A 60,190-nucleotide genomic window follows, 5' to 3' on the forward strand; every position below is an offset into this window, starting at 1 on the left:
GCATGAATTAGCCAGTCAGTTTTTGGCTAAGTCAGAGAGCAACCAAGAACTCTGATTTCTGGTACTTCCATGTTTATCAGACATGAGACTTACTAAATTAAAAATGAGCCTTGGGCTGGGAAAAGAGCAAAAGAGCATTCCTCTTCATAGGAAAGTCCTTAAGTCTCTAAGATTCAAATAAAAACTTGTTATTATTAAAACATATTTCAATTTGATCACTTTCCAAGTACCTAAAAGTTGGTATCTTTAAATTATAAAATCCTAAACCTTAAAATTCTTCTGTCTGGAAACATTAATTCTTTTCAGGAACCATACCACTACCCACAACCTGTTTCTTTGGGGTTCCTAAACATAAAGCCACACAATCTGAAGTTTTCCAGAGAGTTAGATTACAAACTGGGCTTTAATAGGTATATATGTATTTACTCTTCCTGCTTTCTTAGTCTTGCAGTAATTATTGGCATCATTACCAGGTATACAAGCATTAGTACTTACAGTTAACAGTATATTATAAGGTATTTTGATAAATACTACATTAATTTAAAAAACTTCATTGTTTAAGACTAATGAATCATAGACCTGTACCCCTGAAACAAATAATGCATTATATATTAATTTTTAAAAAAATAGTAACTTCCACTACAAGCTGCTCTTCTAAAAAAATGTAATGGTTACCTCAATCTCATTTGATGGTAACTCCATCCTTCAGTTGCTCAGGCCTTGCCCCTTTCTCTCAGGGTCCATTGGCAGATTCTTTCAGCTTCTACGTTCAAAACACATCCAGAAAACAACCAATTCTCACCACCTCTCTTGCTTCTTCCCTGATCCAAACCATCATCTTTCTTGCTTGAATTACTGCAAAACTTGATGCAAGAAGGTAACACAGAAATGCCTTCACAGTTCTAAAGGGAAGTGAGTTGGAACCTAGAATCGCAAGTCCAATCAAAATGAAGTATAGGTTAAAAACAAAGGCCTTGTCTGATATGCAAGGACTCAAAACTTTCTCTCAAGCACCTTTCTTGTGTGGGGGGGTGGGGAGGGTATAAGGGGTGACAAGAGGTGTGTGTGTGTTGGAGGGAACTACTTATGTACTTCAGCAAACAAACAAACAAAATCCCTAAATTTTAGAAAAGTGAGATACAAAACAGAATATAGGAGTGCTAGGAAAACATATATCCCAGGATGACAGCTGAAAACTACATTGTCCACATTTGATAAAGTTGATTAAAAAGCTTAGGATGATATCAGGGTTTTACTGAAGAAGATATTTTTCTCCTCTCAAAGAAAAATAAAGGCAAGAATGTACTTCACCTCATCCCAGGATGAGCACTAAAAGCACTTTAAACAAATCTGGTAATTCAAGAGCATGATAAAAAGAAAAAGAAAAATCAGCAAAAGCCATGACCCAGTTATGAAGCAAATAACACACAGCATGATTTGGAGAAGTTGATGGCTATAAGATAAAATAATCCATTTGACCTTTAGCTTGGAATATTCTGCTTAAATCAGCATAGACTTCAGCACACAAGATTGGATATGTAAGAGAAAAAACCAAAAAGAAAAAAAAGAGAGAGAGAGAAAACCATCTGGCTAACCTGTAAATGCTTTTGCATAACCCATAATGGCTATTGATTTGTAGTTTTTAGAATCAACGTATTAAGGAAAAGCCTAAGTCAAATACAGTTCCCCCAAATAACATAATCTATTAATGTTAATTATATCAACTAATCGTGTAACTTAGAGAAATCAAGAGGTCAGGGGCAGTAATGGGCTGAAGGAAAGTATAGCATTGGTCATTTCCACAATGGTAGTGAGCCAAGAGATACTGTTTAAACAGATGGATCGAGAAGCAAAGATTATTAAAGTTATAAAGGAAACTGAAAGAAGAACTAAAAATATCAAATGGGGAGGAGGAATGGAGATGGCTTGTCATTCATACTGGAAAATCTACAGATACTACTCAAATGACAAATCAAGAAACAGCAGCAGAGGGCACCTGGGTGGCTCAGTGGTTTAAGCCGCTGCCTTCGGCTCAGGTCATGATCTCAGGGTTCTGGGATCGAGTCCCACATCAGGCTCTCTGCTCAGCAGGGAGCCTGCTTCCTCCTCACTCTCTCTGCCTGCCTCTGCCTACTTGTGATCTCTCTCTGTCATATAAATAAATAAAATCTTAAAAAAAAAAGAAAAAAGAAAAAAGAAACAGCAGCGGAAAACCTAGACCCAGTGATGAAGGCAGTACCTACTTGAGGAAGTATAGGCAGCTGTACCGCTGAGGAGCAGTGCTGGTGTGAATGGCAGGGAGGCTCACTTTTAATCTCTATCTGTCGGAATTGCTTGAAACTTTATTTAGGTACATGCACTAAAATTAAAATTGTTGGGGGTGCCTGGGTGGCTCAGTGGGCCAAAGCCTCTGCCTTCGGCTCAAGGGACGATCCCAGGGTCCGGATATTGAGCCCCGCTTCGGGCTCTCTGCTGGGTGGGGAGCCTGCTTCCTGCTCTCTCTCTTTGCCTGCCTCTCTGCCTACTTGGGATTTCCGTCTGTCAAATAAATAAATAAAATCTTTTAAAATAAATAAATAAATAAATTTCTATTTAAAAATAAAATTAAATTAAAATTGTTTTTGATCCTAAAAGATGTCAGGATTGGTAGACTAGAAGGAATGACAGCTGATAGTCTAATAGTGCAGAAAAAGCAGGTATAAAAACTCAAAAAGTTTTGAAGTTAAAGGTCATTAAAGTAAAGGCATACTGAGGGTTGCTGGAGGGGATGGGGTGGCTGGGTGATGAACATTCATTGGGGAGGGTATGTGCTATGGTGAGTGCTGTGAATTGTGTAAGACTGATGAATCACAGTCCTCTACCCCTGAAACAAATTATATATATGTTAATTTTTTGAAAGAGTTGAAATAAAAGAAAATGAAGTAAAGGCATAGGCTTACTGAGCACTACTAAATACAGCACAGTCAATAAAAGAGATTTATAGTCAGGACTCATGATTTAGACAACATAAATGTTTAGTATTTTCTATTTAAGATGGCAGAGATTAAACTATTCCCATCCAAAATTATATAACAAGATACATCTGGCCTTTAAAGCATTTCAGATTTTGGAAAATTCAATTCTGGACCCAAAAATAGAGTTACATGTATTTAATGGGTAACATTCGATTGTCCAATACTCTAACACATTTGTTTAAAAAGAATGACACCAAAATAAGTAATCCTTAAAATCATTATGATAATTAATAGCATGACACCAACGTTATAATACTTTAATAAAACTTTTACATTTTTGGAACAACTTATTCAATTCATTTAATATACATGATATAGCAAACAAAAACATTTAAAGCACATTTCTTTTGACTGTTTATTCAATATATAATACCTGTCACATGTTTTTTTGGTATTCTTCTGAACTATTATACAAAGCTTTAAAAATGAAATTTTCATATAAAAATAGCTATTTATCTGGCTTTTTAACAGTTGAGTTTTCAAATTAAATAACAAGGTGTTCTGTTTATCAATGTATATTACATAGAAATAGTTAAATACTTTAATATTTAGAAAAACATCAAGAAGTCAGTTTTCTAAAGGCTACTACGTCTTTAGTTGGTGATCCAGATTTTATTTATAATTTTAAAATTACATGTTCTGTGGGTATAAAAGTTTAAAAAAATACATTCCAATGTAATTAAAAAGGCTTCTAAATTTACATTTTCAAACACTGCTGTGATTGCTATAGTGACTATCTTGTAATATAGTTAGCCAAAATAAGTTAATTTTTCAAAATCAGTAACATGGATGCTGGCAAGATTTCTTTTGAAACAAATAAGGGTAATTATAAAGTCAATGTTATCGATATACTACTACAAATAAATATGCTTAAAGTATAATTACTTTGTTTTAAAAAGCAGGACATAAAAATGCATAGAATAGATGAAGATTTTTAATGCAAATCACTAGTGCAGAAAACTGGGTTCTTAATTCCTTAAGATAGCAGAGGATTTCAGTTTAAAAGATGACTTCTCACTAGGGATATTGTGACTTTCTGCAAATCAAAAAAAGAAAGTCTCTTATTTCTATTTAGCTGCTTCTAGTGTTTTGGTTCAAGTGTTTCTACGGAACTCCTTTAACTTAAATGTTCTCTCCCTGAAAAAGATATTTTAAGCTAATAATTTTGGCCTCATGACATACATACTTTAAAGATATATATGATTCTGCAGCCAATGCCTCCCCCATTCTAATATCTATCCACATATGCACTTATAAATAGACACATTTCCAGGATTATAAAAATATTTAATTTTCATAAGCTTAAATAATTACTGAATGTTAATACAGAATACATTAATATTTGTATAATTTTACTTTTATTTATAAAAAGGTTTTTTATAGCAGCATTTGCATTGCAAATGAAATATGACAGATGATGCTGCAGTGTACATGGACCCACACTGCAAACCCAATGGAGCAGCTGCCACGTTCCTCTAAAAGAAACATCTGTTTCAGCTACAAAGGAGCAGTTCCTATAACTTACAAAAGCCATGAGGGGCTAATAACTTATCTGAACCTTATAAGTGCATTTAAAAGTTATCTCCATAGAATTGGCCATATTTGTTAAAAATAGTCACAAGGCCAAGTTATCTCTGCCCCCAGAAAAATTTTCTAATGAGATAAGTAAAAATTATATTAATGAATAGAGTTTTTAATTGAATCACATGAACTAACTAAAAATTAATGGCATTTTCAAGAGTAAAAAAATAAAACCATCACAGTGAGAGGTATAAGATAGTGAGAAAGACAGATCAGAAATTTAAAACATTACAAAAAAGCAAATTAAAACTCTCAATCTCAAACACTCATATTAAGCTTGTTTTTGTTGAGTTCACGCTCCAGATTTCCAATCAAAGTATCAATACTTTCTTGTAGGTCTTTAAGATTGACTTTTCGATCCACGGTAGACTCAATTGTCTGCATGGTCAAGTATGTCTGAAATGTGTACTCTTTGGACATGGGTACTGGCTGTTCAATCATTATATCTTGTCCATACATTTTGCTACAGTTTTCTCCATCTTCTCTATCTTCCGAAGGGACATTATCATAATCTACATCATTTAAATTTTCTTTTGCATTTAAAAAGTAGTTTTCTCCACAGCTGCTCCAGTCTCCTGCATAACGATTGCTAACTGGACTGTCTAATCTGGTTTGCCTTGGTCTAAGTATTCTTGATGACTCAGTACCACTCAAATTTAACAGGCAAGGTAGTTCTTTCCTCCTCCTCAAATAATTTAGAGAAGACATCTGCTCTTGAAACAAATTGTCTGTCGATTCTTTAACAGTTAAACGTTGCACTAGAAACAAACAACAAATTTGCTTAGTCACAGCCATCCAACTGGCCTTTAAAAAACAGAGCAAAGATAAGCCGTTTAATAATCAACTACAAACATGCATTAAAAAAAAACATGCACACTATTAAAAAATAGCATTCCATAATTACTTTTTTCTATCACCAGAAATAATCAAGATTAGGGACAGAAGCTAGGAGAATGTTCAATGGTGCTAATTCATGCCGTATCATAACATCCCCAAACAAATTTCTGATGTTGATTAACTTTCGGTGCAAGTTAATTATTATCTAGGTATAATTCAAATAGTAGCTAAGCTGGTAGCTTCTTCTAAATTAAAAGCTACAGTAAAAAGCAGGCAAGGCATGTTGGTGTACAAAAAAAAAACAAACAAACCAGAAGTTCCTTCTGCAAACATCTAAATGAGGCAAAGACATCTAAAGTGCTCACTCTAACCTTTGTGCTTTTTTGCAATTCTATTAGCAGCAGTGTCAAAATTTACTAAGCAGCCCAAATTTCACTTTGATAAAATGCACAAATACTAGACTTGACCACTAGTTACCTGAGTTTGATTACACAGCATTAACTACTAATAGTCTTCATTTATTGCCTGAAAACAGTACAGATATTTATTTTCCCATTCTGGTTAGGTATTTAACAATCTCAAATAACATTCCTCATATTAAAATTCATTTCTTCTAAGAGTATACATTGTCCTGGCCATACAGATTACTACAGATAAACACATCATGAAAAACCCAGGCTTTACTGTTTACCCTTTTTGTGAATATTGGACAAAACATTTGTCTAAGGTTCTTCTGTATATAAAAGGACTTAAATGTTGAGGCATAGCTTTTAAAAACTGCCCATAATGCCTTTCTCTTTTTGCTTATTTTCCATTAATAAATGCCTCTCCATTTATACTTTCTTTCACTAAGATACATATTATCAGTGTGAATATATTATCAGTAGTAACACACCCACTTTTCATACTCCAACATATAAAGAATGCTTGTTTCCTACTGTAGAAAATAAGATAATAAAAAAGTAATATAAACATGTATATAGGGCTAGTTTTCCAGACTTACAGGGACCTTAATAACAGTTTTCAGATATCTTTTTACTTAGATTTTATTAAAATACTTGATAATTATCTATAGGTATGTTTTTAACATGTCCATTTGTCTATATTTCTATGATGGCCAGTATATATAATTATGAATAGCTAACAAAACTCTTAATCAAAAATTTTCTGAAAATAAAGGTCTGATATTTACTTTAAATTGATCTTTAATAATTAACAGTATTAATAAATAATGCCCCATGCCATTAATTGATGCAGTTATAGAAGGAATATCTGAATTTTTTCTACTGTTTATTCAAATTTCTTTTTCTCCTCTAGCTGCTAGTCTTCTTCCCTTCTCCCTCATTTTCTGTGCTATTCCTGTTCTTAGTGCTTAAGTGTCAAGACTATTGTTTTCATTACTTTGCTAACCTTGAAGTTACCTGGTTTGTGAGCCAACCAAGGTAAAAAAAAAAATTTTCTAAGTAAGCTCTATGCCTTGGCAACATGGGACTTGAACTCATAACCCTCAAGATCAAGAGTCTCGTGTTTTACCAACTGAGCCAGCCAGGAGCCCCAAAGTAAAACATTTTTGATTGTTTGTTGAGCTTATCTTGTTGTGCCCCCATCTCTAACATTTACCTGCAAAACCCAGATTTATTTTGTTGCCAGTTACTTAAAGTTGTTTAAATAAGCCCTTATTCAAACATGAATTTTTGTATATTTTCTTGGAAAACATTTAGAAAACCAATTATAATATTTTATATCATTTAGACAAAAAATTCAGTTTCTGAAAAATTGACTTCACTAACTTTTTAAACTATAATGGTGGAATGATTTCCTATTAAAAATGCAGAGAAAATGCCTAATTTTAACCCCAAAGGGAAGTTCTGGTTTCTTAGCATTATGACTGCCCATCTGCAACAGAATAAAATTTAAAATGCAATCTATAAAGTTGCTGAAAATGTTTCAAAATGTAATGATAAGTACTAAGAAACTTAATTTTCTTATCTTGTTCTACTGACAGATTTGTATTTTTAATCATTTTATTAGTCTTTTATCTATAGCATAACTGCCTTATTTAACAGAATATATTAAGTGCCTAGATAATGCCAAACACCACTGTCTTAGAACTTGGGTTCTAAGGGTAAGCAAAATATAATCCCTGACCTCATAAAGCTTACTCTAGTGAGAAAAATGAAAGAAAAAGGAATAGGAAAAAAAGTTATAGCTTTTCCCCAAAAAACCTGCCCCAAATTTACTCATCATAGAAAATGTGATACAACAAACAGCTCTAAGAGTTATACTCTCTCTAAAGCTATTTCCCCATCTATAAAGAGAAAGTAAATTTTAATATTCTTCTTAAAACAGCAAAACCATTTTTAAAAAGCAACAATTCTGTAAAAATCCAATACATAAAAAAGATGAAAAGAAGACTATTTGGATCAAAAGGGAAGTGTGTTTACATTTTGTTCCCTCACCTGCTGCCAATCTGGCTCCAAAGCTGCTTCCAAAGAACCTTAGGGCTTGGCAGAAGACAATCTGAAATGCCACTGGCGGGATGATTTTTACCTTCTAGTGCCAATATGCTAGAATTCTAACTGATCACTTTGCAGATAAGATTTTTCCAATGGAAAGCTTAAAGCAAATTTTATTATTGCCCCAAATTAAAAAACAAAAAATAACACAAAAAGTTAAAATAACGAAGCCACGTGGGTGGGGGGAGGGTGGAACCAACGTTTTTTACCTCCAGAGGAGGAGGGGAAATTCCAAAATACAAAAATAAGTAAGATATGCATCTAGCAAGGCGGGTCAAACCCTTCTACTTGGTGTGTAGAGATGGGCATTCACCAAGTTCATACACTATGGCCCTTTCTCTGTATCACTACCAACTTACTCAGGCTCAGTAACGGTACTACTTCTACCTGATGTCTGCCTTTCCTTCAATCCAAAAGCAAATGATTTTGAGGGCCACATTAACCGGTATTTATTTATTATTTATTTATTATTATTTATTATGAGATTATTAAAATCTCATCTTTCTGCCCTTTATTTGAGGTACTATAACTAAAGAAAAATACAGGTTATAGAAAAGGGGGCAGGTTTTTTTTTTTTTAATTGAAGTACAGCTGACATACATTTATATCACTTTCAGGTGTAAACACAGGGAGTCAAAATTCTACAGATGACACAACGCTCCCCATAACAGGCGTAGTCACCATCTGTCACCAGCGTTATTACAATGACATTGACTATGTTCCCTGTGCCGCCCTTTTCATCTCCTGGACTTGATGTGATTTGGTAATTGGAATTCAGTGTTTCTTAGCCTTCTCCACCCATTTCACTCCTCCCTCCACCCACTGCCTCTCTGGGAACCAGCAGTTTGTTCTCTGTACTTACGAGCGTATTTCAGGTTTGGGTTTTTTTTGTTGTTGTTGTATGGTTGTTGACTTGTTTTGTTTTATAGATTCCATATGTAAGTAAGATTATATGGTATTTGTCTTTGTCTGACTTCTTTCACTTAACATGATACCCTCTTGGTCCATCCATGTAGTTCTGAATGGCAAGATCTCCTTTTTTTAAATAGCTGAGTAATAATCCATAGTGTATATGTGGGTGTGGTGTGTGTACCACATCTTCTTTACCCTTTTGTCTACTAATGGGCACTTAGGCTGCTTCCATATCTAGGCTACCGTAAAGCTGCGATGAACACAGGAGTGCACACATCTTTTCAAATCCATGTGTTCATTTTCTTTGGGTAAATACCCCACAGTAGAATTACTGCATTGTATGCTACTTCTAATTCTTTAAGGATCCTCCATACTGTTTTCCATAGTGGCTGCACCATTTACATTCCCAACAACACTGCACGAGGGTTCTCTTCTTCCCACATCCTCACCGACACTTGTTACTTCTTGTCTTTTTGACATTATTCATTCTGACAGGTATGAAGTGATATATCACTATGGTTTTGATTTGTATCTCCCTGATGATCAGTGATGTTGAGCATCTTTGCAAGTGTCTGTTGGGCATCTGGATGTCTTCTCAGGAAAAATGTCTATTCAGATCCTCCGGGGCAGTTATTTTTAAATAACACTAAACTCTGATACAGAATTAATGATAAAGAAATCAGGTACTTATAGTAAACTCCAGGTAAGCAAGTTTTCATTTGTCAGTGATGAAGATGGCTCCTTTCCCAATTCCTGATGCTTATTAAAATTAAAGCAGTTGTAGGAAAAGCTATAGGAAACACATATTTAAAACTTTAACCTGGGAGCTCCCTTCTGTTGGGTACCAAATGCAGAAATCAGACGAATTACCCAGAACCTCCTGATTCAGGATTTTTAAATAGTAATGATATATACTAATTTGGTTAAAATTAGAAGAGTTTTTTAAGTCTGTGTTTGAAAGAAAGCAAAAATTTTAACTTTATAAATTTACAAGTTGACCTTTTTATTCACTTTTATAATTAATTTGATTTTTTTTTAAAAGACTAAATCAAGCATTTCTTTGTAGTTTGGTCTATCCTCATATGTACCATTAAAAGAGTAACAAAGCTAACTTTATATAAAACACTTTGCACAATGCCTAGATGCTTTGTCTATAGAATCTTTTTTTTTTTTTTTAAAGATTTTATTTATTTATTTGACAGAGAGAAATCACAAGTAGACGGAGAGGCAGGCAGAGAGAGAGAGAGGGAAGCAGGCTCCCTGCCGAGCAGAGAGCCCGATGCGGGACTCGATCCCAGGACCCTGAGATCATGACCTGAGCCGAAGGCAGCGGCTTAACCACTGAGCCACCCAGGCGCCCTTGTCTATAGAATCTTCATAACAACCCCAAAGTAGGAACTATTTATAGAGAAGCCTACTGAGGCTTAGGGGAATTAAATATGTGCCTGGGCCACAATCTGGTTCCGAATCCAAGACTGGCTCCAGGGCTCAAGCACTCTTACCACTGTGTGTTACTCAAGTTCCTAGGTACTTTCATGTTTGGTATTATGCAGGGTGGGGAAGCGGGGGGTCACTACAGGATAAGAAAATTTTGGAACTTAAATACAGCATCCTGTATAGAACATCTCATTAAATACATATCCCTTTTAGCTCTGAAACTACATAACAGAGGTATTAGGAAAATAACTGTCAGCTTTTTGTCATTGACTGGAACAAGGGATGGATAAGAAAGGTGGAAAGATCAAAGATGACTGTCAACTTAAGCCTGGAAAATTTGAAGAACAACCATGGATACAGTAAAGTTGTCAGAAAGAAGAACTGAATGAAGGAGAAAAATGATTTCTCCTTCATATCAGCTGAACTAAAAATGAGAAGGGTAAAGAAATTAATATTTACAGAGTACCTATTATGTGACAAGAGCTGTGCTGAGCACCTTACAAACATTAACTTTTTATTTGATTCCCCTATAAATTCTATAAACATATTATTAAATCCATATGGAAAAATATGATATTGAGGAGCTAAGATGTTAAAGAACTTGTCTAAGATCAGAATGCTAACAAGCAACACAACCAGGATACAAATCCAGATCTGACCAAAATGTGTACATTGATCTATATGTCTATCAGTGAAAGCAAAAATCTAAATGGAGAAATTTAAAGATATCAATTCTTAACTATCTGAAAAAGCAAAATCTAGAAAAGATTTTCTTGAATCATATGGGCATATTTAAAGATTAGTTAATTCAAATACCTATCATGGAAAGAGAAAAATACTTCCATAGAATCATTTACCTGGCCACAGCTGAAGTAAGTAATGAAGAACTTCAATATGTTTTTTAAAATCCAAAGCACTTGCAAGTTCTTCTGAGTCAGTAAAGACTCTGTTGTTATGGGTAGAAGTCTCTTGTCTTTGACTTAATAGTACAGGTCCAAAGCACACGGCCAAATTCTGGCAAGTCATCTTGTTCACTTCATGATAAGAAGCCACTAATTTCAAATGATCCAGTAACATCTTTAAGGTTGCCTAAATTAAATTAAATTACATTTCACTTAATAGAGTTATACACAGGGGCAAATTTAAGGACACAAATTACAGCAGAAAATACAGGTAGGCATCTTTTTAAAAGGTTGTTTCAAAGATTTGCTTCTAAGTTGGATATTTGGAACTCTGAAACATATTTTCTTATGAAAACATTACATAGGACCCTTAGGTTCCAATGACATAACCTGATCCATTAAATGGCTAAAATACATACTCTTTATAAAAGTCTCATGAATGCATTCCAAATTTCAACTGGAGTGCCTGTGAAAATATACATCAACAGTTTCCTCTCTTTCCTCCTCTAAAATGACAACAGCTTGGGCTGTGATGGAAGAGGAATTAGGTAAGAATGTTCATCTTAAGCACAAATAAATCCTGTAGTTGTGAGTAGGGGACTACCATCCTTGAATCTGGGAAGCCAAACATTTTAAACACGACTCGGTTTATCATGATTCAGATTAGGAAAAAGGCTAATGCGCTTAACCAATAAATACTTTAAGTAGGCAAACCATGAATAGCCTAGCTAGAAATAACAGAAAATTTAGTTGAAAAAGAATACTTTTTAATACTTGAGGAAACTAGTAAGGGGAGTTTGCTCAAGAAGTGGAAGATTATTTAGGTTTAAGCAATTATGGAAAGAAATGATGTTTCTGAAGTGCTGGAATAAGATCAATCATTTAACAAATAAAATGAGTATATAACTTCTTCATAATTATATTAAAGAAATGAATGACAAATAAAACTGTAGTTATAAAAATTAGAAAGAAAATGAAAAAATCAAAATGACATATTTCTAGAGCCAAAAGTGACAGCTGGATTCAGTGATCAGAAGGTCATCAGTAACCTTGGCAAAAACAAATCCAGAGAGATAGGGTCGGAAGACAGAATGTGTTGAGTAGTCAAGTGTGGTGAGGAAGTAAGGACAGCCGAAATAAACATTCTTTCAATGTTAGGCTGTGAAAGAAAGGAATGACAAGAGAATGAAAGCCAGAGGAGACTATAATTGATATTTTGAAATAAAAACAAATGTATGAATCATAAAAACACTGTAAATAATAAGTACCTATTCCTCTTCTCCATTCACTATACATTTCCTAACACAAATGGGACTCTACATTCATTGACATATTAAGGCTAGTTTCAGCATATTGTGCTGTGAGCAATACACACACACACACACAAATATAACCACCTCTGGTTAAACATCTTAGGTTTAATCTCAATAGCAAACCAAGAAATACAACCTAAAATTAATAAAATACTTTTTGTCTACTAAGACGAGCCAAAAAATATAATTGTTGTGTCCCTCTTGAAAAGTAATATGAAAATTATTAAGAGCCTATACGTGTTCACATCATTTAAATCAATAACGTCACTGAGATTCTATTCTAAATACATAACTCTAACTGAAAAGAAATTTCTGCATACAAATACATACAAATAGGTTCAAAACCTAAATATTATACAAAAGAGAATAGTGACAACTTACGTCAAGTTCACTCAATGAAATGTTATGCAGCCTTTTTCGAAAGGACAGTAATTGCATGAGTTTTGAGGCCTGACAGGCCTAAATTCAGATGACAGACTACAACACTCATAAAAGCAATATAACTTGGACAAGTGTTTGAATACCTAGATAACTCATTTCTTCACTTATAAGCAAAATGACACAATTTTATCTTATATAAAAGAAGGACTATCTCTATCCCTTCACCACACCCTTCTGCTGCTGTCCACGTCTTTGTAGCTATTCCACTCTCCCCACCCAAAGAAGCAGTAATTGCTGGGGTGCCTGGGTGGCTCAGTGGGTTAAAGCCTCTGCCTTTGACTCAGGTCATGATCCCATGGTCCTGGGATCGAGCCCCACATCGGGCTCTCTGCTCCACGGGGAGACTTCTTCCTCCTCTCTCTCTGCCTGCCTCTCTGCCTACTTGTGATCTCTGTCTGTCAAATAAATAAATAAAATCTTTAAAAAAAAAAAAAAAAGAAGCAGTAATTGCTAATCTAATTGAGTGAGCACAAGATGTTCAGAAGACTACAATAAACTGGTGAATGAAGTTTTGGGGCTTAACATTTCTGTATGCTCAGGTGCCTGGGTGGGGTTAAGCATCTGCCTTCGGCTCAGGTCATGATCCCAGGGTCCTGAGATCAAGCCCCAAACTGGGCTCCCTGCTCAGCGGGAAGTCTGTTTCTGCTCTCTCTCCCTTTGCCCACCACCCCCCACCCCCGCCACTTGTGCTCTTTCCCTCTCTCTTTCTCTCAAATAAATTTAAAAAAATGTTTTTAAGAGTTTATTTTTTTATTTGACAGAGACAGACACATTGAGAGAGGGAACACAAGCAGGGGGAGTGAGTGGGAGAGGGAGAAGCAGTCTTCCTGCTGAGCAGGGTCCCTGATGCGGGACTGGATCCCAGAACACTGGGATCACGACCTGAGCCCAAGGCAGACACTTAATGACTGAGCCACCCAGGTACCCCTCAAATAAATAAAATATTTTTCTAAAAATTTCTACATATTCACTCTTGCCCTTTCTACCCTCACATGATAAAAAATACAGGTAAAGTCAGCCTCATCCGGACAAGCCCAGCCATATCACTCTTAGTTTCCCTTTTGTTCTAAGGAACAACAGCTAAAGTTAGGCTAAGACTGGTTCTGCAGACCCAGCTATCCTAATATCTGCTCTGCAGGCATGCCTGAAGATACGGATCTCAAGATTCAGATTGTGAGGAGGCGGCAAATGGGAAGAGACAAGAAAGAAAGAAACGGTGATGATGAGGGTTGCTTAAGTCTTGAGGCTAAGCCATGTACACTACAACAGTTACCACATTGTTGAAATACTAAAAGGAAATAAACTAATATGTTAATTAGGGTTGCCTTTGGATAATGATAATTGCCATTTTCCATTCTTTTCTATATCTTCCCAATTTTTCTTTAATAAACATATACTATTTTAATAAGGTAATCATAGTTTTTAAAAATGTATAGGAAGTACCTGTACCTAAACTAAAATTATATATAGAAAAGATAAAATTGTTACCTAGATTTATTCCATTTAAGAAGCAAGTTTTTGACTTAATGTTGCTTAAGGAGCCTTTAGTAAAAGGCTGAGCTTAAACTCATAGTGCCATAAATATAAAATAACTGAAAAATTATTTGCAGCTCTGGAGCTAAGTATCTATTCATCAGCTGGCTTTTAGGGAAAAAGGCATACCGCATATGTTTACCTTCTCAACATCAGGAAGACAATCAAGCAGGTCAACAGTGTACTTAGAGTCACTTGGGTCATTCTCACATCCGCTTGATGACATTTTCAAAGGATTTTTTGCCATTGTGTCTAATACAGCCTCATAAAGCTGCTTTGTTATCAGAGGAGAAGGAAGTTCTCTTAGATAGTCCTTAAGAACACCTTTAGAAAACAAAGAGAGATAGCAATTGGTCTTCAGAACAAAATTTTTAAAAACCGTGAATTTTTTTAAAAGTAGTTATAGCTAACCTTTAATATTCTGAAAATAATAAACACAGCAACAAAAACCTATTAAACAAAACACTAGCATTCTGTCATCTTATAAACTGCCTCAGTAATTGACTTGTTTTGAAAGCATGCTAAAAATGCACACACATCATTTCCAATGATCAAACATATTAGGTTTGTTATTCATAAAGTAAGCAATTCGTGGTTCATATACTCTATTGATTCTGGCCCTCTATAAATACACGTGAAACAAAAGTTGAGAAAACAAGGCATACTAATATTAATTGGAAATTATTCCAACTACATGAATTTTGAGTTTCTAGACTTTTGAGAGTTAAGGAACACAATGGTCCATGTATAGCATAATGACTATAATTAATGTATTTAATTATGTATTTGAAAGTTGCTAAGACAGTAGACCTTGTTTTGTTTGTTTACTGATATAGTAAGAGTATTCTTCCTTACATTGCTTTGTAGATTTGGGGTGTTGTATCCAAAGAGACGACTGGATCAAAAGATCCATTGGAATAAACTGGAATCCCATCCTCCAGCTATGCTGTAAGATTTTAAAAAGTGGCATTTTATAGCCACATCACAGTATTCCAAAGTGTGAATATTCCAGAACTTTATCTAGTCAGTCACTGCAGATGGAATACTTGGGTTGTTTCTAATCTTTCATTATTCCCAAACATGCTACAATGAATAGTCTTGCGCATCGTTACTTGTATTATGCACATATGTCTATAGGATAATCTCCCAAAACAGGATCACTAAATCCAACATGTATTTGTGAATTTGAGGGGAAAACAGGGGTAAGGATGTCTCCTATGTTTGAGCTTGAGCATCTAGTTGAAGAGCAGTGCTATACTTTAAATGGCAGGGGAAGGGAATGGGAAGGAGTTTCATTTTTGAGTATATTCAGCGTAAAGTCTCTAGGGAACATTCAACGTTTCTGGAAAAAAACATCTAAGGCTCACAAAGAGATGGCTGGAGACCCTGAGAATGATCAACTTAAAGAGGATAACAGAGCTTGGGAATAGATGAGATGACCAGGGAGGCACAGATGATGTGAGAAGGCCCTGAAGAACAACGGCTTTAAGGGATCATCAGGAAGAGGATTTTCCAAAGGCGTCTAAAGAAGGTAGTGAGAAGAGGAAGGGAGGGGCTCAGGGGGGATTGGCAAGTATGCTGCCAAGGAAGTCAAGAAAAGAATGTTTCAAGAAAGGGTCTATGATATCAACTGATGGCCAACAACAGGCAGGTTGGATAAGAACCATGTTAAGTACTATGGAGAACAGTGTTAAGCAAACCTGGTTGCACACTGAAATAACCTGAAGAACTTAAAAAATATATATATATTCCAGAATCCCATGCCAGCCGTACTAAATCATAATCTCCAGTGGTCTAAGCTATGTCCTTGTATTTTTAACAAATTCCTGTTGTGATTCTAAGGTGGCAGTTTTTGTAACTAGGTATAAGAAACATGAGATAATTCAAGACAAGGATCAAAAAATGTCCACCAGACAAAGAAGTCAGCAACTTTGGTAAGACAGCTTCAGTGGAATAAAGGACACAGAAGTCAGGTTGCATTTGGTTCAGAAGTAAATGGATGTTAAAGAAATAGAGACAGAGAAAGCAAGAGAGGCAATCTGCTCAAATATGGCTTTGAGAGAAGGTGATAGCCATAGATGGGTGAGAAGGAAGGAGAGAAGCAGGATAAAGTAGGGATTTTTTTTTAGATGAAAGAGACATGACCATTTAAATGCTAATATAAAGAAGATATTAAAATGGTTTTTAAGGTCCAAGAGAGAGGAGTAAGTTGAGCAAAATCTTCAAAGAGGAAAGAAGAAGAGATTCCTAAGAACACATGAAGGAATTAAAATTAGTCCAAAATGTGAGGAAGATCATTTCTATACTGTTACAGAAAAGACAGTGGAGAAGTACAAAGGATGTATGCCAAAGAAGGCATGCTGGCAGGTGGGGTCACAGCAAGTACAGAAGGTTCCTCTCTGATGGCTTCTATTTCCTCCAGGAGGTAAGGAGGCAAGGTCATCTGCTAAGAGTGACACGGGTGAAGTGAGATTTGAGGAGTGAGAAAATATTAAACAGACACTCCAGACAATGAGAGAAGAGGAATGGGAGAGACAAGAACACATATTTACTAGCACACACCACTGAAAGCCCAGTTGATTTTGAAGTCCATGGATTTATACTGGTATCAAGATATACCCCTGTGTGATTTTTTTTTTCTAGTAGAAAGCAGCAACTCAGATACAGGCTAGAAAAATAGACCAGCTATTCCAGCCAACATGGAGCAATGTGGACCAGATTTAACTTCTTGCCTGAAACAAGTAGAAACACCCAATAAAATAACTAGAAAGCAAAACAAAACTATGTTCAACACATTGGACATCAGGCAAAGAAGGATATGATCCCTAAGGGATGGGAAACTAATGAAGTATGCCCATAACTACTTCAGCTTACTGCCTGGAAAGCCCTTCCAGGTCGCAGTGAGGAGGTGCAAATGCAGGTAGTTAGTAGGTCTAGCTAAGTGGAGGAGAGGAAGCTAGAAGTCTAAGGAGATCAAAGCAGTAGAGCTTGAAGAACAGAGTATTAGAGAGTAGAGAGCTGTCCAGAAAAAAACTCTGAAGTATTTCCAAATCCTCCTGAGTTTCCATCTGAGTATTGATCAGCAAGTGCTGGTGAGGAAACTAACCAAAGCCAGAGAAAGAACTGCCCAAAATGATTAGAGGGAAAAATTTCAGAAGCTTACACTGGCAGGCAACAGCTCCTGACCTGAGCAACCACAGTGAAAAACTTCATAACTTGTGAGATTTGGCCACAGTACTGTACTAGGTTGAACTGTCTCCCACAAAAAATATATATTTAAGTCTTCATCCCCAGTACCTCAGAATGTGGACTTGTTTGGATCTTTACAGAGATAATCAAATCAAAATGAGGTCATTAGTGTGTGTCCTAATATAATATGACTGGTGTTGTTTTAAAAGGGGAATTTGGACACAGGGATAGCTATGCATAGATGGAAGACGATGTGAAGATGCCTGAGAGAACACCTTGTGAAGGCAGAGGACTGGAGTGAGGCCTTGATAAACTTAAGGAATGCCAAAGATTGCCAGCAAATCACCAAAAGCTATGATGAAGCAGGGAAGAATTCCTCTACAGGTTTCAGAGGGAGCAAGACAGAAGTATTTTTTTTTTTTTAAAGATTTTTATTTATTTATTTATTTGACAGAGAGAAATCACAAGTAGATGGAGAGGCAGGCAGAGAGAGAGAGAGAGGGAAGCAGGCTCTCCACTGAGCAGAGAGCCCGATGTGGGACTCGATCCCAGGACTCTGAGATCATGACCTGAGCCGAAGGCAGCGGCTTAACCCACTGAGCCACCCAGGCGCCCAAGACAGAAGTATTAAAAGGATTAAAACAAACAAACAAACAAACAAAAAATAGAACACCTAGCACCCAAGAAAATAAAATCTACAATATCTGGCATCTAACAAAAAATTACAATGTATATAGAAGCAGGCAAATATGATCTATAATGAGGAGAAAAATCAATTGTGAACCAACTCAGGAATGACATAGATGATAGGACATTGAAACAGTTATTATATGGTATTTCATATATTCAAGAAGCTAGAAGACAGACTGAACATGCTAAGTAGAGATACAGAAGGTATGAAGAAAAGATCATACTTGTAATACTGAAAATTAAAAACTCAGAGATTAAAAATACAATAGATGAAATTAATATTAACAGAGAGGATTAATGACTTGAAGAAACAGCAAAAGAAATAATCTAAAATTAAATAAAGATTTAAAAAAAAGATTAGAAAAAATGAACAGAATATAGGTGAGCTGTGAAACAAACACAAGTGACCTAATGCATGTGTAATTGAAACCTTTAAAGGAAAGAGGGAGTAGAAGATGGGTGAGTCAAAACCACAATCATAGTTGAAGATTTCAACATGCCTCTCTTAACAAGAAGAAAGAAAACACATAAAAACATTGAGGATTGGAACAACATTATTAATCAACTTGACTGCATTGATAATTATAGTATATTACATTCCAAAACACCAGAACACACATTCTTAAGGGTTCAAATGAAAATATTCACCACAGAAGAGTGTGTCCTTAACATTAAAGTCAGTTTAAACAAATACAAAAAGATGGGGCGCCTGGGTGGCTCAGCTGGTTAACCGTCTGCCTTCAGCTTAGGTCATGATCCCAGGGTCCTGGGATCAATCCCCACATCAGGTTCCCTGCTCAGCAGGGAGTCTGCTTATCCCTCTCGGTCTGCCCCTCCCTGAATTCATGCTCTCTCTTTCTCCCCTTCGCCCTCAAATAAAATCTTAAAAAAAAAAAAAAAAAGATTCAGGTCACATGAAGTATGTGCTATGATTATAATGGAATTAAATGAGAAATTAATAATTTTAAATATCTGGAAAATTTCATAAATATTTTGACACAAACTTAGATACTTCTAAATAACCCATGATTCAAAGAAGAAAAAGGAAAACCAGAAAGTGTTTGAACTAAGTAAAAATGAAAACATAACACTTGAAAAATTTGTGGGAGGTTAAAGCAGAGTTTAGAGGGAAATCTATAGCACTAAGTGTCTACATTAGAAAAGGAGGAAGGTCCCAAATCAATGGGTTCAATTTCTATCTTAAGAAAATGGTGGGGGGTGGGGGAGGAGTACTCAAAGTGAGTAGAAGAAAGGATCCCAGTCGAAAGACCAGTGTTACCCCAATATCAAAACCAGACAAAGACATCACAAGAAAACTACAGACCAAAAACTTTCAGGAACACAGACACAAAATTCCTCAACAAAATGCTAGTACACTAAATCCAGCAATATATTAAAAAAAGAAGAAGAAGAACAAAAAGAAACATCATGACTAAGTGGGATTAATCTCAGGTATGCAAGGGTTGGCTTAACATCTGAAAACCAATTAATGTAATATACTACATTAATAAAATAAAGGACATAAACCACATGATCATTTCAATAGACTCATAAAAGTCATTGAACAAAATCCAACACACTTTCATGATAAAAACACTGAACAAACTCAGAATAGAGGGGAACTTCCTCAACTTGCTAAAAGGGACCTATGAAAAATTCAGTTAACATAATAACTAAAATCGTCAAAAACTGAAAGCTTTTCTCCTAAAATCAAGAACAAAAATGGGGTGCCTGGGTGGCTCAATGGGTTAATCCTCTGCCTTTGGCTCAGGTTATGATCTCAGAGTTCTAGAATCAAGCCCCACATCAGGCTCTCTGCTCTGCGGGGAGCCTGCTTCCCCCTCTCTCTCTGCCTGACTCTCTGCCTACTTGTGATCTTTCTCTGTCAAATAAATAAATAAAATCTTAAAAAAAAAAAGAACAAGATAAGGATATTCACTCTTGTCACTGCTGTACAACATATACTGGACATTCTAGCTAGGGCAACTAGGCAAGAAAAAGAAATAAGAAGGACCCATCTTGGAAAGAGAAAAGTAAAAGTATCTCTATTTGCAGATGACATAATTTTATATATAGAAAATCCTAAGGAATCCACTAAAAAACTAAGAGAACTAATAAATGAGTTTACAAAGTACAAGATAATATGCAAAAATCAACTATTTTTTACAATTCAATGGAAAGAGAATCGACTTTTAATAGATTCTGGATGGGTCATTTCATTTGCATATAAAAATCACTTAGGACAAAGGCAGAACTTCAGTTGGAAATATAACCATTGGTGAGATATCAAAGTGTTCACTGAGTAAATGGGAATGCCCAAGAGTTCTGTAGATTATGGTAAATAGGAAAGATGCAGGTGGTGGTGCCAGGAGCCTTAAGAGAGCTTTATTCCTCAGGAAAGCATAAGTTTCTACTCAACAGTGAAAAGACAACAATCTGGAAACCGTTGGTAAACTACTGACCAAACTTCTTCCTTGACATACATAAAGAAATATGATATATATAAAAAGAGCTTGGCATATCACAACAAAGAATACATGTCAGATGTACAGTGATGATAATAACAAAAAATTTTATATACCATAGACATGAGTCTTGTTTGTTCCCATTTTTTAAGTTATATCACGGGATTTTTTTTTTTTTTTTTTACTACCATCATTAGTTTCACAGTCTAAAGCTATCTACAATGAATAGCAACACTTGGTGTAAAGAGGAAAATTGAGTTACAATTAGTGAAAATGCAGTTTCTTGTAGTTGCCAAATAAAGACACTACTAACCCTCTAGGGCATGATTAAAAAAAAAAAAAATTCCATACGTTTTCCTTAACAAAGCAAGACTTGTTAGTTCTAACAAAATTCAAGATGCCCTGGTAGTTTGAGACTCGCCCTATAAAGCAATTAAATTAAATTAAAACCTAAAAGATCTCCAGAAAAGATAACTTTATAGCTTAGTAAAACACATATTTCAAATATCATTATCCTTTATATAATACACTAAACAACCATTAATATAAGTGGAATTTTAAATTAATCCCAGCTCAAGATTACTTCCTTCACACATAATTTGATGGTAAATAAGGGAGAATTATTACTAATGAATACTAAGCACTTAGAGAATGCTCAATGTATATTATGTTCAATGAAGTAAAAGTTATAGCTCTTTTTCTATATGTAGACAAAGAGTTCACTGGAAAAATAATGAACAGATTTCACAAAATGATACATATTAGAGATATTATACTACATTGTGACAGATACTATGTAACTACTCATCAATCTAGACATTAGCTGTATGACCTTATCTCAAAAACTTAGTAACAGACTGGAGTATCTTAAGCTATAATGCCTTTTTAACATATTTCAAACACTCTGGAGACATAAAAACTTTCAGATAATAAGTTTGTGGTAACAATCTTTATTGCCACAGGGAAACTTGGGAAATTTTTACATGGAGAAATTTATTTAGTGCAAACCAGTAAATTTTTTATTATGTACTTGAAGAAAATGCAGGCAATTACAGGTAAATAAAGAACTAGTTCTGGCTATATCTCTTAAGCTGCTCTGTAATAGTTAGATACTATGAAACCATATGCTTCTCACCTTCATTCAGGCACAAAGACCAACTATACAGGAAAATTCTACTAATCTCCATGATAGAATGATAGGTATCATCATACTTAAAAAAAAAAAAAAAAGCATTCTAATAACTAAAACTACTTCTACCTCTCAAAGACTAATTTGTAGTATCTTTTTTTTCATTGATTCTCACGTAGCAAAATCACTCTGTTCTTCTTTTTTTTTTTTTAAGATTTTATTTATTTATTTGACAGACAGATCGTAAGTAGGCAGAGAGGCAGGCAGAGAGAGAGAGGGGGAAGCAGGCTACCTGCTGAGCAGAGAGCCCGATGTGGGGCTTGATCCCAGGACCCTGAGATCATGATCCGAGCTGAAGGCAGAGGCTTTAACCCACTGAGCCACCCAGGCACCCCAAAATCACTCTAACTAGAACTCTGTCCCCAGATCTTCCAATAATTAACTCTGTATCATACAGATCTTAGCTCAAAAGGCACTTCTTAGATTAACTTTCTTCTCTGTTCCCCTAGCCACTGGAGTTACCAAAGCTGAACCTCCAGTCAGGATCATTCCCAATGTCCTGCTTATCACTAGTAAGTTACTAGATCTCACTATTCATTGGATTGATTACTGATTCTCTCTTCCCCCACTAGAAAGCATGCATAAGGACTGAGATACTGTTCATCCTGTTCACTTGTCCCTGGTGCCTAGAAGAATGCCTGGTGTATAGTAAATGTTCAATAAATATTTAGTAAATAAACCAATTAATTTCTAGATAGGGAAAGATAAGTGATTAAATGGACTCTGGTTAATCTCATGCATAGACTTCCCTTCTCTTTGGGGCTTTTTTTTTTTTTTTAAGATTTTATTTATTTGACACAGAGAGAGAGACAGTGAGAAAAGGAACACAAGCAGGGGGAGTGAGAGAGGGAGAGCAGGCTTCCAGCTGAGCAGGAAGCCCAATGTGGGGCTCGATCCCACTAGGATCATGACCTGAGCCAAAGGCAGAGGCTTAACAACTGAGCCATCCAGGTGCCTCTCATTTGGGTTTCTTACTTTGATTTCCATAGCCACTATCACACCAGTACCCCCAGGAATGTACAGTGTTAAGTTTAAAACTCTGGTTCTGATTTGGAGAAAAATACCAAAACAAATAGTCTTTCAGTATTTATTTACTCTTTAGCACTGCAAAACAAATAAACAATTTTTTTAAGTTTTGTTTTTTATTAAATATACAGGAATAATAATTTTAAAAGTCACTATAGAACTACACATATTCACCTCAAAGAGTTCGTAGATCACTGTCTCCACACCTTTCTTTTAGCCCTCCCAGCTGCCTTTACGTGTTTAATGTGTAAGCACTATTATAAAACCTAGTACAGGGAAACTCAACCAAGTTGGAAGGAAGAGAGAGAGGTAGGGAGGGAGGGAGGGAAGGGAAAGACAGAGAGAAAAGTGAAAATGACCATGTTCTAACTCTGCTGTTTCCAAATGACCCTCATCGTCAGGTCTGGGTTCCAGTCTGAGACAGCATTCCAGGTATCTCTCACCACTTACCTGCCTGATGCTTTTCTCTTTAAAGCAAGTACTGCAAATCATGTAGCTCGCCGTCTCCCAGGTTTTTGCTAATAGATTGCTCTCCTCCAACTCCCGCTGGCTAAGTCCAGTTCACCCTTTAAGTTAGCTGAGGAGTCACCTTTCCCACCGAGTTTTCCCTAATTTCCCCACAATTTATTAAGTGCTCCTCTTCATATATTATAATCAGCTATCTCTGACTCTGTCTTCCCCCTTAGACTGGTATTCTTGAGGACAGGGATTATCTCTTACACATTGTTGTATTTCAAATGCCTTAGCAAAGTGTCTGGTGTATAGTAACATACAACATATGATGGTTAGATGAATGGATACCATTTTTCTACAAGCAATGGCAGGACTATGAAGATTAGTATCTAATTAAACTCATTCTCCAAGTGAGACACTGTCCCCTGAGAAAGTGCCCTTATCCTCTATCAGCACCTACTATAACAAAAAATTAACTCACCAGAACAAGAATACTGAAAATACAAGTACAGGACCACGAGAATCTTTCTCAGGTGAAACTTCTATAGATAATAAAGAAACATTAGAGTAGATGGATTTGAACATAGACTCACTGACATTTCCTAAAGTTAATGCTATAAATTAATTTTTAAGTCCATTAATCTGACCCACCCTACCTCACTTACTCTTTCTGAACTTCCTACTTACTTTGGTCACACTCCACAGATGTTACTGCCTCAGTATATTTCGATTGTTACATCTATGATCATTCAGTGTTTTGCATTCCTTTAAATGTCTATGTTCAATCCAGGTTAAAAAAAAAAAATAGAAATAATTTGAAAGTTAATGTGCCAGAGATCAGAGAACATATAATACATATGGTATGGGAAAATGTATTATTTAATATGCACAAATGAAGAAAATTACTAATGTTTGATTGGGGTTTACTTCTGACCAAGTTTTCTTTTAAGGGAAAATAAAAGAATGAATAATTTAAAAATAATTAAAATCAGAAAAAGTCACGGTCAAATAAACGTTTAAGTACTGAACTTAGATATCGATCATGTAATACTGAAATATGAAGACAGTTTACCTAAGGCAGGTAAATTTTCCTCTGCAGGAGGCATGTTCTTTTCTAATAATCACTAAATGATAAATATTTTTACTTTTCTAATAGCTTCTATTGTTCCTATGATAAATAAGCTCCAAAAAGGGCTATGAATAAATTTCATACCTTAAATTTTGCACTTCCTTGAAAAATCTGGTTTGTCTGGAACAGTTCATTCTGTGTGCCAGACAAACCAGCTACTAAACTGTGAGTAAACTCTATTATTCGCTTTATTAATGGCTCATTTTTTAGAACTACTGAACTGTTAATTATATTCGAAAGTTTACTTAGAAATGTGAGTTTACATGGAACAAACACATTAGGCAACATCATTACTGGCCAATTCTCCAAATCAATAACATCCTTTCTTCTGAGACATAATGAGACCCTGTGTATAATTTATTGTAATTCCGATGACATTTCTCAATTTTAAATCATTTCCTTTGCTCTTTATCAAGAAAGAAAATAGTTCTTGGTTCTTTTTAAAAACAAAAAAAACAACAGCTTTCCTGGGGTGCCTGGGTGGCATAGTTGGCTAAGCACCCGACTCTTAGTTTTGGCTCAGGCAGTGATCTTGGGGTCCTGGGATAGAGCCCTAAGTCGGGATCCACACCCAACGTGGCGTCAGTTTGGGATTCTCTCTCTCCCCTCACTTCTCCTTCCCCCCATCCATTCCCTCTCTCTCTCTCTAATAAATAAGTAAATCTTAACAAAACAAAATAAAACCCAGCTTTCCTGAAATGCAAGAAAACAAAGAATAGAGCCAAAAAATGCCCAATTCATAAATTATGGAAACTCTCAATTTTAGAAAAGAATGCTATAAATCTAATATTCATTCAATGATCTATTATTCATATCATCGGCACATGCTACAAATTTCTAAGGATCTTGTCATAGCAAATAATCAAAATAAACCACATCATTCACCTTTTTAATTTGTACATATTTGATATTCTTATTTTTTATTTTTTATTTCCTTTTTATTTCTAAGATAATGCTCCACCAAGGCAAAATCTCATTTCACTGGGTTATAGAGTGTAATTTCCTGGGAATTGCTACTTACAAAATTTTCCTTTAACGAATTCATAAAATGGGTCCTTTGCTGATTTTAATCACATATTATTAAGGGGAAAATTCTACGTTTTTGTAGATATGATCCATTTTTTTTTTTAGAGAGAAAGGATAAACTTTGGAAGAAGTATTTCTGATTTGTTAAAATGTATACGAAAGAAAAGGTGGCTTGGTTTGTTGTCTCTTTTAAAATGGTTGGGATCAAAGTTTTGATTATCTAAGAGTACATATTAAATATTATGAAAATACAGTCATTCAGCATTCAGAGACTGGGAGCCTCATCTATATGAAAAGTAACAATCCTAAAAGTAAGTTTTAAAGGACTCTAACCAACAAAAATCTCTTTAATATGTGCAAGTTACACCTTCCTCAAATTCTCTCCTAAGCAATTAACTGCATGTGATATAAAAAATCAAATTAGAGAGATACATAAACAATATTACAGCATGAAAGAAATGGTAGTTAACAGAAGAGAGAACTATCAAAATAACCCAGAAGATCTGGAGACCCCCATACCAAAGCATCTATAGGTGAAGGGATATGATATCCAAGATATACTTCAAAATACTCCAGGTCTAGGGGAGAATAAATGGGGGGTATAAAAGAGACAGGTTTGATCATGTGTTGATCATGGAAGCCAGGTGATAGATAAAGAGGGTTTATCATAGTGTTCTCTCTACTTTTGTATATGCTTCAAAAATTTGCTAATAAAAAGTAAAACAACAACAAAAACAAACATAGAATTATAAGCCAATAATCCCTGAAGATATCCACTAGTTTTGAACAATGTTATAGCGGCCAAATTCAAAGGACTTATTTCTGTTCTCATCTTATAATCTCTCAATCAAATGACACTGCCTCACACCTTTCCTTAAACTCTGTTGTCTTTTGTTTCCCAAACTTTCTGACTCTTTTCCTCTCAATGTCTTTAGCTGGATTTTCTTTCTTTGCATGCCTTCCAAAGTTTGGAGAGACTCAAAGGTCGTATCTTTTCAAACTTTATGGACAATCGCAAGGCATTAATTACAATTACAGGTCTGTCGGAGGCAGGCCCCTGGCCAGGGCAGCCTCTGCCATTAAAAGATGGCGCCTGGCTAGTTGCCAGGTTAGGATTGCCTCGTGAGACTAAGCGGAACGCCCAAAGAGGAAGTAAACAGCATTGGTTGCTAGCGAAGTTGTTCGTTTAGGTGCACAGCCTGATTCGCTACCTCCTGTACCCTGCTCGCTGATTGGTCATGTAAGCGTATATAAGTGTGTAGACTTGCGGAAATAGAAGAGAGAGAAGATGCATCCGAACCAGGGTTCTTGTCCGAACCAGGGTTCTTGTCGTCCTTGTGCGCCGAGGGCGATACAGGTCAATGACCCTTACATTGCCATCTTCCACCCCCATGTCTCAGGAGTGTTAGAAGTATATTTTCAATGCTATATATTGGATTATATTTCTCTCCTAAACTGTACTTTCTACTTTGCCTGATATTTTCACATAGATCTCCTACTACTAGCACCTCAAATTCAATGTAAAAGAAACCCAATTCATAATCTTTCTTTAAATTTCTCCACCAAAAGCAGTAGCTCTCCTTTCAGCTTTTTAGTTTCTGCAAATGGTACCTAACCAACCAGGTATCCAAGCCATGCTTAGCTGGGCCCTCTCTTCATATCCTTTTAAATCTGTTCCTTCCTGTTGTTACTGCTATGAGACTCCTTCAGCTGGGACCACTGCCAAGGCTTCCTGACTGGTTTTCTGTCTTCTGATTTCTTCTAATTCTAATCCATCACATTGAGTTGCCAGATTAGAAGATTATCTCTAAAGATTTCACTACCCTGCTCAAAAATCTTTGATGGGTCCCCTCTGCCTATCTGAATCCTCTACCCAGATAGTCAATGCCCTTTACATGACCTAAGCTCCAATCAAACTGAACTCTAATGGTGTTTTATTTATCCCTCTATGAAGAAAATGTACCCTTTTCCTTCTGCTACCTAGTACAGCTAATTTAATGCAAGTCTTACTCCCACCTCCACTCCCCAAATATTTGTTGCCTATTTAAGGGCAGGGACCACACCTTGGTACCTCCCCATAGAATATAACACAGTAATGTCTGTGAAGGAAGGAAAACAAGACTTCAGAATAAAACCCAATTCAATTTGGGCTACAAAATAGTATCTCAATTCCTTTTCCTACAGATGTAGTCTTTCCAGAATGTGTACAAAGAATAAAAAACATTTATTACCTGTTATTACATTTATATCTGGGTACTGGTTTTCACACAGACCAACAGCTTTGCTATCTCTCTCAAAAGCCTCTCGAAGTTCTTTCTTGACTGCTGCTGAACCACATAATCGATACAGGCCTACCACCTAGAAATGAAATTATGGCCATATTAGGGTAAATTTGATAAAGAGAAAATACAATAGCACAAAATGTAGAAGTCACATGAAATTGGTAATCAAATATGTTCTGATGACATTTAATTAAAAATACCTCAGCTTTCGAAATCTCACCATAGACTATATTCATCAGTTGAATAAAAGCATTTTATTCTTTCATTTAAATCCAAATAATATACTATGATTTCTGTAGTGCTATCTACCTTAAGATACAAGCCCTTCACTTTAGTTTTATATGCTCAACCACTATGCCCAAGGTTGTGCCCTTTCACATCTTTCGCTCTAAACTGAAGAAATACAGCACAGTGGTTAAACGAGAGTTTTAGATTCCAAAAGGACCACTCTATCACTCCCTGCTTAGTGATTTGGGGCAAGTTATTTACTCTCTTTAAATCTCAGTTTATTTATCCAAAAAAAAGTACATACTTGAAATAAGATTCCAGTATACTATTTGCGTTACCTTACCAGGAAAAATAAAATATTCTAGGGATGAAATAAAAGCAAACTTGGAATTTTTTTTAACTTACTAAGTCAACTGATTAAAAATAAAGGAAATTTGGGGTGCCTGGTGGCTCAGTGGGTTAAAGCCTCTGCCTTCGGCTCAGGTCATGATCTCAGGGTCCTAGGATCGAGCCCCGCATCAGGCTCTTCCACCTCTTTCTCTCTGCCTGCCTCTCTACCTACTTGTGATCTCTCTCTGTCAAATAAAATAAAATCTTTTAAAAAAAATAAATAAATAAAAATAAAGGAAATTCAATTAAAATAATATATCAAGGTAAAATAAAACTTTTAGTTCAAAATATATGTAAGATCCACCCTCCCCTCAACCTACACTAAAAAGATTTATTTTAAGAAGATTTAACACTGTTCATTCATACAGGAGATAAAATATTAAGTCTCAGGAAGCTCCCTATAAACTCACTGAGAGGAAATCAATATGATACCTGTGAGGAGAAAACATGTCTGATGAAGCAATCAGAGTTTAAAAAACAAAAAACAAATTAAAAAAAAACTCTTCAAGAAAATAAGTGATTATTAACTATACCTCCACATCAAACACTATTTAGGAAGCTGAATCACTTTGAATTGAAGGAAGTTATAAAGACATTATTTCGAGACAGAAATAAAGTAAAAATAAACAATGAAGATCCTCAAGGATATGAACTAGGAATCACTTTAAGATCTTATAAACAATCTAGGAGAAGGCGTACACAAATGAAATTTCCAGGTGCACTTGTGACACAAACCTCTCCAAGTCATTACATAACTGGTAGAATACAGAAGGTGGGTCTTGATATAGGAAAGTGTCACTCATAGATACAAAGAAATGTTACCCAAAATATTGGAGATGATAAGCTATTAAAAATTTTTGGAAGACAGTAAGGAACCTACAAGATTTTTGTTTTGTTTTGTTTTGTTTATTTATTTGAGAGAGAGTGCGTGCATGCGAGCAAGGCCAAGGACAAAGGGAGAGGGAGGAGGGAAGCCAACTCCCCGCTGAGTGCAGAGCCCAGCATGAAGCTTGATCTCATGACCCTACAGATCATGACCTGAGCCTAACTCAACAGTCCGATGGTTAACTGATTGGGCCACCCAGGCACCCCAGGAACCTGAAACTGTTTTTAAGAGAAGGTAATGCAAGGTGGTGCTACATTCAAAAGGATCAACGTAGTATGGGAAACTAAGGAACGTACTGAGAAGTAAATTTCCTACTCTTATCCATGTCCTACACTGGTCACATCTCACAAGACATGGCAGAACCATAGATAACCCAGGAAATAAAACTAAAATATTAAAATGTTATCACATTAGAAGAAACTAACTTGAGTAGACCCTTCTGGTGTGGGCACACTTAAGTGTCACAAAATTCCCTAATAAGGATATATCCCCTTCAACCTGAGAACGAGATGAACATAGAATCAATTGAAGAAAGCATTATTTCAGTAGTAAAAAATTAAGGGAACATGCTATTCCAAAAGGTGAATAAAGGAAGATAGAAATCTAACATATATATTTCAAGGAAAGGATACCTTAGGATATTATCCCCAACTTCAGATGCTGACTTCTTGAATCAAACACTTGAAGTACATGGTTGATGTCTCTATAGAGAATCTGTACTGGATCAACCATGAGTATGATTTCCACCATAGTTTTTCCCATTGGAAGCAGGGGGGTAGGTGGTAGTAGTCGTCAAAGCATTTGCAAGATGCCACAAACTACTCTTGTATGACTGTTGAAACCTCATGTTCATGGTAACAAAAACAAGAATAATTACTGACTAAAAAGGTAAACAAAATCTAAGCCGTGTGCAAGTCCATAAAATAACAGACACAATAAGCCTCTTTCTATGTATGTTGGGGCTGGGGGGGGAGCAAAAGAAACAAAACCAAAGAAAGTGTTTAAAAACTGCAGTTCCAGGGGCGCCTGGATGGCTCAGTGGGTTAAAGCCTCTGCCTTCGGCTCAGGTGGTGATCCCAGGGTCCTGGGATCGAGCCCCACATCGGGCTCTCAGCCTGCTTCCTCCTCTCTCTCTGCCTCTCTGCCTACTAGTGATCTCTGTCAAATAAATAAATAAAATACTTTTAAAAAATAAAATAAAATAAAAACTGCAGTTCCAAATGCACTACTTTAAATTTTACTTTTTAGTTCACAGGCAATTCTTTTTTTTAATACACTATTTTTAAAGAGTTTATCTATTTATTTGAGAGAGAGAGCAGAAGCAGGGGGAAGGAGAGGGCAAAGGGGACTCCCCACTGAGCAGGGAGACCAATGCAGGACTGGATCCCAGGACTCAGAGCAGAACCTGACCTGAAGGCAGATGCTTAACCAACTGAGCTACTCAGGTGCCCCATCACAGGAAATTATTCCTCATTAAAATAACTATTTCTAAACTTAAAGTATAGAAATAAAAAGCATTGCTAAAAATGTTTTCTTAGTATTTAAAAAAGTTACAACAGTCATATATCCATTCTTTATAAAATATTTCAGAAAAGAGTGCAGAAGTACAGTGCTATTTGAGCTACTTGTTTTAATACTCAATTGTGAAAGTTTCTGTTTAATAATTAGCTTCACAGTCCCCCTAATCTCTGACCCCTCTACATCTCTCTACATCCTAGCCAAAAAAAAAAAAAAAAGCTGTGGGAGAAAAACAGAGAACCTTAAGAAAAAGTAACCAGACCAAAAGTTACATTGGAAACTAAAGGCTTCAATCTCATATAGACAACATAAACTCAATCTGAATAATATATCTAAGAACAGGTTTCAAAAGATCAGATGTCCCTCCTACCTCTCACCTTCAGAAAGCTGCATCATCTGTTTTTATAGATAATCAGCAAATAAGACCCACAGAGATTAACTGACTTGCCCAACGTCACCCAGCTAATTAATAATGGAGGAGAAACCAGTACCTGTTTCCTGCATCTTTAATACAAAACCTCACTAACTCACTTACACCTTTCCGTAGTTTCCACATCAGGTCCAGGGTGAGTGATTTTTAAATCTTTTCTTATATAAAGAAATCATAGTTCAGACTTGGTGATATTTACCCTTGATGCTTTCAATCAGTGTCATAAATTCTGATAGCCCTAAAGCAGAAATACCTCAGAAATACTGACATTAGACTTAATTTTTGAATTACTTGTACCTCAGAATAATACCCTCAGTGATATGCTGTTTTTCGTTGTCATAGTCCACATGTATTCATGAAAATAAAGAAAGATAAGGTCTATTAAACTGGTTAATATTACAGATCTGATTACGTGTAATGCCAGGGTTTTTGTCTGTTTTAATGGGCTGCTTTTACCTTCTTATTTATTTATTTAACCTTCTTATTTAAAAGGAAAAGGGAATGAGAAATGTTATTAATAGGACCTCTCTTCATCCTCCATGCTATCCCAAAGTTCAGAGACAGACAAGCTTGTGCATCCTGAAGGGTGAGACGAGGGAGAGGAGAGAATAAGGGCGGGGAGTTAGTTTTAGGAGCAAAGTGGGGTTTTAAGATTCACTTTTGGAACTCTGTGCCATGAGAATGTCAAACCAGGCAGAAGTATTCCTTAAATGAATCAGTCTTTGGCTATCTTATCAGCTCTGGCTTTTCCTAGGAATGCCATTGTAAAGCAATCCTGATACAGAGGTGTAAGGCCCAAATAGCTCTGCCTCAGAACTTGAAACTGTGGAACGATCTAGCATGTTCTCAGTTGCTCACTGACAACACAGGTGAAAGTATGAATTATATGCTAAACAGTCATGGAATAAAAATTTAAAAACAGGAATGAGAAAATGTCTAAATTGGATTTCTTTTAACCTCACCTTGAATTCCTTCCCTGAAGACTTACTATAAATCTAATTAATTAAGGTAAATAAATTGATAAGGAGGTAGTAGAGAAAGAGTGAAATAATACCTGACAGCCTCTCTTCTCAATTTCCATAATACATTTTTGTATCAGGAGTGGCACCATCAGCCCTATATTTTCTTTCTCTACAACTTTTCGAATATCAACACCAAATATTACTGGTTCTCGATTTATATCCAGCCCATGAAGAGAATTCTCCCACTGTTCCAGAAGAGTCACTTTCACATAAATAAGACCTCGGGGCTCAAGTTTGACAGCCAACTGATGTGTCTTTGTCACTCTGAATAAAGTGGGGAGAACAACAGTTCCATGACAACACACTCGATTTTTTCTTGGAGTCGGTTCCCAACTGAACACTACTAATTTCAAATGCTGTGCATTTTCAATTTCTATGTTGAAAGTATGATCCATGTCTAAAAATGTTGTCCGACACGTGAGCAAAGCGGTTCTTGCTTTGTTTACTGAATCTACCTGAATTGCACAGAAGACATCTTTTGAATCTATCCGAGGTGGTTTTAAATCCTCAGCACCATAGAAATGCACACTCATGAGCCCAGATATGTACTGTGAACATTTAGGTTGGTCAGAAAAACTATAATGTCTGAAAGCATCAATGTCTATTTCACTCTTGCTACAACTGTTTGGAGTTATTTCTTTTCCCTTTCCAAATTTGTTTTCAGATCCATGTTTGATAGCTTTAGTTATAAGTTCAGGTGAATCTCCATCACTGAGATAACCGCCTTTACAAGAATACTTAGAACTCATAAATGTTTTCTTCTGGTAGCTGTGCTGAGAAGATACGCTGGTATCCAAGTGGTACCGACTTATAACATTCCTCTTCGCAGCTGTGGTTGTGTTCCCAGAAGGGAGAATATCAGTATGATGAATTTCCTGACAGTTACATTTAGACAGAGAAGGGGTATTATCTGGACTGTTCGTGTGATTCAAAGTTCCTCTAACGCTCAGCTTTCGGCTAAGTTCTGGCAACCTTTTCATTTTCATAGAAAGTTTCCTCACAGTTCGTGGAGATTTTATTTTATCTGGGAAAGACCAGTTAATTGAGCTATTTTTTTTCACAGGGCTAGGGCTTAGAGAAGATGGTTCTGGCACTCCCAATTCAGTCTTATTTGTAGCAGCAAGGCTCCCAGGACCTTTAAAAAAAAAAAGAAAGAAATTATAAGGTGATATTTTCTGATTCCTGCCTTATAAATCATCGATTAAACAAACTCTCATATGGACAGATTTTTTTTTTCTCTCGTTTCGTCTCATTGGGGAGATTTAGTTAGTTATATAAGCAAGTTTAAGTAAATCTCCATTACCACTTTCAAACAGAGTATTAAGGATTTCCAGGGGTGCCTGGATGGCTCAGTTGGTTGAGTATGCAACTCTTGACCTCAGTGTTGTTAAGTTTGAGCCCCATATTGGATGTAGGGATTACTTAAAAATAAAATCTTAAATAAAAAGGGGAGGGGGTTCCAAATAGCTTACAGCAGAAAAAAAGCATCTCCATCTCCACCCGCTTTTCTATTCTAAAGGTTTGGAGGAAGGGTAACATAGATTCCTTTAAAATCTTTCCCACTGCAGTATAATTCAGGGATTATGTTATTTTATAACCATAAACAATGGGTATCAGAGGAAACTAGGAAAGCTTCCTATTTTGGCATATTAATACTTGTTTATTTTAACATATTTCCTATTTTAATGTTTATTTAGAAATCCTACTCTAATAAAAGAACACTTCTTTTTTTTAAAAAAAGATTTTTAAAAATTTATTTACTTGAGAGAGAGGGAGAACAAGTGAGTAGAAGCAGGGAGTGTGCATTTCTATGGTGCTGAGGATTTAAAACCACCTCGGATAGATTCCCTGCCAAGCAGGGAAGCCAGATGATGCAAAGCTGGCTGGATCCTGGATCCATCCAGGATCAGTCCTGGGATCATGACCTTAACAGTAGGAAGATGCCTAACTGATTGAGCCATCCAGGTTCCCCAAAAAAACATTTCTTCTATTTACAATCCTCTAAAAACTAAACTTTATCATGTAGCATGACTGGTTTTTAAAAAACTTTAAAAACCAAATAAAATTTATAATTTTGACAACTCAGAGCCCTTCTTCATTCTAATGTTCTAATAAAACATGCCACGGAAGATTACAAAAAATGAACTTTAGTGAATCAAGAATAACTGAATATTGAGGGGCGCCTGGCTGGCTCAGTCAGTTGGGTGTCCAACTCTTGATCTCGGTTCAGGTCATGATCTCAGGGTCATGAGACTGAGCTTCACCTGGAACTCCCTGCTCAGCACCATCTGCTTGCCCCTTTCCCTCCCCCACTTGTGCACGCTCTCTCTCTAATAAACAAAATCTTTAAAAAATAATACACTAAAAAAAGAATAACTGAATATTGAATGTCATAAAGCTAATTAATTAATTTTTAAAACTATAAAGACACTTCTTATATTATTTATATACAGTAACTCCCTAGAACTTCAAAAGCTAACTTAGGGTCTTTCCTTGTAATTTCAATATATTCAATGACAGTACAGAGACATAAAGAAGTTTTCTCATAATTCTCATTTTCATGAAGAGTAAAGGATTGAACTCTTTCTAAATTCTCTACGCAAAAATAGTTTTATTTTTTTCTGAATGTGAAAGTAAGTTTTTAAAAAATACAAAGAAATACAAATAAAGTGACTAGCCTAAACTGCACTACCAAGAGATTAGCCATTGAAAATACTGTGGTCAAAAATAATTGGTCAAAATAATATTAAAAGTTGTTTAATATTAAATTGCTAATATATATAATACTGACCATTTATTGAGCTAGAAAAAGTATGAAAAATTAATTTAAAACTTAGTATGCAATGATCCTCATTTAATTCTTGAAATAGCCTTATGAGTTAAGATACCACTAGCATCCCATTCTGCAGATAAAGACTTCATACACAGGGCTGCCTGATATGTGTAAGATCCCAAAGCTGGTAAGTGGCAGAAACAGGAACGATTCAAATCTAAGCATAGGCTTTCAAAGTCTATATTCTTAAATACTATACTTTAGAGCCCTTCCATCCTTCTAAACATTTTTTCATCTATACATATACATTACATTTATTTTTAATGACCTTTTCTCAACTATTATTAAGAAGTTAAAATATTCCAGGGCGCCTGGGTGGCTCAGATGCTAAGCGTCTGCCTTCGGCTCAGGTCATAATCCTAGGGTCCTGGGATCAAGCCCCAATCAGGCTCCCAGCTTGGCGGGAAGCCTGCTTCTCCCTCTCCCACTTCCACTGCTTGTGTTCCTTCTCTCGCTATCTTTCTCCCTGTCAAATAAATAAATAAATAATCTTAAAAAAAAAAAAAAAAAAAAAGAAGTTAAAATATTCTATTTAACCTCACATTCTCAATCCCCCAGTTTAAAAAAAAATATATATATATATATCAGGGCACCTGGATGGTTTAGTCTGTGAAGCGTCTGCCTGTGACTGAGGTCATGATCTCAGAGTCCTGCTCAGCAAGGAGTCAGCTTCTCCCTCTCCCTCTGCTTCTCACCCTGCTTATACTGCATCTCTCACTCTCAAATAAATATGTAAATTTTTTAAATGTATAGACTAATAAATTTTATTTTAAAATTTGAAACTGTTCCTGTTTAAGGGTTTAAACTAATAAAGTAAAATGAAACTATCTTCTAAAATCTAATGTAAGTTTAAACTGTTCCTTTAAAGAAACTATCTAGGGATGCCTAGTTCTCTGTCAGGAGAACCTGTGACTCTTGATCTCAGAGTTAGGTCTAGAGCTTACTTAAAGAAAGAAAGAAAGAAACAAACAAACAAACTATTATTTAAACGATTTAAAATTTAAATCAATTTTTCACATTTCATCTAACTATTCCTTACAAAGATCTCCAATGACCCTCATATCAAAGACCACTTTATATAATACATTTTACAATTAAGATGACCAAAAAAAGTATTAATTCATTTCAAAAATCAATAGATTAAATGACCTTTCTTTAAAGAATTAATATAATCTCCTTCCACCCCTCTTTATGTGTCCTAATGACAAAGAAGTGGTTTCTTTATAGAGAAAGGACTATTTTAAGTACGCCTGCTGGGCTTTTCTGTAAGCAACTAGTAAGAAATGGAGTGTTTGACAAACTAGACAAAGCATTCCCTTGTACTATAAATTGTAGTACAAGTCTACTGGTTTACTGGCCTAAAACATTCTATAGTAATTGGATTCCTGCTGTAGTCTATAATCTATTTTGTCATGGCTTAAAATGCTACCCAGTATATTAAATTGCTCTAGGTTTGTTTTACATTATTAAGGAGGTAATTTAACATTCTAACTTTTTCTACACATAGTGCATTAAATATTTCTTACTTAAGTCCTTAACTAATTATTAAAATGAACTGGGTAAATTAACAATTTCTGCTGTAGACAAGGCAATTTATTAAAATAAAAATGCTCTGTTTCTGTAAAAGAGCTGAAATATTACCAAACTCAATAACTGCTGAAAATTAAACCAATATTACACTAATCAAATCACAGACTAGCTATAAAGGAAAAGTACAAAATGGAAATCCTTATAAATTCATGGGCCAGGCTAGAATCTAGTGAACCTGGTACATTCCTTCAGCACCTAAAACATTAACTGGCACACAGCAGAAACTGAGTGATGGCTGAATAAATGAATTTACTCAACCAACCAATTGTTAGTTGTCTGTAAGTTGGTAAATCTTTTAGGAACTATAATACAGGAATTACATGTAACAGTTAACAGCCATAAAAACCCAGTAGTACTACTAGTAATTAATCCTAATTAAGTAAAATAGAATATGATGAACATCACTCCATTAGTAGTAGAAACAATCTATTAACACCCAGCATGTAGATCTGGACACATCAACCCAATTAAATGCTACAAAACTGGCAAACAATAATGTTAATCTACATGTACAATACAAGATGAAAATACCAAAATATCAAAAACCAAAATCAGCATGCTAATGATTGCAACTAGTTAAAAGATGCATGTATACATGTAACTTGAGAGACAAAAAAACAAGTCATAATTGTGTTACGATGATTAAAAAGTTGTCATTCATTTTCTTTTTTCTTTCCTATTTCTTGACAATAAAATTATTTTAAAATTCAACCATTCTCCTTGCCTATTTCTCAACAGTTCTCTGTTAATACTGCTAAAGAAAACATTACCTTAGGTGACCTTTCTGATCAAATTTTAAAAAGATGACATGTAAATAAATTATCTAAATATGCCCTTCGGTGGGTGCCTGGATTGTTCAGTTGGTTAATTGTCCAGTTCTTCATTTTGGCTCAGGTCATGATCTCAGGGTCCTGGAATCGAGCCCCGTGTTGGACTCCTTGTTCGGTGGAAAGTCTGCTTGTTGCTTATCTTCCTCTCCCTCTGCCCCTTTCCTCCACCACCCCCCCACCAGAGCGTGAGCTCTCTCTCTCTAAAATAAATAAGTGAATATTTATAAATAAATAAATAGATATTTCCTTTGGTCATATTTAATAGTGCTTATATTTTAATAATATGTTAAAGAGAAGAATAATAGTGAGAAAGGAGACATAAATGACAATCCTACCATACTTTCAAGTTTGGGGGTTTTTTGTTTTTGTAATGTCTGTTGGTCTTTCCAGGTTCACAATTTGCCACAAACATAAAATAATAAAATTTACAGACAAGTAACTTAAATCAAAGTATGTATCACTTTACAGACACTGGCTTTCTAACTTCCCACTTATTCCTGTACCCTTTTGCCTTTTCTGCACCATACCAATCCGCCACTCTCTGCCATACTCCTTTAAGCCTTCCCTACCACTCCACCCTAATCACAAACTGCCTTCCAAACTATGATATTATATCGCATTTATTTCTCTCTCCATCCAGATTACAAAAAAAACCAAAAAACAAAAAACCACAAACTCATGCTGAAAAGTCAATCTACAAATAGGAATGCACACACACAAAATTTTTTATTACCTTCAATCCCACCATGGTGGGGGGAGGGGTAGTTACTTAATATTTCCAGTGTAACTTCTCAGTGTTTCTTTCAAAAAACTAATATCATATAGTACATACTGTTTTTTAACTCACTTGTTCTCTTATCAATATAACATCCACTCCACCTCCTCATATCCCTGAGGAAAAGATTCAAATGCAAGTAGTTTATTTGTAAAGTACAGAAATACTAGCAAGAGGTGAAAAAATTCAGGGGAAAATCCAAGAATTATCAAGCCTGCTACTACTATGGTACTTAACTTCAGAGAAAACTCTGGGAAACAATGTTGAATTATGGCACTCAAGGAGGGAGAGAGCTGAAGTAGCCCTACACCAACGCCTGTCAGTCACTGGTTCAGGGGCACTCCCAGGCTGCCCTGCAGAGAAATTCCCTAAACTCCCAGAGTCCTTAAGCAGAGAGCAGATACTGATGGCTGGAAGTAGGCGGTTTCCTTCTAAATAAGCAATAAAACACAAAGGATGTGGACGAGGTACTGCCAGCACCTGCTATACACCACATCTTGGAATATTCTGTATCACTTGGAATTTTTTTTTAGATTTTTTTTCTTATTTATCCAGTTGAGAGAGGGAGAGCATGAGTTGGGGGGAGGGACAAGCAGACTCAACGCTCCCTGCAGAGCTGGATTCAGGACTCAATCCCAGGACCCTGAGATCATGACCTGAGCCAAAGTCAGATACTTAACCAGTTGAGACACCCAGGTGTCCCTCATTTAAATTTTATAAATTAAAATGACTTGATATAAACCAGAACTGCTTTTTCTCAAACATTTGGTATCTGCAACTAAATATGTTTTATGTTGTTTCCTGTGTAGTGTGTTTGGGACCAAATTTGAAAAGAAGCCTATCAAAAAATCAAGGCAATCAAAGAAGAATAAAACCATCAGGTTGAACTATATGAAATGCCATGTTTTGCAGGTCAGAAACTGTTGAATCTCAGCAATTTCATATAGTTCAACCTAATATGCATCAAACTTCAATTATTTCCTTTCTAGGTGCCATAACTATTGTTGCACCTATTTCCAAGGTCTTTACTTACATCTCACTTCTTTTGCTCTTCTTCCTTTCAGTTGTTCATGAGGAAATGTAGGCATGAAACAATAAAGTAATAACTACCAATGCATTGAACATACAACTTTTCAGCTGTAACCAGGCTAGGTGTAAATGAATGAAGCAAAATCAGATTTATATAAAGAATATATCTTTCTCAGGGGCACCTGGGTAGCTCAGTGGGTTAAAGCCTCTGCCTTCGGCTCAGGTCATGGTCCCAGGGTCCTGGGATCGAGTCCCGCATCGGGCTCTCTGTTCAGCGGGCAGCTTGCTTCCCCCTCTCTCTCTGCCTGCCTCTCTGCCTACTTGTGATCTCTGTCAAATAAATAAATAAAATCTTAAAAAAAAAAAAGAAAGAAAGAAATTTAGGGGCACCTGGGTGGCTCAGTGGGTTAAAGCCTCCGCCTTCAGCTCGGGTCATGGTCCCGGGGTCTCAGGGTCCTGGGATCCAGCCCCACATCGGGGCTCTCTGCTCAGCACGGGGCCTGCTTCCCTTCCTCTCTCTCTGCCTGCCTCTCTGCCTACCTGTGATCTCTGTCTGTCAAATAAAAAAATAAAATCTTTAAAAAAAAGAATATATCTTCCTCTCCCACTCCCTATGATTCCATTCTTTCACTGTCTCAATGGACAGACATCCTCTGAGTTGGTGTAGGACTCCCCCAGCATCTTCACCCCTTACAAAACCAAAGTCTGTGATAGTAATAATTAAACCACCATTTATATAAAAAGGTTTGTAAGTGTTGTTGAGTTCTATTTTTACGAAAATATACTCACACTGTAAGGAAAAGTACATGGCTATCATAGACATCTATATTCAGTTGTAACTACTGTCAAAGAACTGAAAAATGGAAAAAGAAAAGGAAAACATATCTTTACCTGCAAAAGGAGATTTCAACATGAGACTCTCCTCTACCATGATACCTTCTTGTGTCTTGTGTCCAACCCTTTGCTTGAATGGCTGCATGATCTCTGGGGAATGGATGGGATCTACAGGATTCGTTTCATTGGACTGTGTGCTTCTGAGTTCTGAAGAACACAGCAAGTCTTCAGTGTACTGCTCTGCTTTCATTAGGTCACTACCAGACAACACTCTCAAGCTAACAGTAGGAAACTTCAGAACAGGAGAGTCCGCTTCACCAAAACTCAAAGCATTTGATATACCAAAGTCATCATCCTCAGGAATGGGGTTGTACCATATTTCTCTCTCATCATCTGCATCATTTTCCTCATTAAAGTCTAAAGAACAGTTTCGTGAAGGTGAAGAATCTGTAGCATCACACACCATATATGTACAGTATTCTTCAGACGACTTGAAGAAAGGTCGTGAAAGCTGATGTTTGGGTGAGATGGATAAGTGACTTAAGTCTTGGCATTTCTTATTTTCTTCTTCCAAATTAAAAGGTCGCAGAGTGCTCTGATATAGCCAATTGCGTTTCTTTGACACAGTGATGCTATTAAGTGGCTTATGACTTCTGAATCCAATATTATCCTTCAGGTCTTCAAGTTCTCTTCTCTTCACTGAAGACCCATAAACATTTTCAAATAAATCTATTTCAAAGGGAAAAAAGATGGTAGAATGTAATGATGTAATGCCTAGCATACCATGAAAGACAGGTCACTTGAAATCAGTTATTAAAACAATATTTTTAAAAAGATAGAAAAGTAGTATTACATTTGGAGATTAAAACGAAACACGAAGAATTTTGGCTTTTTCACCTAAAAATAATTTCTATTATTTAGACTACTGGTATAAGTGACATAAGAACTCTGAGAAAAAGAATAAATTGTAAGACTGCCTTTATACGCATGATAGGGCTCACAAAGACTTACCCTAAGCAAAACATACTTTATAAAAAGCTTACATGGAATGTTTTGTACACAGTATGCCTTTAATTAATATTTTTAATAATTTCCAACTCACTACAAGGTCCAGAAATCTTTAGAAGACATAAGTAATATTTCTACTTTCTCATACAAAGATGAACTTTGAGTAAATCTTTAAAAATAAGTGTGGCTTACTTAATACTAAATGCTTTCCTGATTACTGAAATTTCAGCATAACATCTATTTCCCAATCATATAGTTATGCAGTAGCATTTTATGCAGGGTTTAAGCTCTAAATACCTAGGGCAAAATTAAAAATAAAAATCCCTTAAGAAGGCTTTAGTTTAGAACCAGATATCTTGTCTCACAGTAAATACAACCAGCTCTCATTACTGGCCAGGCACAAACTTAAGGAGCAAGAACATAAGAATGAACAAAATAGTTCCTACCCTTAAAAAATTCATAGTCCAATGAGGGTCATCAAATACTTGTTATGTGTTTGTGTTAATATAATGAAATAAGGCTCTAAAAATGTATACATAACATTAATTCCATATAAAGAGGAACATATCCAAAGAACTGCATAAAGCAGGCTTCAATGACGCTCAATAAGTTAAATATACACCATAATACCAATTCATTAAACACAGAATAACAGACAAAACCACCTTTCTAAAAATTTAAGGTCATGCTAGGTTTATAAATGATGGAATTATAGTTTATCTACTTTAAGTATGCATATGATTGATTCATATTAGTATTATAGCAAATACAATATAATACCCTAATAACAGAGTAGTAAAGGAGTAGTATGAGGAGCTTAATAACAACCAAAAAATTAGGTTCATACATCATCAAGGCTTTCAGTAACCTCCGTCTACTGAACAAAAATCCCTTAAAAAATGTAAACTTGTCTTTTTTTATTCTAATTTTTATCCAACCAAGCAATTAATTTTAAAAAATTATATATATAAATATTTTTAAAAACCCTCCAACACAAACTGCATTTCAAGTTCAACTAGTTCCAGAGGCAGGAACAGACCAGGACTCAAAAGGCAAGGAAGCGCCCATGAATGCCTATTATGCATTTATTTCCTGAGTGCCTACTGTATATCAGTGCTGAGAGATAAAACAGGAAGCCCTTAACCTCATTTAAGCCTCCACAAAAATGCTAAGATTATTTCCACAAGCCAGAAAAAATGAAGAATGTGGTCAAGGTACTAGCTGTAGTATTCAAATTTAAGCCAGTCTAACCCTAAAATCAATGTTCTCCTACACCTGTCTCTCCTATACCATGCTACCCACCAGAAAGTAGTGAACAGGCAGTCCTTTCTGAATATGGTAATAATATCAACCCAGTTAGTAAGAATTAAGTGAGATAATGTTGGAAATATTTTGAAAACTATATAGTACTACTCAAAAAAATCAAGTAACTTGTTAAGACCACCTAGTTCATAAATGGGAAAGGCAGCACTCAAAATAAACTCTTCTGACTCCAAAGTCTGTAGCAGTATGCCTGGTCCAGGACTAAGAGAAACACACATCTCTACCTCCAAGATTTATCATGCAAACATGTAACAGATATTCAATACCTATCTTGAATTGATTTAGTTTAATTAATGAAAAACATGAAGATTCAAGAGTCTTTCTTGGTTCTGCTTCCTTTAAAGTAAAGAAATTAAAAACTGAAAATCAACACATACTCAGGAATCACTGGGGCCTCTGGATTTTTAGTGGCCACGTCTCTGTCCAAGTGTACTAAAAGCTAAATCTATTGCACATTTAAGTCCAAATGCCATATTATTTATTAGCACGTCAGACATTCACAAGGTATTACTTGTAATCTTTATACAATTGTAAATTTGAAGCCAAAAGTACAAAATTATACAACTCACAATGGCTAGGAGTCACATCTTATCTTTTTCTCAGCTGTCTCTCAAAAGATCCAACATTTTATACAGTTAAATTATTTTTAGTCCTAGAGAGTTTTTTGACATACATTTTAAATGAAACAGACATGTTTCTACTTGTACTGCATTCCAAGGAGCTGCAATGACAAAAACAAAGCTACTGGCATCCCATACTTACGCAAATTGACCCATCTATTGACGTGAGTACTTAAAAGTATAATATTAAAAGGAATAATTACACAAGATACAATGCAACTACTTTTCATGAAACTACAAACTACAAAAACTTGAAACCAAACAATCTGATTGCTACTGCTTGAATAATTCAAAATAGTACATGATGCTGAAGTTGAAATTTAGAGATAAACAGGTACATGATTGTGATTTCTGGATAAAGGCCAAATTTATTCATTTATTAAAATTGAATAAGCAAAGCCTACAGGGCACTAATTTTACTTGAGCAATTATTTATAGAGAATTTAAAACATTTCATTTTTATCTCCCTTAACCAAAGGGATGAATATGACTGTTAATGACACAGAAGTGAAAAACCATTTGCAATCTTCTATTTACTTCCTTTGATGCTAAAATTAATGTTAAACCCTACAGGCATAAGTGTGAATTACCTTTAGCTTCCATTAGCTTTACTTACAGCTCTATTCATACATAAACACCACACTGAAAGAAGATAAAGGTAAAAAAAGATACCAAAATAAGTATGCAAGTTGCAAGGCAAAAAAGTCTTTATTCCCTTACAATTATACCTGTTGTGGTATAATTAATTAAATGATTAATTAAAGTCATTTTACTTTGAAAATATGTAAGAGAATGCAGAAGTGGTAATTAAGTTTTTCACTTAGAAAAATATTCTACATAGTCATGAACTACTCAAGCCAATTTGGGTTCTTAACTATCTCATAATAAATTTAAATGAGTTACTATTACTAAATATTTATTTAGTGTCCTAGCTCAAAATATCAGCAACCTTTCTGAGAAATTATGCATTTTCACCCTTAGTGAAAATATACCTATATACAGACATCTTTTCATCATTTAAAAAAGACCTACTGCAGAAACAAACTCTGTTGCTTTTGCTTACTTCTCTTTAAAAAATCCTAAATAAAATACTGTATTAGAGTTTAAATAAATACAAACAGCCCTGCGTAGAGTCAAACCTGGCAGCCCAGAAGAAATGACTAGAATAAACTTAAACCTTACGTTTATGCATATACATATATAAACACAAATATGTGTGTGTGTGTATGTCTTTCTCTTTTCGAGATAAATCTAAAGAGGGAAATGGGTAGAAGGGAGAAAAAAAAAGAAACTTATTTTTCTATCTTTTATGTTTCCTCCCTTGTGACTAGCAACAAAGCCCTTAAGAAAAAAGCTGTGTGCTAGCTTTGGGGACAGTAGAGAAAAAAAACCCTGAGACTGTTTTCAGTTCCATAAAAGTAAGGGGGAGGAGCAAGATAAAGGCCACAAAAGAAAAGATGAGCAGAATACATAATGCCCCTAAAGGGGTATGTTCTAGCTCAATTCCCAGTGTTCTTCAAGGCGGTACTCCCCAACTTCTGATCATTTCCCTCTCCATCCAGAATCCTAATGATCTGGGCAAGGTAGTACTCTCACAAAGCCTGCTTGCCTTTCTCTTGATAACGGCCAACTAAGTACCAAACATGGTGCCAAATGGATTATCTTTTTTCATCCTCACAGCAATCTGAGTACTAAGGCTATGCCATGTTGAGTAACCTGTTCAAGGTCACAAGCCTGATAAGGTAATTGGTGGGGTCTGATCAGAAACCCAGAGGTCCTATTCTGATAACCAGTATAGTATATGGCCTTCTCTCTGGCAGATTCCAAAATCTCACATTTACTGGTAGAAGATGAGACCAATATAGAGGGAACTGCTTAAACTTGTCACATGTAAGCAGTAAGTATACATGTATACATAACTAAACCAAAGCAGGAAGAGCTCAACTGCTTTGTTCTAATAGGGGTCAGGTATCAGAATAAAGTAGAATGCTTTTTCAAAATTTTAACAACTGTATCAAGATAGGTGATAGGGGGCATTGGGAACTCTAGAACCTAACTACTCAAAGTATGTACCAAACAGTAGCATCAACACTAGGAGTATGTTAAAATGCAGAATCTCAGGTCCCACCTCATGTCTATAAATCTGCATTTTAACAAGATTTTCAGGAAATTCATATGCACATTACGTTTAAAAAGCACTGCTCCATAACCACTCTTTGAGTGGCAATGGTCTAGAAAACAGCCTTGGCAATTCTCAAAAAATAAACTCCACTTAGAAATGTAGGACTTTCAAATCAACACACTATTTTCTGCTGCCTTTGTAATTCTCAGAGTTTTCCTGCCACCAGCAACTCCAATGTTCTATGGCACTCTTTCAAAAAAAAAAAAAAAAAAAAAGGCAATTGGACTTGCTCCTAGGGCCACAATGGCAGAATTTCTCAGAGGGGTATTTAAATTTAACGCTAGAAGGCAGCGGTGCCTGAATGGTTCAGTCAGTTAAGCATCTACCTTTGGCTCAGGTCATGATCCCAGGGTCCTGGGATGAAGCCCCACATGGGGCTCCCTGCTCAGCTGGGAGCCTGCTTCTCACTCTCCCTCTCCCTCTGCACCCCCCCTGCTTGTAAGCAGCCTCACACTCTCTCTCAAATGAATAAAATCTTTTCAAAAAAATAAACAAAACAAATAAAAATAAAACTAGAAGACAGTCAAAAATTATATGCATATTGCCACTAATTGTGAAGAGGGCTCATGCATAAAAGAATTTGTTGAAAAAAATCCATAAAGATCATGTAGCTCAAAAAGATAAGAAACCAGAGCTACAAATACTTGAGAAAAAAGAAGAAATAGATGGGACTCCACATTTTAAATGTCAACTTCCCTTTAAGGTTTATTACATGAGATTAAACCAGTTAATTATACTATTTTAAGAGAACTGCCTAAAATTTTTTTAGACAAAATTTCCTTTCACAGAGAGTGTAGTAGCAAAAGTAGAGTCAAAATAGGCTAATTTTAGGGGCTTCTGGGTGGCTCAGATGATTAAGCCTCTGCCTCCGGCTCAGGTCATGATCTTGGGGTCCTGGGATCAAGTCCCACATCTGGCTCCCTGCTCATCAGAAACCCTACTTCTGCTTCTCCCTCTGCCCCTCCTCCTGCTCATGCTCTATATCTGTCTCAAATGAATAAATAAAACCTTTTTTAAAAAGGCTACTTTTAAAGCAGTAAAAGGCTGAAATAGTTTAACCTAGTGTTTTTGAATTTATTTCTGAGTACTATATGCTAATTAAATTTATTTATAAAGACTTTTAATGAACTATAGTTGGCAAATTAAAATTCCTTTGTAATCTTAAGGCTTGCAGAAACTTGACAATATTTATCATGTGTAATGACTTTAGATTTCTTAAATAATCATCTCAATTAAGAACAAATTGGCCAATCTGTGAATACTACATACCCAATGCACCAAGTTACTGGCACTGTTATACTCCCTAAAGTTTGAGAGGTTCTTAGGAGGAACCAGATCAAAACAGAAAATCATTTTGGCTTCCATTTGTTATAGAGTCTCAAAAATTTCCCAAATACCTAAATATTAGGTAGATTAGGTATCTCTGTCCCATTATACGTTCCTATATTATAAATTCTGTAACTTTTTTTAAAACAAAATATCCTCACAAAGAATACTGCACTGCATAGAAATGTATGATATTAACCTTTTAGTCTAACATCTTTATACAATCTAAAATGTACTGCTTCATTTGGACTGCCCAATTAAATTTTAGAAAATATGACTGTAAAGTAGAATCCGGAAAAGATATTTAAAAAACAAAACAAAACCAGAATCCATGTAACATCAATCTGAAGTTATTTAAGGTAAAGGTTTAAAATAGATGTATTGATTTAAAAATTGTCTTAAAATCTACGTGAACTCCTTCATCTTTGCAACTTTGAGGCAGTTACATTTCTGAACCTTATTGAAATTCCATTCATGTCCTCAATCCAAGCAACGTGATAAAATTTGTTGGGTCAGACCTCTAAAGAACTTTAGCATCTGTCTGACCTTAAATAAATACAGGTTTTGGAGTCATAAAGACGTTAAGTCTGAATCTATGTAATTGTTTGAATCCATACCCTAGTATATACAAACCATATACTAGTTTGTGTGACCTTGGGCAAACTACTTAACCTGTTTCTTTTATTGTTGTTAAATGACAAATGTCATACCTGGGTGGAGGGAGGGGTCATATGAGAACCGCATAAAGTATCCAGAATGGTTTTAATAAGTTAAACTAACCTTCATGAAAAATAGTTAAAAAACAAAATTAGCTCTCCAAATCTATACTAGATATGTAAGCATTACACATTATTTTTATCTTTCCTAAAGATTTGAAATAGCAAGGAGCCTGCTTCCCCCTTTCCCTCTCTGCCTGCCTCTCTGCCTACTTGTGATCTCTCTCTGTCAAATAAATAAATAAAAATCTTTAAAAAATAAAATAAAATAAACCAGAAATTATCCAAGCTTTTGCTTAGATTCCTTGTAAAATATCTAAAATAATACCACATAGGGATTCTAATGTTTCATTTTAACTTCTTTTAAAGTTACTTCCATTTAATTAGTTTCTCAATTAAAAAAATTCAATGAATTCATTGTTAAGCATTACTACATTTATTAATTTATTACTTTTAAAGTCCTTGAATATTTATAACTTAAGGCCTTAAAAGCCATCAGACTTTGCATGTTTAACCTTTGCAACAAAAGAGTATAAAATATTTGTTTTATGCAGATTTTTGCTATGGCTGAAATTTAACAAGCTTACAAAGAGTTAACTGAACCAAATCATGGGAAGTAAAGATACAGTGGCAATAAAATATGATTACAAATTCTTTTAAACCTGCAAATGCATGATTTTAATATAAATTTAGCATAAAGTACATCTCTCTTTACAAAAAAATTTTCATCCTTTTATCCTTTTATTCAAGTGAAATGGAATAAATTTGAGGAAAAAAATTGACAGGTATGGATTAGAGATTTATAGATTCAAAAAAAATTCCAAATTTGTATAAGCTTTAAATGAATCATTTGATTTGTCTTCACTGTGTGATAAGAAGTTTTGTGAACTTTGTTTCTCCCCACTGTTTTGTATTTAGTGGTTAAACAAAGTTAATGTGTATAAACCCAGCCCTGGAGAATCTGTAATTCTTACCAGAGAAAATGACAAGTACTCTGAATACTTTTTACATTTCACCATCCAGTATTTTTTAGAGAATTAATGACATGTACGTCTTTATGTTCACTAAAAAGTCTTTGTATTTAAGATTGTACTTCAAAGGATCACGTTGTTTTGGACTCAGTTTGAAGGTATTATACTTCTTTCAGGAAAGAATTTTTACTACTTACAGCATAATTAAAAGATTTCTAAAACTGGCACTCTAAACCTTCAGCGAAAATTAAAAATCATGTACATACAAAGCTGGGAGCAAAATCCTATTTTATAAGGGCAAATATAGTTAAGTTTACAAATGACTGTAAAAAAGTCTACACTTCCTTAGAACCACAGGTGACATCTTTTTTTGATTAAAATACTAGTGCCCTTGATTTTCCACAATAAAAAGATTACTCACTTTGTTAGTTTTTTTGTGGGAGGGAGGAAGGAGGAAAGGTGGAGAGAAGTATGTGAAATCCTACTTGACTAAAAAGAAATTTTAGTTGGTAGTTTTTGTTTGTTGGTTTGGTTTAGTTTGGGGTTGGGTTGTGTGTGTCTGTGCTGTGCGCACGCCGGCCTGGGGGGCGAGGGGGGGGGGAGGATGCGTAATGAGTAAAATGACAGTTTATGAAGCCCATAAAGTCTACCTTGGATCAAGTTCAAATTCACAAACTCCACAAAGTCTACGGATTTGCCTAGAGCCACAAAGAATAAAAATCAAGGCAGCACCGCCAACTCTATACTAAAAGCATGTGGTGAACTTAACCTTTACTCACTGTCCTGCTGAGAGTAGGCACACTGGTTCTTCGGGAAGAAAAATCAAAAATCCCAAGGTCCTCCTCATGCCACTGTCTTAAAAACAAAACAAAACAAAAAACGGAAAGGAAAGAAGGAAGAAAAGAAGGGAGGGAAGGAGGGAGGAAAGAAGGAAAGAAAAAAGAAAAAGGCCAAACAAGTGAACGCATTATACTAAGTAACCCGGGGCACTCAGCTGCCACTTACGTGACACTCACTTTGGCACCGGCACGTACCTGTCTGCAAAAACATACCTTATTCTTCGCTCTTAAAACAGAAGCCCAGGTAGTAAAGATTAAGACGCAGTGTTAGCATTCTGATTGCAAAATAACCTACCTGTTAACGTAATTCTTTGGTCTGGAGGCACAGAGAGGACTTGGCTCTCATGCATTTTCAAAGGGCCCAGATTTGGAGAGGTTGCCTGCGCTCCCGTGACTTTGGGGGGTGCCCCCCGGGAGCGACCCTTCATTCCCAAGGACAGCAGACGTCCTTTGTACATCCACTTCTGCAGCTTCTTGACTGTCACCGCGGGAGGCTTGAGAAAGGGGAGCCCCTCCTGGCCATTTTCTTTGCCGCTGCGTAGCACAGCGGACCCCGCAGGTTCCCTGAAAGGGCTTCCTGAGGAGCGGCCGGGGTCCCTGGAGCGGGAAGTCAGGAGGCCGGAGGGCGCGGCGGCCGGGACGCTGCCTCCGCTCCAGCCGTCCATCCCGCCTCCACGTGGCGGGGGCTCGTCCAGGTCTCCGCGCGCGCCGCACCTGATCCAGCTGTCGCTCGGCCACCGCTGGAAGGGAAGAGGCTTGGCACCCACCCGGAGGCTCTCGAGGCTTCTGCTGCAGGACAGCCGCATCCGAGGAGTCCGCAGGCGGCCTTTCCCCGACTCCCTCGGAGGCGACCGGGGCGGGGACACCTGCTGCCAAGGGCGGCCACCGCCTCCCCGCTGCCAGTCTTGGGGGCAGGCTCGGCGGTCCGCAGCGCCGCAGGGGGAAGGCGGCTGGCCCAGCGCCCGGGCTCCCACAAGGCAGCCGCGATCCGCCCAACCCCTGTCGCCCCGCCGCGCGCCCGAGTCAGGGGGCAGGTCGTGCATGGCCTGGATCAGCAGATAATAGGCCTCTCGCAACTGGGTCTGCAGCCTGCCTGTCTCCTGGCGGCCGCCCTCCGCCCCCGGGGAGGAGCCCGCCGCCGGGGGAGGCGGGGGCCACCGCTCCGCCTCCGCCCCCTTAGGCTTGGGCGCCGAGTGGGAGCCGCCGGGCAGGTTCTCGTAGTAGTCGGCGTCGTCCTCCCGGTCGTCCTCCTCCTCTCCGCTGCCTTCGGAGCCCGGCGGGGCGTGCAGACAGGCGCGAGGAAGCCCGCCACCCGAGGAGAAGGCCTCCTTCCCGCCGCGCTGACGAGGCCCGAGCGCTCCCCACTGCTCCGGGCGCCCTCCGGGGACCCGCGCCTCGGGAGCCCACGCGTGCGGCGACGGCGACGGCTGCTCCAGGCTCGGCCGGGCTGCGCGGGCGTGCTTGCCTGGGCGGGCGTCCGGAGCACGGCCGGCGTCTCCCTCGGCAACCGCGGAGGCCGCCACGGTAGCTGCAGCGGCCGCCCGGAGCCCGAGCCCCCCGGCGGCGCGGGGGCTCCGCCTCCCCCGGAGCCTGGACAGCGTCCTTCTCAGGGGGTCCGCCATCCCTTCCGCCTCAACACCCAGGCTCGCCCCCGCTGCGGGAAGAGGACGGAACCCAGTTCGGGGAAAATCTGTGCTCGCGGAGGCGGCGGCGACGGCGGCGGCTCCCCATGACCGGCGCTAGCCCTCGCGGGCTCCTCACATACTTGGCATAACTCTGCCGCGGGAAGGGGTGGGGGAGGGCGGCGGCGCCGCAGAGCGCATGCCCCGGAGCCTCGGGCCGCGACGGGGCGCGCAGTCTGCGAGCGGCGGAGCTGCGCTCCCTGGGGTGGGCGCGGGGCGAGGCGGAGGGCGGGAGGCGAGGAGGGCCAGAGTGACCTAACGGAGACCCGGGGACCCGAGAGGGAGCGCCCAGAGGGTGGGGAGGAATGGGGCGGCGCGGGGGATAGGTAGACAGTGAAAGTTGAGGCAGAAAAAAGAATGAGCGAGAAGGCGGCAAAGTTTTGGAGAAAGGGAAAGTGCCCTCCTGGCTGCCACCCCGTCACCTTCACCCCCTGCCTATTGCCACCATTGCATGAGGCGTGTCTAAGGTAACAAGTCCCAGCTTGAGAGAAAACAAAAATCGTTTTGACGGACACAGTGTGAGTACAGGTGTATCTCATTGAGTGCAATGTGTTCTAGAAACATTCCTAATCATTTTAACGACACGGAGAGCCAGCTATTTAAAGAAAATTTGCAGAGATTTCTTTTCAGTGAGGAAGAATCCTTTTGCCCCCAAAACCACCACTTTGTCCCCGTCTTTCTTTCTTTAATGAATGCATACTACCACAAAATTCTGATTATCAACCAAAACTTGTAAAATGGAGACGCAGAATAGTGCCCTGACTTTCAGCCCTCTAACACTTCATTTTAATGAAAACTTGGTTGAGAAAAAATTGGGCAAAATTGGGAAACAGTGTTAGTTGGAAATACCAACTCTCTTTAAAACATTAAATCCTGTATTCTGTGTAACAGTTGCACAGTACCTTGAGTTGCCACAGGTGAATGGACCTATCCCTGATTGGTAAGAATCATCACTGCTGTCATCTCTGATTTCAGTTACTTTTTTTTTTTTTTAAGATTTTATTTATTTATTAGGGCAAGTTGGGGAGGGGGCAGGAGAGGGAGAAGCTGATTTCCCTCTGAGCCCAAGCCCCATGCACCACAGGACTCCATCCCAGGACCCTGAGATCCTGACCTGAGCCCAGGTCAGACACTTCACTGACTGAGCCACCCAGATGCCCCCAATTACTTTTTTTTTTAATGTTTACATATTAGAAAAGGGCCTTTGTCTGATTAGCTCATGAATGTACTCCTCTAACTCCCAGCACAATACTCGCACATGATAAGAATTAAAGAAATACTTGTTGAATAAATGAATGCTTACATAACTAAATAAAAGAATTTAGTCTTGGGGCATCTGGCTGGCCCCATCACTAGGGCATGCAATTCGACCTCAGGGTGGTAGGTTGGAGCCCCACAGGCCCCATCTTGGACAGAAGTAACTTGGGGGAAAAAAAAAAAAAAGAATTTGGTCCTAAGTTATCCAATTTCCAAATATATTTATGTAAGTTTCATTTTCCCCCACCAGTTAAAGACTCCGATCTCTAAATGTGCTTTGGCATATACCACTTTCTTTAGTATCTAGTCCCTACCTCCTTGAATAATTTTACCTGCGTCTTGCATCTCCATTCACAAAAATGTTACCCATCCTTTAAGACGCCTTCTCTCAGAAGTCATCTCTGATATTTCAGAGGACATGATCTCTCATTCTTCCAAACTCCAGGAGTACTTTATTCATAGCCATTCATAGTGTATTTATTGGTTTTTGTTTTCTACAAAGTATGCCTTATCTCTCCTGCCAGAAAATTCATAAAATCCTTATGAGCAGAGACTATTTGTAATTGACTTCTGTATTCTCCACAGAGCATAAGTATAGCATCTTTTATGATAAATAAATATTTTTGAATTAATGTCAGTTTTAATTTAGAGGAAACGAACAGCTTTATTTCCAGTCTATTGCCTAACTCTCCACTAGACCATATTATATTAGTGTTGTTTTAAAATTCTCTTAGAGGGCGCCTGGGTGGCTCAGTGGGTTAAGCCTCTGCCTTCCGGTCAGGTCATGATCTCAGGGTCCTGGGATTGAGTCCTGCCTCAGTCTCTCTGCTCGATGGGGAGCCTGCTCCTCTTTCTCTCTGCCTGCCTCTTTGCCTACTTGTGATTTCTCTCAGTCAAATAAATAAATAAATAAATAAAATATTTTTTTTTAAGTTTTTTTTTATTTGTTTATTTGACAGACAGAGATCACAGTAGACAGAGAGGCAGGCAGACAGAAAGCCCGACGCAGGACTCGATCCCAGGACCCTGAGATCATGACCCGAGCCGAAGGCAGTGACTTAACCCACAGAGTCACCCAGGCGCCCAATAAATAAAATATTTTTAAAAGTAAATAAAATTCTCATAGTTATGAATAAGAAATACTTTTGTTTGTTAAATAATCTTAATCCTCATCTAGGGAAATACTGTGAAATGTTAAACTATAATTTGCATGCATTACTATTTATAGTCCTACAGTATTTTTATTCCATGGAGCAAAGGCTATTTAATGAATAATCAAGGCATACAATTATGTCCCAGGGAAATATTCCCAAAGGAAATGACTGACAGTAAATCTGCCAATAATGGTGTCTGTAAACACAATTCGATCTCTATCTCAGAAATTATTTAATTCCAACTCTTGTAAGTTAACAGTTATGAAGTATACCATAAATTGCATATATGTGTAAAAATGAACACAAAAATATAACCTTGAAGGTCTAGGTTGAACTTCTTTAATTCAGCTTGTCAACTTGTCAACTTGTTGATTTCAGGAGTTATAAATACATTGGCCCATATCAAATACTACACATTGTTCTACACATTACGACTAAGTCTGAACACAACTGAACTTAATGCCACTTAGAAGCAGAAAATGTTCTATCACATAAATTCACAATTTTTAAAGGGTCACAACAGAAGTTAATAAGGCAGTTAAGGCTATATGATACTGCAAATCCCAGTGTATGTGTATTGCACTTCAATAAAAAGTTTATAAAAATGTAACTACAAAGACAGTACCCACAGAATTTACATTACATATACAATTAAGATGGTGACAAGATATGAACATAAGTTAAACTTCATGAAATCCTTTTTGTGTTTTAACCGTTTCACCCCATTCTCTCAGTAATCTCAATTTTCATGTGTTTCTAGTCAACAGATTCCTACAAAAATTAAGGGGTGGAGATACATTTTCCAGTGTTTGTACTTGTTTCTCACTGACTTGGGAATCATGTTGATGCCCTGTGAATTAACAACTGTGTCGGCACAGTCACAAAAGATGAAACAACTATGGGATAATAGGACTCCAGTAAGGCAGGGAGCCAAACTAGGGATGGGGTAGTACTGACTCAGTCTGGGGGAAGAAGTGGGAAGCAGGGCAGGTTGAGACAGAGGGCTAAGTTTAACAGTAATATAAAGCAAATGTCTAGGTATGTTATGGTTATTTTCTAAGCAATTTAGAGTGCACTTCTGTCTCACTGCTGTTCAGTCTTCCATTGGAGTCTTAGTGGAACCAAGGACAAATTTAACTCCAGCATTTGCCCAGTTCTCTCTCTCTCTCTCTCTCTCTCTCTCTTTCTTTCTCAGCTGGCTTCTAGGGATCCTCTGGTAAAGAGCTGCCTGGTCTGCCATGATGCCAGGCCATCAATATTGAGTAAAAGTGTTCTAGCCCAAAACTGACCACACTGCCACTGCCCTGAAAATCAAAGATGGCATGTCCTCAATATAACATTTTTTTGTCAATTTTTTCCATAATTAATATTTGGCAATTAGTCATGTCCCTTACCTCATCCCCTACCTTGAACCAAAGCAATAAAAAGGCGGCTTTTGCCTAATGTTTTAGAAATATATCATGTTTTAGAATATTCACTATTTTACACTTTTTTTTCAAAGATTTTATTTATTTGACAGAGATGTCAAGAGAGGGAATATAAGCAGGGGGAATGGAAGAGGGAGAAGCAGGCTTCCCACTGAACAGGGAGCCTGATGTGGGGCTCCATCCCAGGACCCTGGGATCATGGCCTGAAGCCGAAGGCAGATGCTTAACAACTGAGCCACCTAGGTGTCCCTATTTCACATTTTCTTATCATATATTTAGGATGTGTAGAGTAAGTTTCTCAAAGTTACCATAATAAGTGAAAGGGAATTCAAACCTCATCTATCTGATTCCAAAACCACTATAGTCTACAGCCCTGGGACATTTCCCTATAGAGAAAAATAGAATATCCATTCACTATAATAGTCACCTGCACTGACCTAAAACTTGGTCTTCATAAATTATTTGGTCACCTTTCAGAAGAGTTTAATATTTCTGAGCTTTTGTGAATTGGGCGGATCATTAGAAAGATACTTGTTGAAGATTTGAATGCTTTTCTGTGTAGTTCTCTTCAAAGGTGTTAGGATGAAATCCTGTAATATATTCTCATTTAACTGCAAGTATTAAGCCACAATGTGCAATTCCATCCTAGAAATTCTGTCTAATTTTAAAAGTTGGACAAACTACAACATTTTAAAGGTAAAATATATGCATCCTTATCCAGGCACTCTCAGATGAGCCTCTTTTATTTTTTATTTTTATTTATTTTTTTAAGATTTTTATTTATTTGCCAGAGAGAGAGAGAGCGTACAAGTAGGTAGTGAGGCAGGCGGTGGGGGGATGGGGGGAAGCAGGCTCCCTGCTGAGCAGAGAGCCTGATGCGGGGCTGGATCCCAGGACCCCGAGATCATGACCTGAGCCTAAGGCAGAGGCTTAACCCACTGAGCCACTCAGATGCCCCAGATGAGCCTCTTTTAGAAGTGAACTAAGGGGATAGCCTGTCCCTCCTAAGTGATTTGTATCTCGGGGTAACTCACAGTTGATGGAGGGAAGTAGTTGTTTGTTTCAAAGCTGTTATTCTAATAAAAAGAACCAGTGCCATATTTTTTTGTTCTGATGAAATACTGGATCTAATGATGGAGCTCGACAAAAATCACAAGTGGCTACTCACATTACCAAGAGGGAGGCACAGCCTGACATTATATGGCCTCTGGTTGAGTACCAACCACCATCTGTGGGGTATTCTTACCATAAATTAACCTGAGTTTGATCAACCTCAAGGTCTGATTACCAGTTTTCAGGAACTGCAGAGAACAGAGGAGCGTGCTAGCACCAGGGGGCTGCAATTATAAAATCCAGGCTATGGGAAAGTACAGGCCAGGATTCAGTTTCTTCAACCTATTAACCAACTGCACGATATGGACTTTTTTTCTTTTAAGTAGGAATCTAACTTTCCAAATGGATCTTGGCAACTATTTAAAGCAACATAATTTTGAGGGCGGCCAGACGGTTTACACTGCGGGGATTGCACGAGAATATTGAAATCTAGGTCTAGACCGTAATTCTTTTTTTTTTTTTTTAAAGTTTTTATTTGTTTATTTGACAGACAGAGATCACAAGTAGACAGAGAGGCAGGCAGAGAGAGAGAGAGGAGGAAGCAGGCTCCCTGCTGAGCAGAGAGCCCGATGTGGGACTCGATCCCAGGACCCTGGGATCATGACCTGAGCTGAAGGCAGCGGCTTAACCCACTGAGCCACCCAGGCGCCCCTAGACCGTAATTCTAATCCAAATCTGATGTAGTGTAATAGAAAGTATTTGAAATCAGACAGAACTAGTTCCCCTCCTAATCCTGATCAGTCACATGCCCCAAACCCACAGATCGTGGTGAGGGAGCTCTTGCTCAGCTTTGCCAAGTCCAGATCATTATTCCTCCTTCTTCCTGAAAATCCACTTCTCTCTTGAAATAGACAGCATTCAACTATATCACCTGCCACCTCTGATTTTCGCTGTCATCTGCCAACCTCTCCTTTGTTCATTCTAGCATCTGCCCCGCGATCTCTCTGCCATTTTTCCTGTCATTATTATTTGGGATTTTGTTACTTATGAAAACGATCCAATAAACTGGTCTATTTTATTTTTTGGTGTTTTTTTTGGGGGGGGGCTATTTTTTTTTAACTTTTCTAATAATCTTGTTCTCCACCCACCTCAGGCACCCAGTCTGAGTCATACATTAGACTTCATCATAACCAGTACCTGCAAACACTCTAGGCACCACTTCCTACTTTTTAGCATTCAGGCTCCAACTATATTTTGATCCCACCGTCCCTCCGGTCCGTCACTCCTCTTCTGTCCTTTCTTCTCCGTTTGGGTTGCATGCACGAGTCCTCATACCATCACTCCCTTGCCTACATTCCAACTCTCATCCTCTCCCCCACTGTCCTCCTCACGTGGCAAAACTCCAACCCTGGTTACAACTAACTTTCCCACAAACTTCATACTTGATACTTGGATGACTTAAGTGGCTGGTGAAAAACACGCTAGAACCTCCCCCTGGTCCCTCAGTGCTGCCAAATAACACCACTAAATACCCTTAGCCCATTCATTCCCGTCTTTCTCTCAACTTTTTGACAACTCTATCCCCTCCTCACTGTCAGTTATCACTTCTCTTTTTTTGTGAACTAAGGGGACAGAAACATTCAGGGGAGAATGGCTTCAACCTCCCACCACCAGATCTCCCAGCTGGCATTACTTGCCCTCTGAAATTCCACCTCGGGTCCCCTCTGGACCCATGAGATGTTGCCCCTGTGCCTACGGGAGGTCAACTCTCCGCCCTCCTACCTGTCTCCTCCCCTTCCTCCTCTCACTGCCCTCCAATCACACTGGCTTCCGTGTTCCTCCAACACACCAAACACACTCCTGTCTCTGAGCCTTTGCATTTGCTGTTCCCTCTGTGTGAATTCCTCAAGTCTCAGCTCAAATGTCATCTGCTCAGAGGGCCCTTCCTTGACCATTTTACTTAAAATAATAACCCTGACACTTCCTCTCCATTCATTTTGCTTTCTTTTTCTTTTTCTTTTTCTTCACTATACTTATTTCTAGTTAGTATTACATTAGATGTCTATGAGTCCACCACCATCACCACTAAATGCCATAACCCCACTTTGTAGAATATTTCTGGCATGTGTAGATGTTCCATATGTATTCGTTAAATGAATATGAGATCTTCATGCCCAAGAGCAAGTTAACGTATGTTACCATTTCCTTCATGGTAAAACTGATTGCTATTATTCTATGAGGTATCTTAAAGAAAATTAAAAGAGGTAACCTTGAATTAATTATACTAAGTCAAAAAAGTCAGCCACAAAAGGCCATATATTGTACTATTCCATTTCCATGAACTGTCCAACAAGAAAATCAATAGAGACAGAAAGTAGATTACTGGTTGCCTAGGGCTGAGAGAAGTGAGGAATGAGGATTGATTGCTTGAAGGCTGTGAGTTTCTTGTTAGAATGATGAGAGCATTCTTGAATTAGATTGCAGTAATGTTTGCACAGCCTTGTAAATACACAAGAAACCACTGATGTGTTTCTTAGAATGGTTCATTTTATAGTAAGCAAATTATATCTCCATTTTTTAAACAAAGGAGCAGTATTTCTCTGCCCTTTTAAGTTTAACTATATTCCCACTAATGTTAATGGAAAATGTCAGTTCAAAAGCAAAGGTTTTAAGGGAAGCATTAAGAGAAGATTGTAGATGCAAATAAGAACAGTTCAAAATGTGTTTCATTGGGTATTCACTGTCAGAAATGTTTTTCACATACCAAATCCCAGCTTTTCAATAATGCATTCAATTCTACATATCCAACAAATAAATACAAATAAAAATTTTCTTACTTAAAGTTTACTTTTCTCTATCAATTACCAAATGGGTTCAAATGCAGACTTACAAAATTAAATAAGCAACCTCAACCTCTCACTACCACAAAAAAAAAAAAAAAAAAAAAAAAAAAAAAAGCAAAAACATTTTCAGCACATAGAAATAGCTTCCTTTCATCTCCTACTGGAAACTCACAGTTCTTTCATGTAAACAAAATGAAAGAGCATTACTTATAGGCAAGAAGCTACTAAGAAAAGCCATAATTACACCAAAAGAGATAAGTAAGTAAACACATATTTAGCCTTTTGTATTCTTTTAGCAGAGGATTTTTCTTTAAGGTACTAGGTAAGGAGTTATATATTACTTCATGTTTTAGACTAGCAGGGAACAAATTTGGGGGGAAAAGAAAGCAAATACTGCCTAATGATGTCTCTCTTGATTAAAAATCATCTTCTGATTATTCAGGTGTGTGTAAAGAGGAAACTTCAGATAAGCACTTATTAATTCACTATTTCAGGTAATCCAGAAAGTATGCTAGACTCTTAATATTATATAAAACCAATTATTTTCCTCCCAAGCTCATTTTCATAACAGCACATGTCACTATTAATACCTACAATGGTTTTACTTTAGAAAAAAATCTCCATTTTATTTCAGTTTCTAACTTAAATTGTGGTAAGGTATCAGTCACATACAAGAAAGGGGAGCACAGTATATGCAAAGATAGAAACGTCCATTCAGTGTAGAAACAGTGGATCCTAAGAAATTTCAAGAAATTTCAGGTGGTGTCATGGACTGAAGAGTTGAATTGTGTCTTCCCAGATTGTATATGTTGGCCCCTCAATGTGATGGTGTCTGGAAGTAGGGCCTTTGGGTTGCAAGGGACAGACCCTGGTCTGATGGGATTCACGTCTTTATAAGAAGGGACAACAGACAACTTGATTCCCGTCTGGGAGACAGACCAAGGAACGTCCATGTGAGCTGTCTTAGTCTATTTGGGCTGCTGTCACAGAAATACCACAGACTGGGTGGCTTATAAACAATGAACATTTATTTCTCACAGTTCTGGAGGTCAGGGAGTCTAAGATCAAGGCACCAATAGACTTCGTGTCTGGTGGGAGCCCACTTCCAGGTTCATATAGGACTGGCTTTTCTCTGTATCCTTACATGATGGAAGGAGCAAGGAAACTTCTGGAGTCTCTTTTGGAAGAGCACTAATTCCATTCCACCTTCAGGATCTAATCACCTTGCAAGGGCCCACCTCTAAATTCTACCCAAATACCTTGGGCCTTAAGATTTAACATATGAATTAGGGGGTCCTAATAGACACAAACATCCAGTCTATGGGATGGGCACACAGTGAGAAGGCCATCCTCCACAAGCCAAGGAAGAACCCTTCCAGCAACTGACCGTTCTGACACACTGACCTCGGACTCGTAGCCTCAAGAATTGTAGGAAAATTTATTTCTGTTGGCTAAATCACCTAGCCTACTGTGTTTTGTCACAGCACCA

General features: G+C 37.2%; 1 protein-coding gene across 2 annotated transcripts; it reads right to left on the reverse strand.

Moving 5' to 3' along the window:
* Nucleotides 1-2,996: 2,996 nt before the first annotated feature.
* On the reverse strand, nucleotides 2,997-51,030 carry SYDE2 (synapse defective Rho GTPase homolog 2). 2 transcript variants are annotated; one of them, XM_059136361.1, is made up of 8 exons: nucleotides 49,581-51,030; nucleotides 40,358-41,029; nucleotides 32,442-33,544; nucleotides 27,885-28,011; nucleotides 14,629-14,810; nucleotides 11,155-11,386; nucleotides 5,910-5,957; nucleotides 5,215-5,353 (listed from the first exon to the last, which is right to left on the reverse strand). In XM_059136361.1, the coding sequence occupies exons 1-7, from the start codon at nucleotides 50,905-50,907 to the stop codon at nucleotides 5,947-5,949; spliced, it is 3,654 nt and encodes a 1,217-aa protein (XP_058992344.1). In that variant the 5' UTR covers nucleotides 50,908-51,030; the 3' UTR covers nucleotides 5,215-5,353; nucleotides 5,910-5,946. The 2 variants fall into 2 exon arrangements, with proteins under 2 accessions (XP_058992343.1, XP_058992344.1); XM_059136360.1 differs by lacking the exon at nucleotides 5,910-5,957 and having other exon boundaries at nucleotides 2,997-5,353; nucleotides 49,581-51,029.
* Between the last annotated feature and the right edge of the window lie 9,160 nt (nucleotides 51,031-60,190).

The sequence above is a fragment of the Mustela lutreola genome, chromosome 10, assembly GCF_030435805.1.
Source record: "Mustela lutreola isolate mMusLut2 chromosome 10, mMusLut2.pri, whole genome shotgun sequence".
NCBI classification, from domain to species: domain Eukaryota; kingdom Metazoa; phylum Chordata; class Mammalia; order Carnivora; family Mustelidae; genus Mustela; species Mustela lutreola.

Coding starts and splice junctions, on each gene's coding strand:
- SYDE2 (XM_059136360.1), bottom strand. CDS start 50,907: ATGGCGGACCCCCTGAGAAGGACGCTGTCCAGGCTCCGGGGGAGGCGG. Junction 33,545..40,357: donor GTTGAAATCTCCTTTTGCAG/GTAAAGATATGT, acceptor TTTTTTTTAAAG/GTCCTGGGAGCCTTGCTGCT. Junction 11,387..14,628: donor GTCTTCCTGATGTTGAGAAG/GTAAACATATGC, acceptor AATTTAATTTAG/GCAACCTTAAAGATGTTACT.